This window comes from Podarcis cretensis (genome assembly GCF_951804945.1).
Source record: "Podarcis cretensis genome assembly, chromosome: 8".
Taxonomy (NCBI): domain Eukaryota; kingdom Metazoa; phylum Chordata; class Lepidosauria; order Squamata; family Lacertidae; genus Podarcis; species Podarcis cretensis.
In genome coordinates this window covers 17,514,558-17,585,790 of record NC_137177.1, presented here as the reverse complement: position 1 = coordinate 17,585,790, position 71,233 = coordinate 17,514,558, and the positions used below count along the sequence as shown (strand labels likewise).

At 47.1% G+C, this 71,233-nt stretch overlaps 1 protein-coding gene and 1 long non-coding RNA gene across 8 annotated transcripts; both read left to right on the top strand.

The window, feature by feature from the left end:
• Positions 1–23,717: 23,717 nt before the first annotated feature.
• LOC307221787 lies at positions 23,718–36,205 on the top strand. The gene is made up of 4 exons (XR_013841515.1): positions 23,718–23,851; positions 27,001–27,066; positions 33,913–34,068; positions 35,157–36,205. It is a non-coding gene; the product is annotated as an uncharacterized lncRNA (long non-coding RNA).
• A 12,577-nt stretch (positions 36,206–48,782) lies between these two features.
• Positions 48,783–69,807, top strand: SPACA6 (sperm acrosome associated 6). Of its 7 annotated transcripts, none has more exons than XM_079986150.1 (9): positions 48,783–49,705; positions 55,183–55,260; positions 58,695–58,763; positions 60,366–60,389; positions 60,489–60,566; positions 61,490–61,593; positions 65,298–65,454; positions 67,669–67,915; positions 69,613–69,807. In XM_079986150.1, exons 1-9 carry the CDS (start codon positions 49,681–49,683, stop codon positions 69,647–69,649), a joined length of 819 nt encoding a protein of 272 aa, XP_079842276.1. In that variant the 5' UTR covers positions 48,783–49,680; the 3' UTR covers positions 69,650–69,807. The 7 variants fall into 7 exon arrangements, with proteins under 7 accessions (XP_079842276.1, XP_079842271.1, XP_079842270.1 ...); XM_079986145.1 differs by lacking the exon at positions 48,783–49,705 and adding an exon at positions 53,344–54,333; XM_079986148.1 differs by lacking the exons at positions 48,783–49,705; positions 55,183–55,260 and adding an exon at positions 53,357–54,329 and having other exon boundaries at positions 61,495–61,593.
• Positions 69,808–71,233: the final 1,426 nt, after the last annotated feature.

Sequence of the window (71,233 nt, the reverse complement as noted above, 5' to 3'; positions counted from 1 at the left end):
AATTATCAGAGTTGGGCTAGTGCTACTAAAATAGAAGTAGCTTCTTCATGTTAGGCCGCATGCATAAGGTTTGTGAGGCTATGCAAAGTCTCAGTTGGTTTCATGTTCCCATAACAGATGGTCCTGGCAGGTAAGAACGAGGTGAAAGGTTTGCCATGCCAGGCTGTTTAAAAGGCCAGGCCCTTTTGCAGGGAGGAGAGTGTGATGTAACTTCCATGACAAAGCAAGCAGGTGGCCGCCAGGTCAGCCCCAGTTTCCATCACTGCCACCACCCATTTTTTTCAGAGCTCTGCATGCTTGCTGTAAGGAGGAACACAGGGGCATGAATTTGGGAGTGGGCCCACTTAACTGATCCAGGGCACCAGTCAATGAGACATGACTTGTGACATTTTGGGAGTTTAAGAGTGCTTCTAGTTGGATCCTGGGTTTTCAGATGTTGGGGGCATAAAGAGGATTCAAATCTGTGTTAGCGATTGTGGACATGGGGCCTGATGGTATGGTAGTTATCTCAGAGGATGCCTTCTTATGCAGATAGTGTATCTCTGTTCCCAGAAGGCGAGTGACAGAACGCAGAGTCCCAAGCAACATGAGTTTGGTTGTTAGCAAACAGGTTAGTACTCATGGACAGGGTGGACTTCCTTCTGGAACTGTCCTAAGACCTACGCAGTTGCCTTTCTGACCAGGAGGCCCTGTTCCCATTGCTCAGTCTCCCCCATTGCTCACTCAAAGCAAATAATAGCTAATTCTTCTGGACAAAAGACCTGCACCTACATTTTAACATCATTCCATCCCTCTCTACCACCTACCTAATTCCACTCCCCAAACCCAGGAAACCCAGGAAAAGAAGGACCTTTTCCTGGCAGAGGAAAACCACAGGTCCCTTATTCCATGGCTAGTCCTAGGGGACAGCTAAGATGGCGGTTTCAGTGTGTGCCTGTGTTTTAAGCAAGTCCAGCCCAACAGGGCGCCTCATGTAGCGAATATGGAGAGCATTTTAAGACCATTTGAAGTCCCAAATATCCTACTGACAAACTGTCTCAAGATACTTGGGGGTGGCTGAGAGATGAGAATGTGGATCGTATACAGGTTTCCTAGAATGGTTTCTCCAGGCTGGTTCCATCTTGCCTAGAGGATGACAAAATATTGGAATATGGGGTAGGAAAAAGCTGAGTGGCAGTGCAGCAAATTACTTAGGTGATAAAAAGGCTCATTTTAAGTGAAGCAAAGGCCGGAGAGAGGGGGGTTGGTGGCAGTGAAATATTTTAAGGTGACAGGATTATTGTTTTTGATCAAAAATCAGGTGTGGGGGCATAAACCCTGTTAGAGAGGTTCTGGGATTTCTGTCTTTCGTGGATTTCAAATGCATGGGGTGCCATGTCTCCCAGGGGGTCCCTGCATTGTGTTGGCCTCCTGGGTTGTTGGTCGGCACCGTGCATTGTCTTGCTCTCTAACCCGGTTGGTATGCTTTGCTTTCTTGACTTCCGTGGCCAGACTCCTTAGCCCTCAGACTGTCCCATAGCCTTTGTGTGGTGATTAGCCTCCGAAACCGTGTGGCCTTACGTAGTTGTCTCGGGTGTGTGTGTGTTAAATGCGCGCGCATGTATTTGTGGGCGCACGCCTCTGTGGGTACCGTGACACTGCAGTCTGGTGCATGCACGAGGGTCACTGCTGTGCACTTGCTTTGCTGTTTTCTCTTTGTCGCGTCCCCCTCTGCGCCCCCCCGCGCGTTTGGCGCATGCATTCAGTTTCACCTGTGCGCATTCTTGTGGCATTGTAATTTATCTGCTGCTGTGCATTAGCCGGGTGATGTACATGGCTGCGTCGCTCTTTGTCTGCATCAGTGGTGCTCTGTGCTTCTGTATCGCGGCAAATCACTGCTTGAGGCTCAGCACCTTGGCTCCAACTGTTTGCTCCCCGTGCATGTGGTGCTTCAGCCCGGATGTCGCGGCACATGCATGTGTGTGTGTGTGCACTGTTGTACGTCTGTATCAGGTGCTAGACTGATTCTCCTGGGACTCTGCCCCAACCCCGCCCCGTAGTGTCTGTGTCTCAGCCTCTTTCCCCCTCCCCAAGATCCCCCTTCAGGGGTCAGGGAGTGCCAGCGAGACAGTCTGCCGCCATGGCAACGAGGCCTAACACAGGCTTCAGCCTGACAGTTCTGCTCCCCCCTTAACCCTTCCGGGCCCAGGTTTCGCTACCTCTCCCCAACCCACCCGCTCGCCTCAATTCAGTCTGCTATTGAGTCCTCTCGTCCAGAAACTTTGCTAGTTAGCTTTTCTGCTGTAAACCCCTGCGGCTTAAAAAACACAGTGACCCCTCTCTCTCCGCTGCCAATACCCCTGACTTTGCAACATCAAAGTTGCTTAATTGCTTCAGCCCCAGACCACCCTTCTAATGGCTTTGTACCACCCCTGCGTCCGCATTGCCGGTACGGCTGCTGTTGTGACGCTAAGCCAACCCCCACCCCCCACCCCCCAAAAGCCCTTCCTATTCTTTTGGGTCATACTTAAACCAAACCTGAAAGATCCAATTTCCCACCCACCATGCTTTTCAGCTGTTGCTACAGCAAAAAAAGGGGGGCAGACACCTTGTTCTTCTAACTACAGAGTTTTCTAAAGGATGAAGTATTCATGGGGACTAGATGCATGCCCTTCCAGCCATATCTTATTTTCTCACTGTGTATACTAGCTGTAGGTGTGGGTGGTATTTTAGTCTCTTAATAAGTTATATTTAGCTGGATCCCACAATACTTCATGACGATGATGATAGTTTCCTGGTGGATCTTGCAACTTTGCTGTTATATTGTACAATTTGGGAAGCTAGATTCGCGTCCAACAAACATGGATTTGTGGGGGACTCCAAATGCAATATACAGTATTTGTTTTTCTAACCATAAGGGAAGGGGCACATCTGAAAATAAGATTTTCAGGTTTTATCTGGTGGGTTGGGCCCTCTGTCAGGCTTCATGCAATCACTTTTATCCCCTCCTCCCTGCATATGAAGCTCCTGTAAATTTTTTTAAGTGTACCTATTTTTACTCTTAACAAATGTTGGGAGGTCATGTAGAAGCCACAGATTGACAATAAGCAGCAGCTGCCGTGAGCTCAAAGGGTTGTCAAGAGGCCCTGAGAGGTGAGGAAGGGAAAAGGAGAGAGTCCTCTCTTAAGCAGGGATATTATAACTCATCTTTTTGTGGGCCCCTGTACCTTTTAATAGCTATGCAGAAGGGGGAGCACAATAGCCCTGGTCTGCTTGTAATCCCCAGTAACTGGTATTCCGAGACACCCAGCCTCCAATACTGGACATACTGGACGTAGCATATCATGACCAGTAGCCATTGGGAGCTATTCTCCTCCACAATTTTTTCTCATCCCCTTTAAAAAGCCACCCAAGCTGTTGGCCTCTTGTAGCAGGGAATACCACAGTTTAACCGTGTGCTTTGTGAAAAAGTCCTTCTTGTTTGTCTGAACCTTCCGACGTTCAGCTTCTAGCACAGTGAGAGAAATTTCAGTGCACCACTCCAATATGAGAAGCAGCATCTGCCAAAACATTTTTCCTGCATATGGCTCTTAAAAACACAGACACCTTGATGCAGAAGAAAGGTTGGTTGTCTTCTCCTTGACTCCTCCGCCGTTATGAACGATAAGAGAAAGACTCCCTCTGCCCTTTCCTTCCCAATGTGCCTTTGTCCGGCATGAAGCACATGGCTGTTTGCATTATAAGAATTCTGGGATGCATCTGTATGCCTATTGTCACAGCGGAAGGAATGGGGTTGCATTCTTTGGTTCTTAAAGCTGACTGGGTAGGGGAGCAAGGCACACTCCCCTTTGAATAACCCCTACCAGAAGACTGCATGCTGTTGGCTTATGTTAATGTGAACGCAGCCTGGTATGAGGAAGAGTTTTGTATACCATTGGTCCATTGCAGAGAGAGCTGAATTGTCTTGATCCTTGTAACACATCGCATTTAAATCAGGCGCTAAGCAAGAAAGGGACTGCAAGCTTCTGTGTTTATAAGAGCATCCTTCAGCGTTAGTACAGGAAACGGCCACGCTTACCATTGCTGCCTTTGAGGAAAAGCCAACACACCAATACTGACCCAGCTAGCTTTTTAGCTGGGCCTAAGGCAGGGGTGTGGGACCTTTTAGGCATGGATGGCCAGATCTTTATCTCTCTCCATCCTGTGGGCCAGTTTTTGACCAGTTGGTGAGACTATGCTCCTGTCAATCATCTGACATCATAATGCACAAGCAGCCAATCCAGTCATGTGACATGGGGTGAACAGCAGGTGGACGTGATTTGGGGAGAATGGCCTCATGGGCCAAATAGGGAGCCGGATTTGGCCCAAAGGCTTGAGGTTCCCTACCCCTTGGCCCAAGGGGTGTTGGGAAGGGGAAACTTTGAGGTTGATTAGCAACTACATTTCACCTAGTATCCCCTAGTTCTAGCTTCTGCCCTTAATGGATACCTTTGCCACTGGTGGGTATAATGAGCCACTGCTGCAGAAGGCAAGGTAAAGGGACCCCTGACCATTAGGTCCAGTTGTGACTGACCCTGGGGTTGCGGCGCTCATCTCACTTTATCGGCCGAGGGAGCCGGCGTACAGCTTCTGGGTCATGTGGCCAGCATGACTAAGCTGCTTCTGGCGAACCAGAGCAGCGCACGGAAACGCTGTTTACCTTCCCGCCAGAGCGGTACCTATTTATCTACTTGTACTTTGATGTGCTTTCGAACTGCTAGGTTGGCAGGAGCAGGGACTGAGCAACGGGAGCTCACCCTGTTGCGAGGATTCGAACTGCCAACCTGATCGGCAAGTCCTAGGCTCTGTGGTTTAACCCACAGCGCCACCTGCGTCCCTTTTTGCAGAAGGCAAAGTTGACTGCAAAGGTGGTGTGAATGCTTGCTTATTTATTTATTTATTTAACATTTAAATCCTGCTGTATGACTTTATGAGGCCGTTGTGGTAACTTGCCATTCAACCTTTTTCTAACGATTTTTTACTTACAATTCTAAAACAAACAAACAAAAAACCCTGTTGAAATCCACCGAGCTGAAAATTATTATTATTATTATTATTATTATTATTAACAACAACAACAACAACAACAACAAATCAACTGTAAATAGTAAGCTGGCTCAGCCTCTGAAAGCTGACTGAAATAAAAGTGGAACAAGTCAGTGGAAGGTGAGGACAAAGCTAGCCTGGTGGGTTTCAGTTCAGGTAACCATTTACAGGTTGCCAAAAGAGAGGAAATGCAACCCTAGGCGGGGGGGGGGGGCAAGTGGGCACAGATTTGCATAAAATAATTACCAGAATTTAAATAGAAATGCAATACATCTCATCATCGTGGAGAAGCTTGTGACCTGGGAACCTTTGTGCCTCCTCTTTCTGGGGTCTTGGCATACAAGGAGGCCTGTAATAGAGGAGTCGTTTTCCTTATGTACGGTATTCCTGAGTCTAGGCCTGTGGCAAATTCATTCAGCCCTCAGTATCATCCCGCTCTCCAGAAGCTGTGGGCCACTCTTGCTATCTGGACTGCGTTCCTTTCTGGTGTGGGTGGGTGTATGTGGGTGGGTGGGTGTACGCCCAAACAAGAGATAGTGAGGCAGGGAAGGGATGGGATGGCACAGAGGGAGAAGAGGCTGTGTAATTTGGCAGTACTGCAAACACCTTCTCGTTTTGACACTGCCTCTGCCCACAATGTCCCCACCTACGCAATGATTTTTTCCTGTGGGTCAAGGACCCTCCATAAGGTGAGGAGCATTATTTACTGCCGGGCTAGATAATTCAGGGCTTATCTCTCTGTTTTCATATCCTGGTTCCTGATACATCCCAGCCATTGGCTTCACTCCTCCACCACCTTCAGCCACTCAAAAGATATCCTCCTTGTTCAAATGACTTTATCCTTTTCTCCCTTTCTGCCCCAAGATATGTATTGGCAGTGGCCAGGTGCCCAAAGCTGGTAAAAGATGCTCTTGGCAACAACCCCTTAGTGAGTACCTAAGAGCAAAGCAGGGTTGAGCATTACCCTCCAGGATATTGTCTCTCACCCCAACCCAGATCCAGCTGGGATGGGAGATGTACAGGCTGCCTGAAAGCCAAGCATGCTGTCTGGGAAGGTGGTGAGAGGCTTGCAAGCAGAGGGAGAAATGCTGATGGAGATAAAAAAGGGTGTGCTCACCAATCGATGAGGCCGTCTTGAGAAGATGCCTGGCTCTTTGTCCTTTTTAATTTGAGTGCCCCATTGTCTCTTTGTCAGCATTTGGAGGCTTAAAGCTCTCCGAGCTCCTCTATGGTTTTTGAACAAAATTCAACTGTCTGTGAGTTCCCTTTAAAAAAAAAGGAAAGAAAAGAAAAACTAGTCACTTGCGCAATTGCCTTTGCCTTTCTTTGTTTCTTTATTTTGTCGGTGGTCTTCAACCTTTCAGTCTGGGACCCAACTTTAATCCCAGCCTGCTACAATGGCCCCACTATTCATTTTCCATTATGTATGTATGCACCCGTCTTACCCTTTTCTTTCCCCTGTCCACTTTCTCCTTATCTCTCCCCATGTCCTCCACCTTTATCCTCTCTTTCTGCTTCTCTTACTAATATATATGCATATAGAAAGAATACTGTGATTCCCCCTCTCATGTGTGACCCATCTCGGGTTGACTTGCAACCTGTTCCCACCCCCTGCCTCAACTGGACCAGTGTGCTATAACCAGAGAAACTTTGGGCTTCCAAACTAAAATTGCAATCCTAAACATTAAGCTTCATTGAACTCACATATTCCTCTAGGTAAACGTGCTCAGGACTACACGACAAATTCAGGAGCATGGCTGCTCCTACAGAGTCCTCCTCTCTTCCTCCAACAATAAGGAAGGAAGTCTTGGAGCCAAACTGGCAGAAAAGAGGATAATTTGACTTAGCAGTCTATCAATGCAACACAGAAGTGTAATAACATCCCAGTAAATATAGGACCTAGGCTGCGCAGGAAGGGAAAGGCAGAATGCCTACCCTAGTAAGTTAATTTGCTGCCTTTGACGTGTTGGTGAGGACCTGTGGTTTGTACGCCTTTTCTAAAAGGGATTAGGTGAATGTATGAAAAATAGTTCTATTTGTGTCTATTAGTTGTGATAACTTCATATATCCTCCATTTGTATAGGATATATATATATATCAGTAACTGGTTCGGAACAAGAAAGGAAGGCTATTGGCCCATGCCTCACTGCAGAACTCCCAGAGGCCTTCTGGTAGACCATAGCTGGAAACAAGATTCAATGGGCCTTGGTTTGATCTAGTATAGCAGGGACTGTAGCTCAGCAGTCGAGCACTTTGCATGCAGAAGTTCCCAGGTTCAATCCCTGGGCATTTACAGTTTAAGGAACAGCTAGCAGGTGGCAGGAAAGATTGTCTGCCTTGGGAGCTTCTGTCAGTCAGAGTAGATAATACTGTACTGGACTAGGTGGACAAATAGTCTGACCTGGAATGTGGCAGCTTGCTATGCTTCCAAGTCAGTTCTGTGACTTGTAGGAGTCTTGCTAGTGTGGAAATGAGTCTTTTGCCCTAGCTGAAAGCACGCACGCCTGCCAATCCAAAACTTGAGCAATCCGCAGTTTATTCCCCCACCCCTTCCCATTTCTAGGACCAGAATCTGAAAGGTCCATGTCCATAGTTCCCTATAGCTATTGCCTCCAACCAACTGGGTTTTATCTTCTGTTGAAGCATCAGAGGTTGGTGTGATTACCAATGGCATTTTGGGTGCTGCACGTTAGTTTTTGAGTATGTCTGCATGGTGCTTCTTTTAGGGATCTGATGCATTTGTGCAACGTGCTTGACTCCTGAAGACTGTTAAGTCCAGGGTCTCCAATCCATACTGACCCCTGCTTTTCTAGGCAGTTGATGGGAATGAAGATGGAACTGTGTAAACTACATTCCCAGCTTCCCTTTAGGAGCACAGGGGGAAAGCACCTGTCTCATCAGTGGACCCTTCTGTTGAGCATCAGAGCAGCATCACTTGCCAGCTTGTGGGTGGACATTTTAAAGAGCCTGAAAAACTCCTGTATATTATCTTTTCTGTTTGTATCTGGGTGTGTCATACTTTAGTCTCAGGGTCCAACTGACCACTATATATTGGGTTGGGCAAGAACTTTTCGGCAGGCAAGATTATTTTGGCGGTTTTTACCTTAGCTTGCTTTACCATTTCTATCTGGCATTGGTTTGTTTGCTTGAGTTAGAAGGAATTTTTTTGCTCCCTTTTTCGCTTGTTGCACACTATAATATTCCATAGATGGATTAGGTTAATTTGTATATCCCCTGTTTCTGCAGTGACCCCCTTCAAGCACGGAAATTGTTTCTGGGGGCATAAATGACAGCATACCAAGGACCTTAGTTTTTCATTTAACAGTAAAAGCAAGTTACTAGCCCCTGAGGTTGTGAAGGTGTGCTCCAAGGTATGTGGGCAATGTCCAGTAAAGTTCATGCCCTCCAACACTGCACAGATGAAAATAGGCCTGTGACACCCCTATTCTCCTACCAGAGATCAGCTTTTGAGCATCATTCATTCTGCATTGCTGCATTCATTTACTGTGCAGTAGGTAGCCTGTCCTTTGCCGGTTTAGAATCAATATGTTCTTTGTTCTTTTGGTTGCAGATATATTGGTGGGGGGAGACCTGATTGTCTGATAACATGCCATCACAATCTGAAAACATATGTCACCATCTGCAGTATGTAAAATGCCAGGATTTGTTCTTTGTAGCGTGTGCATGCATTTTTATGCATGTGCACAAGGGTGAATATACATCCATCACAGAAATGCACCTTCTAGAGACTTTGGGGAGGAACTTAAACGTTGAAGAACTGCAATTCTAGCAGCCCATCCTAAGAAAGCTTTAATACCACCCTCCCAGCACAAAATAGGAATAGTGATTTACCAGGAGTGGTAGCAAAGAATGTAGACAGTTTCTGGCAAGCAAGGACAGTTGACATGTATGGAAATTTGAGATGAAATCTCAGAAGGCTTTTGTGCCTTTCATAGCCCTTTGTGACTAGGAGATGCAGGATGAGTTCTGCAAATATATCCTAAACTCATTGTTTCGTACTGATTTGCTTTTTGGTACAGAAGTTGGTCTACCTTGTGCCAGAAACATAGGCTGCTTCCACTAACTGTTTTCTCTGAAATTGTCACAGTTCACTCACTTGGTTATTCTGGAGAATCCAGACAGTGGTGCTCCCAAACCATTACATTCCCATGTTTTCCCAGATATAGTCTTGCTCCTATATTACCTTTTCTGCAATGTGGTCCCCTACTACTGTCACTGCCTCTTAAGCAACTTGTACTTGCCATCTGTGAAATTCATATATATTATAATTCTTCCCAATGTATAGAGTGAATGTGCCTGTGTGTGAGAGAGAGAGTGTGTACACACACAGGGCAGAAGTACAATAAAAACACTTGCTGTGTTGCAGTTTGGTTGTAGATAAACAAGTGCAAAAGTTTCTGTTTTTGAAAGGAAACAAAATGCATGCAGGTTGATGCAGTTTGTGGGCATGTCTTTGCAGATGAGAAGAAAATGGGGATGAATGGGAGCAGAGACCTGCAGTGCACCATACATTTCTCTATACTGTGCCATTATGCATTTCTAGTATGGAGGGACAAGTGTTACAGGATATTACTTTATTTATTTATTGAATGGGATTTGTGCACTCCTTGATTGTGAATAAAACCTCTATGTTTAAAAAATGTGAAATACACGTTAAAATAGTTAGTGTTAGTTGGAAAAGTAGCTTGTATGTGGAACCATAATTTTAATTTCACTTCCATCTGACTGCGGAAGAGCAATGACTGCATAATACTAAGACACTCTGGTGTGGAAGCTTTCTTATAATCTTGTGGATGCCTCTGGGGGAGCATGTGTGCCTACAGTCCTCTATCTCCTTCTGAATCACCTCTTTGGCACAGGTAGGTACAGTCATCAAACTGGTCCACGCAGCTGAACTCAAACAGTGAATGCATCATTGGTTTATATTTAAGCAGACTTCACATTTGGCGGGGTGCAGATTACTGAGAATTTTGCCTTTGGCTGAGGGTTTTCAATTTAAAAAAGACCTTCAGGTTCTCTATCGGTCTGTGACTCAACCAGAGTGAAGATCGCCAAAGAGACAGATAAGCATAACGTGAACGAGGAATTTAAAAAGAAGGCCAAAAACGGTTAGAGATACACTGGCCATATGTTCTGCGTTGCAGAGGAGAGCCCTTTATTTTGAAGGCCTCTCAGAGGACGTTCCTCTATTTGAAGGTGACCTCTGTTTGAGGGCTCTCTAATCCAGGTTGGGATTAAAGATAAGGAACCATAAAAAGGGAGAACAGGAGCCTTGAAGTTGCGCACCAGCAATGAGCAGCACCTGGTCTGAAGATTGAGAAGGCACACAAGTCACCTGGTGTCTTCTCCGCTTTGTTGAGATGTGTTTCTGTTCATTTCATCTATACGTATAAATCGCCATATGCAAATTCTGTGCAAATTATTGCCCTCTCTTTTTTTGGTGATGCAAATCTTCTTTGTTGGCAATGCGTAACTGGCTGTGAGGAACAGGGGCCAGGAGGAAGATGTAAAGCATTTCTTCACTTTTCCTAAAGTAAGAGTAGATTTTGATAAAGTCTGACGCTCTTTATGATGTTAACTTTCATGTTAAACTGCCCCCGCCTCCGGCCAAAGTGCTAAAATCTCTAACCATCAGCCATGGGATTGATGGAAGTTGGAGATTGATGGAAGTTGATGGAAGTTGGAGTCCAACAACGTCTGAAGGCTGTTCCCTATCTCTGATTTAGAGTAGTCTGTGGATATTTAGTGGGAGAGAGGTGGAGATCTCTGCTACTTCAGTGGATAGCTAAATCGGTAGAACACATAACTCTCAATCTCAGGGCCATGGGTTTGAGCCCAACATTAGACTAATGATTCCTGCATTGCCAGGGATTGGACTAGATCAGGGTTTCCCAAACTTGGTTCTCCAGCTCTTTTTTGGACTACAACTCCCATCATCCCTAGCTAGCAGGACCAGTGGTAAAAGGTGATAGAACTTGTAGTCCCAAGTTTGGGAAGCACTGGACTAGATCTTTCAAGGGTGGTGCCTTCCAACTCTATGATTCTATGAAGCTGAGCCAGTGGCAGTGTTAAGGACCAGGATACACAGGCCTTGCCAGGGCTACAGTGGCACCAGGAAAAATAAGCCACCAGAGAAGGATAAGTAGAACTAAGTTGCACAGGGGGTAGGGAACCTGTGGCCAACTCCCACCAGCCCCGGTCAGCATGGCCAAGTGTCAAGAAAGATGAGAGTTGTATCCTACACCCATACAGTCCCTGTACCTGCTGTACTGCTCTGAAAAGTTCTAATAGAGCAAGAAATTTGCCTTGCGCTGTACAATATGCCTTTGTGCATGTCCTTTATGGGCTGGCACTACTCGAGGATATCACAGGTTGCACCAAAACTTGCCTTATACCCTCAAAGGATCAGTTGCATCTATCCTAGAGACCTCCGGTCAACTACCCACAAATTATATGCTGTTTCTAGAATGGACCTGAAGCCATGCAGTGCCTGTGCCCATTCTGGAAACAATTCAGTCTCAATTGGACCTCCTTTTTCCAAGTGCGGAAAAAAGATCAGCGATAGAGATTGCCACAATTTCTGACTACGGTATATTTATGATCCACCATACAGGTGGAGCAGAAGTGTGGAGATGCAATCCCCTTGTAATATATTTCTGACAGCATGTGCTACTGAAGCAAACTTGAAGAAACTGTAGGATGGGACGAAAGCCCTTGCGTCAGCACAAAAAGTGCAGTACCTGCTTGCAATTACAGGGAAAGAGAAATTATGATAGATTATTGGTACCAGAGGAGAAATTTCTGTGTTTGGATATGTGCATTCTCAGAATCCATAGCCTCAGTTTGTCTTACTCTGCAGCTGGAAGGCTGGCTTAAGACATTTAAATTTGAGGTTCCCAGCACTTGCGGGTTTCATAAATTTTGGCTTGAAATAAATGGCTATAATAAGGGGTTTAGTGTATTCTATGACAAAGCAAGGTGGGACGCAGGTGGCGCTGTGGGTTAAAGCCTCAGCGCCTAGGACTTGCCGATCGAAAGGTCGGCGGTTCGAATCCCTGCGGCGGGGTGTGCTCCCGCTGCTCGGTCCCAGCGCCTGCCAACCTAGCAGTTCGAAAGCACCTCCGGGTGCAAGTAGATAAATAGGGACCGCTTACCAGCGGGAAGGTAAACGGCGTTTCCGTGTGCGGCTCTGGCTCGCCAGAGCAGCGATGTCATGCTGGCCACGTGACCCGGAAGTGTCTCCGGACAGCGCTGGCCCCTGGCCTCTTAAGTGAGATGGGCGCACAACCCCAGAGTCTGTCAAGACTGGCCCGTACGGGCAGGGGTACCTTTACCTTTACCTTTATGACAAAGCAAATCATAATTTTCAGTTCAGAACAAATTAAAATGATTATAAATTAATCTACAATATAAGTACCCTAATTCCCCAATATAAGTAGCCTAATGTCCTTATTTGCACCCATCTCAACATTCATTTTCCAACCTTATATCTGACTTGGTCTAAAGAGATTTGGGGGCATACGCCACTTTTAAATAAGTGTGCTACTCTGGAAATAGACCCAGATGTGCTTCCATTAAATTCAGCAGGACTGGCTCAAAATAAGTTACCCCGTGAAACTACTGGCATCTGAGGCACGACTGTTGAAAAATATTTCAGATTCCTAGGCAACAACATCACATATTTCAGTGCCTTAGAAACTAGGCACCTGGGATTTTTTTCTCAGTTGAACTTCTCGGTCATAGTCAATGCTGCCTCCCATTTTGAAAAAGCCAGGCTTTCTCATCTGCTACAAAGAGAGAAATGATTGGTGCATTTTTGAAAAGGCAGGGAGATTTCTGGCAAACAGTGGCCTAGTTCGGAAACTTACCCCGACCAAAGATTGCATTCCTAACTTGGCATGTGATACAGGCTTGTATGCAGCGTAGGACCAAACATTGCTCTGTGCCAGTGAACAACCTCCTGTTAACAGGATCCGACCCATCTCTTATCCCCCCCCCATGCGCCTCACAAATTCGTTCTGGGGGTTTTGCCAACTTAGCGGGGACAGTGAAGTGAGAGGACAGGGTGGCAAAGTCACATGATTGCTCCAGTGGGTATCTTTGCTCTGGCTCCCAGTTAGCACAAGGGTTTAGTTGAATGTTGCGGGACGCGGGTGGCGCTATGGGTTAAACCACAGAGCCTAGGACTTGCCGATCAGAAAGTCGGCGGTTTGAATCCCCGTGACGGGGTGAGCTCCCGTTGCTCGGTCCCTGCTCCTGCCAACCTAGCAGTTCGAAAGCACGTCAAAGTGCAAGTAGATAAATAGGTAGCGCTCCGGCGGGAAGGTAAATGGTGTTTCCGTGTGCTGCTCTGGTTTGCCAGAAGCGGCTTAGTCATGCTGGCCACATGACCCGGAAGCTGTCTGTGGACAAACGCCGGCTCCCTCGGCCTATAGAGATGAGCGTGCAACCCCAGAGTCGGTCACGACTGGACCTAATGGTCAGGGGTCCCTTTACCTTTACCTTTAGCTGAATGTTACCCAAAGATCAGGGGTCTCCAACCCTTTTGGGCCAGTGGGTACATTTTGAATTTTGAGAGAGTCCTGAGGGTGCTTCTAGCAAAATTGCAACCGTGGGGGCTGCGTAAAGCAAAATTAGAGAGACAGCCATACCCGACATTCTTGTGTTTACCGTGGGAAGTCAGCTATGTCCTGCTGGTCCAGATTGTGGAGATCACACAATATTGATTTTACAAACACACACAGATACTGTAGCAGCAGGGAGCATTCTTCAGTACCAGGAAAAATATACAAGATGCTCAATATCTTTCATTCTAGAAGGGCTAGAAACTTTTTTTAATTTTTTTTTTAAAAGGAAGCTTAGAGTCTGGGGCACCTCCACTCCCCCACTTTTGGAATCGGGAATTTCAGTCAGTGTAAGTATGTATCTGAAGAACAAGGCCATAGATGTTCCCTGTTCAGGGAAGTTTTTAATGTGTGATATTTTAGGGTTATTTTTGGTTTCTATGGAAGCCACCCAGAGTGGCTGGGGAAACCCAGCCAGATGGGCGGGGTACAAATAATAATAATAATAATAATAATAATAATTTTTTATTTATACCCCGCCCTCCCCAGCCAAGGCCGGGCTCAGAGCGGCTTACAAGCAATAATAAAAACAAGATGAATGATTACAAACTTAAAAACAAAAATAAAATACAACATTTAAATAATGGAACATTAAAATATTAAAATGTAGCCTCATCGCAGGAGGAGAAGGAAAAGAAAGAAAAAAAAAGAGAGAGGGAGGGAGGGAATCAAATTGGTTCCAAGCCAAAGGCCAGGCGGAATAACTCTGTCTTACAGGCCCTGCGGAAAGAAATCAGATCCTGCAGGGCCCTGGTCTCATGAGGCAGAGCGTTCCACCAGGCCGGAGCCAGAGTTGAAAAGGCCCTGGCTCTTAATATATTATTATTATTATTATTATTATTATTATTATTATTATTATTATTATTCTCCATAATGAGAACATTATTAAAAACAACAACACACACACACACTTTTTTTCTTCCAGAAAATTTAGTTTCCTGGTAGTTCCTGTTTCCCAGTATGCATCAAACAAAACATTTTAAATGAAAGGTCTTCGAGGTCTTGCTCAGATATTGACAGCAAAAGCAGCTGTGCACCCTTCTCCCCTTTTTAAAGATGAGATTTGAACCCTTTAGGTCAGAACTGGTAAGAAGAAGACACTTGCTGGTCGAATTAGCACAATTGTATACTTTGTACATTGTGTAGAACAGGGGTGGCCAACCTGCGTCACGGCAGATGTTGTTGGCCTCCAACTGCCCATCATCCTCTGGCAGGATAGCCAGTGGGCAGGCATGATGAGATATAAAATGTCCTGCGCATGTGTACAAGAGGGTGTCACATCACCATTTGGGAACCCACCATGATGTTCCACCAGCACTTTGTTCCCTTCCTACTGTGCACCGCCTAAACTGTTTCGCCCTTCTAAACTGTAGGAACCCTAGCCCTGTTGTTCTCTCATCCCTGTTCTCTATCGGCCAGTAGAGATACCTATCTTGGATCGAGGAGAAGTGAAAAGCTTTCATCCCCTTGTATAGGGCTTGCGCCACCTTCTGTTCATACATTTCTGTGGGCCAAATAAAGAGCTCCCCTCTCCTCAGTGGTGGTGTTTTGTAGGGACAAAGTATTCTTGTGAATGACAACCAACGCTGTATCCTCTGTGCCAGTCCTTGCAGATATTACTTTGGGGGCCATATCTGCACTCCAGATGTATATTGGTTTTCTCCCAGTTATGGCTTCCACTCCAAGGATTCTGGGGATTGTAGTTTGGTGAAGTAAGGCAAGCTCCCCTTCACGTGACTGCAGTCCCCAGGGTTCTTTAGTGCAGCTTTCCCCAAGCTCATACCCACCAGGTGTTTTGGACTACAACTCCCATGAGCCCTAGGGGCGGTCCATCAAGGGTGATGGGAAATGTGGTCCAAAGCACGAGGAGGGCACCAATTTGGGAAGGGACTCCCAAGGAGCAGACAATGGCTGTTTAACCAATTTGAATCCATGGTGTAGACTCCATGCTATGGCAGTATGCACCTTTTGCATGAAATGTTGTCTCTCGCTTTCTCTACGCTCACACCAACTTTCCTGCAAGGCAAGGAGGCTGTGCGTTTCTGAGCTGGGTATCTGCTTGCAGTGGCTGTTGCAGATCATTCTACTCCCAGGTATATTTCCACAGTGCCCATGTGGGCACTTCCCTTCAGTTTGACTCCACACTCTGTAAATATGGCCACCCACAGTTCTGCTGCCCAAACAACCACCTGGTGCTAACAGTATTTGGATGAACTGCAGGCATGCATCCTGCACACATCTTCTAATGCATGCAAACACGCAACACTGCTTTGTCAGCAGGCTTGTCCAACTTGCCTGGCATTGTCTCTGACTGGCAGTAGCTCTCTGAGGCTTCATATCAAGCTCCTTCTTATATCCCTGGTGCTTGTGTTCCTTGTAAACCAGAGACTAAACTTGGGATACGATGGTCTACCCCTGAGTTGCCGGCAGCATCCATTTCTGAGGAAGTGGTGAAGCACGGACATGTTCAGATTGCAGAGGAGCACCACTCAGAATGGAATACTTATGATTACCGGAAGCCATAATAGAACAACTCCTTAAGATGTGGGGGAATGACTTACCCATTCTTTAAGCAGCTGAACTGTATTCTCATTGACGATGCCAGAACACAACAACCAACGAGGGTGTAGTGAAGCCACAAGTACCTCCTGCCCTCGCACAGAAAGGTTTAAGAAGTTGCACAGCATCAGTCCACATGTGTCTGTTCTTTCTGGTTTATTCCTTTGCCCCAAGATTCACTAGGTTCGTGCCACGTGTTCAAGCTTCTCATGCAAACACAAGAGCTGGAAACTTGCCTTGAATAAAACAATTAAACTTGAAATGCCAAGGATGCTACGTGGGAATCTGCAGGAATATAGCAGAACCCTTTCTACATTGGGGAAATGGGAATTCTGTGTGTGCTTGCTGCTGGCATTGCCGCTCCATTGAAGCAGAAATTTAAAAAGGAATGGTATTGCAGCTCATAAAATCAGGAATATTGTAGGGGTCTTGGGTAATTCTGATGAAAACGGAAACTAGGACGAAAATTGCAAATGTTTGCTTATTCTTCCCATGGCTCCCTGACTGTGGAATGCTCTCCCCAGAGAGGCTCACCTGACACCCTCATTACATGCCTTTAGACACCAGGCAAAAACATTCCTCTTTACCCAGGCCTTCCACTGTATGGACTGTAAAAATGTGGGGGAGAGGACTGTTATTTTTATGATTATTTTACTATTAGGCTGTCTATAAGTATGCTTTTTATCATGTTTTTATTGTTTTTATCATTGATGTTTTGTAACATGTTTCAAAGGTTGTACACCATCCTGAGATATTTTGATAAAGGGTGGTATATAAATTGAAATAATAATAATAATAATAATAATAATAATAATAATAATAATAATATGTCCGGAGCGGAAATTATTCCAGCAAATACAATCAGTATTCACTACTGTTGTTGCTTTCAGTCCCCAAACAACACATACAGTGGTACCTCAGTTTACGAACTTAATCCATTCCAGAAGTACGTTCTTAAACCAAAGCCGTTCTTAAACCGAGGTGTGCTTTCCCTACTGAGGCCTCCCGCTACCTGTGCCCTTCCACCGTTCAGCTTCCATTTGTAGACCAAGGTAAAGTTCGCTAACCGGAACACTACTTCCAGTTTTGCGGAGTTCTTATACCGAATAGTTCGTAAACAGGGCTGTTCTTAAACCGAGGTACTGCTATACTTGATTACATCCCCCGTTGAACCATTTGCATTGTGCTTCCTTTACATTGAAATGAATGGGGTGGAATAGCGTAATGACAACATAATTTACATAATTACATAAATTGCATACGTAATGTAATTTTGCCACAGCGGGCAGCAAAATGAATGATGTCGTTTTTGGCAGAGGGTGAACTGCAGTGGGACGGAAACAGAGCTGTAATGAGTATAGGGCAGAATGAAAAACAATGCCTTTTTACATCCCTAGTCATGGGATGACCTGCTGCTGGCTCTGATTCTGTCCTCATGCCTGGCAATCATGCCACGCTGCGATGTGGATCCCACACCTCAGTTGAGTATTGGAATACAACTGGTAAGCAGCTGACCCACGCTATTTTGCAGTAAGCATAGACTCTGGTGTATAGATTGCATTCAGGTGAGACCACCCAAAAGGATGTGTCTTACCCAAGGATGCTTCATGAGCATGCAGCTAAATTAGGATATCCAACTCATGGGGACCTCGTTGGCTCTTAGGGACCCTCTTTCTGGTCCCTTCTGTCAAAGTTTCCCATTGAAGAAAGATAAGAAGGCTTTAAAATTAGCACCAAACATCCTCAATAGAGGAGGAAATACTTCCCTGCATGCAAATGGGAGGATGATTCTTCCTATTCAAGAAAGAAGTGCCTTGACTTGCCTAAATGGGAGCATCCTGCACTCCGTGCTAGGTGCTTTACTGTAAAACAGGACGTGTGGGAAGCAGCGCTTGGAAGTGCAGGGCCAATGTAGCTTGGTAGGGTTTCATGCAACAGTAGCTCTACATTGTCTCTGCCACCAGTGCATAATCTGCAATTTCCTCTATCTGCCATGTAGACGGATGAGGTATTTGTTTGGGGATGTGCATGGCTTGCTGTGAAGTTAGGGAATGCTAAGTAAGCACATCTGAGACCGCTGTTTACTTGCTATAATTATTTATATCCCATCTTTCAGAATGCAAATCCTTCCAAGGCGCAGCTTACAGGCAGCACTGTAAAATCAGAACAAACGACATCGAAACAAAAGAAGTCATTGGGATCCTTCCCACAGGGCATTTGGTGGTAGATGGTTTTGGGGGGGGGGGAGAGAGGTGGAGAGGGAACAGTCCAGCTGGTCCTCTCTTCCTCCTTCCCTCTCTGTGCCCTGGTATCCTGCCCCAGTCCTCTTGTGAAGATGCCCCTATAAACCACTGGTGACATCCTGGGGGTTGTGACTAGCAATTCGATTGTGATCTTCATGAAGTGAGTTGCAACAGATGGCAATCAGGGCATGGCGAAATCAGGAGAGACTGGAGCCTCAAGACCAGTGGCACCACAGCCCCCAGGATCCTTACCTTCTACACAAAGTGCCCAGGATCCTTACCTTCTACAGAGCATCCAGGAAGACCAGGTGTGAGGTTTTTAAATTATACATAAGGCGGAGGAGAGGTAAATGTTTCTCCCCGTCTTGGGATCACTTTGACCGGTGGTAGATTCCAGACCAGGGTTAGGCAACCTAAGGCCCGGGGGCTGGATGTGGCCCAATTGCCTTCTCAATCCGGCCCGCAGACAGTCCGAAAATCAGCGTGTTTTTACATGAGTAGAATGTGTGCTTTTATTTAAAATGCATCTCTGGGTTATTTGTGGGGCATAGGAATTCGTTCATCCCCCCCAAAAAATACTGTATAGTCCGACCTCCCACAAGGTCTGAGGGACAGTGGACCGCCCCCTGCAGAAAAAGTTTGCTGGCCCCTGTTCCAGACCTTCCAAGTGTCCCTATTTTCCAGGGACACTCCCAGATTTAGAGAAGCCGTGCCGGTTTCTGATTTGATCCCGGAATGTCCCGCTTTTCCTTAGGACGTCCCTATTTTCACCGGAGAGATGTTGCAGGGTATGGAGCTATGTGACTCCTGACCCAAGGAGATAAGTAACTATGCAACCTTTAGAAGACATCTGAAGGCAGCCCTGACTAGGCAAGATTTTTTTTAAAAAAAATTAAATGTTTTATTATGTTTTGATATATGTTGGAAGCCGCCCAGAGGGGCTGCGGAAACCCAGTCAGATGGGTGGAATATAAGTAATAAAACGACTACTGCAGGAAGCTCCTGCAGCCAATCGGAAGCCACAGAAGCCCTGTCTAACATTCAGCTTCCAAAGAATGTTTGCAAACTGGAACACTCACTTCTGGGTTTGTGGCATTCAGGAGCCAAAATGTCTGAGTACCAAGGTGTTCAACAACCCAAGTACGACTGTACTGTTATTGAACAGAAGGTCCCTGGTTTCAGCAGAGAAATGTTGGAGGGTATGAGATTCAGGACCTAATTTTTAAAAGTACTCCTTATAGACACACACACATGCACACAACAATGTGCATAATTAATATATAGCATTTGCTGTTGCAGGACGCGGTGACGGCCACAAGCTTTGATGGCACTCAAAGAGAATTAGACTTATTCATGGAGGGAGGGAGGTGTATTGATGACTATTAGCCTTAGTGGCTGAATGAAGCTGCCGCATTCAAAGGCAGCATGGCTGAGGGAGGGGGCTTTGTGGACAGGAGGCATTAGCAGTTGCTGGGGGGCAGTCAGCAGTCATTCCTGCCCATAGGCTACCCCGATGCAGTTGGTTGGCCACTGCCGGAAGCTGTATCCTGCCATAGCTCCACGATAGAGCATCTGACTAGCATTTAGAAGGTTGTCGGTTCAATTCCCAGCATCTCCAGGTCGGGCTGGGAATCACTGCCTACCTGGAGAGCCTATGGCAATCTGTGTAGATGATACTGAGCTAGATATACTAATGGTCTGGCTCCGAATAAAGCAGCTGCTTATGTTACTTAGTCTAGCAGGGCTAAGCTCATGTATGAGAATGCCCTACTGGCACATCCTACCTCTTCTGAGTTAAGAGGAGCTCAGAAAGCACAGCTTTCTTGTGGGCTCCTAAAGTCTTGGAGCTAGCAGCGCTTACTTGTTTTCTGCTTTGCTCCGATCGCCAGGAAAGAAGCAGGGGCGCGAAATGGCTTGGGGTGAGGGAGGAGAGAGCTGCAGGAGGTGGGAGAAAAATCTAAAATGGCTGCCGCTGCTGGTCACTCGTGCCTCGGCGGCTAGTACAGCAAGTCCTGGCTGGGCTGCATGAGGATGGAAGCAGGAGAAAGTCCAAGAGAGTGGGGAGACAGTGAGATAAGATGGGTTTCATGTTTAAGCCTGGGGTTAAATATGTGCCCCAAGTCTGGGAAGTCTACAAACCGCCGCTGTCTATGCACCCCCTAAACGAGCCGGGGAAATGGACTCCTTTGCCGGTCATAGGGGCAGTTGGATTCAGACAGAAGAAATGCACCAGAAAGAGCCAGCTCTGTTTGGCTGAGGCTGTGTGCAAGGAGAAGAAGCTGTGGAGAGCAGCCCTAAGTCTCGGTTTGGGGCTGGTGGCCCCAGGCCAGCCATGGGTGCCCCTACTCAGAGGCACGAAGGTTCCTGCCGAGCTGGGCTGAGTCAGTCGGGGTGGGAGGAGAGAGTTAACCATGGCTGTTGGATCATGGCCCAGAGCTCTGTTTTTTTTCCCAGCGTCCCTCTCTCCTTTGCTCTCTCCCGCTCTCCCTCCTCCTTTCTCTCTTTCTCTTCCCCCCTCCACTGGCACTGAGCGCTCACTCATTCTCCCAGCAAAGCACCCCCAGCTCCCTCCCAGCTCCCCTCGGCCACTGTGCCCCGGCACCCTCTGCAATCTCTTCTCCCACCCTGCTCCAAGCCTCAGGCATGATCTACCTCAGCTTGGCACACCCTGGCAGAGTTCCCGGCCTCTCGTCCCTCTCGCCCTCGGTGCCAGCCAAACCCCTCCATTTTCTTTCTCCTTCGCTCTGTAACCTGCACCCTTTCTCGCTTTTGTCCCCCACCCCACCCCCAGCTCAGGGCATCCCCCCGCTTGAACCCCGAAGACCGCGTCCCTGGAGGCGAACCCGTCCCGAGCCGGGTGAGGCGTCGTGCTAAAGACTTTGCTTTTTTTATTCCCCCTGTGTATGCCAATTTTGGGAAAGGAAAAAAAAGTTTTGTTTCGGGATAGCTGTGGGGCGGCGGGCTGAGATTGAGGGGCGTCCCCATCGGGTTGGGACACTGAGAGGCTTGGCTTGGCAAACGAGGGTGGAGCATAATGGCGGCACTTTGTTTGAGGACGGGGGTCCCGCAGGCAGGGAAGCGAGTGGGTCATGCCTGCAGTTCCTCGGTTTATCTTTACCGTAGTGAAGCCCAGGTAGATACTGCAGCCCAAAGGGCCACGTTGACCGTTTTTCTGCCGTACCAGACAAAAAGGAGGCGATAGGTGGGCCAAAATGCGTGGACCACATTGTGCCCGGGCACAGTTTGTGCTGTGGCGGTCGCAGCAAACGCCAAGTCCTGCTTCTTCCTCTGATCTAGGAATGCCAAGGCACAAACTGCTTAAGGGTTAGCTGGGCTAATGCCCGGAGAGCACCGCCATTGCATCCTGAGCCCTTTGATGCTCTCCCTTATTCGCCCCATAATTTTGGTGCGTGGCCTCGCGGATCCTTCACCCTCAGAGGGGATCTTAATCCACAACTGCAGATCCCCACAGGCAGGTACTGCAAATGCCAGCAGCCTCCTTTGGTTATTCTGGCTCACCCCTGGGGTTTGGGCCCGCAGCCCCTCTGCGCACACCCTGGACGTTCGCCTCAGCTCCCCCAGGCTCAGGGTTTTTTTTTTTTTTAAAAAAAAATTGGCCGCAGTGCAGTTGTGTAACAGGACTGAAGGCCTTTCAGGAATTTCCCCCATCAGGCTCTGGGCTGGAAGATCGCCGCAGAGTTAGGTAAGGAGCGGGGGTGCCTGGAGTTCTGTGGTTCCCAGGGAATCTGATCTGGCCTGGCTGTAGGGCTCGGGAGCAAAAAGCGGTGTGGCGGCAGCAGCGATAGGGGAAGTGCAAAGCCTCAGGATCTCGTTCAGACACCTCCTTCTGTGTTTGCTGCATTTGCTCAGCTCCCGTTTGTCTGCATCTAAAACCCGTGGTGTGTGTGTGTGTGTGTGTGTGTGTGTTTTGTTTTCAAACCACAGCAGGGGCGAAAAAAGAAGAAGAAAGGGTTATCCAAGACAGTGTAGGATGGGAGCGTTGCCCCTCAGCAGCCCCACTCAATTTTGATGGGGAGGAATAGCAAGAGGTGGTTGGGTGGGGGAGGCTGCAGTGGGTCAGGGTTGAAAAAGAGAGGGAGGGAGGGAGAGACTTGTAGCATTGATGGAAGCTGTATGCGCAGCACTAAGAAGGGGGCTGGCGGGTGCCATTGGCGATGGATCGGCACAGGGAGGGTGGATTGGCACGATGCCAAGGCCTAGGCGGCCGTTGCTAGGAAACCCAGGTTCCCTTGGCAGCCAGACCGCCGTTTCACTTTCATTAAAGGGTGAGGGAGACGGAGACAGAGAAGAAATGGGGAAAGTGGCAAGGGGGGGGAGGAGAGAGAGGCAGGTCAGGCGGAGCCTTTAGAAGGGGTGGTGGCGGGGTCGGGTCAAGCAGCAGCGTGTGGGGGTCACAAGGACGAGGGCACAGTGCGGAGCTGGGTTCAAATGCCCGCTGCAGAGGGCAGGGTGGGGTCGCATCGTGGTGTGCCAGCTCCTCCACCCCTTGGCTCTCATGAATAGATAAGGAATCAACTTCTCCCTCCCCGAGAAGGTTTTTCATGAGGAGAGGGTGTGTGCATGCGCATGTGCACGCTCTGGGCCTTTGGTTCACAAGGAAAGTGCAAAAGTGAGTGGGGGGGCAGTGGGGGGAGAGAGCAAGAGGGCAAAAGACCCACCGCTGGTCAATTTTGGGGGTGTAGTATCAAGACAAAGGAGGCAGTGGCCTTCTGCGCTCGTGCTTTTCAAAAAAAGAATATTCCGCAAAAAATTATAAACTACACAGCAACCCTTGGTCCCCCCACCCCCTCTGCAAGCTCCCTACTCCCCCTCACTTGCTTTGAGGAATTTTAGGCCCAAAGCCTAATCCCTTTCTCTTACACTCCCCACCCCACCCCAAAAACCCAGGCTGCTCTCTGCTGCCATTGTCTCTACTGCCCTCCCCGCAAAATGGCCAGCACGGGTCATTTGGAAGCTGGGACAGAGGCATATGGGGAGGAGGGACATTTGGTGGCTGTGAGTGTCTGGAAGCGGGTGGGTGATGGGTTGGTAGATCAGGAGAGCTTTGGATTCCAACCTGGAATAGCTGTGGTTGGGCCCTGGCAAGTGAGGAGGGCACCACGCAGAGTGAATATTCGCTGCACTTAGGGAGACAAGTCGCTGCGTGGAGTGGCAGCCGGGGGGGGGGGGTCGGGAAGGTTGGGTCAGCAGACTGGTACTCCAGAGCAGCTGGCAATCTGGAGGGTGGGCGTTGAACTGGAAGAAAGGAAAGGAAGATAGATGGCACGGGGAGGGCCTCTCCAGTTGGTGCTTAAGGGTTGGCACAGGAGACGGTGGCAGGTAATGATATAGCTGGGGAGGGTTGGCGGTTGCGAAGCCGGGGGGGGGGGAGGGCAGCAGGTTCCAGGCATTTTGAGGCCAGGTTGGCGAGCAGAGAAGGCCTCGCAGGCATGCGGGTGGGGGCGGAGGAGGGCTGGCTGCCTGGCACTCCGGGGGCCAGCCTGCTGGCGGGCAAGTTGGCATAGTGTACCGCAATACAGCGTGATGTGAATTCATTAGAGGCCAGAGCGAGAGAGCGAGACAGGAAGGGAAGGGAAGTGGCGGAGGGGGGGGGGGAGAATGGGAGACGGGCACTGACCCAAAGGCCAGACAATGGCAGCAGGTAACCATGGTGATGCGCCCGGCTGTGCCAGCCTAGCTGCCAAACTGGGAAGAGAGTTATCCAGACAACCCCTGGGGAACTGCCCGCCCACAGTGGTGTGGGGTGCAAGAGAGGGGTGGGTCACCCTTTTCCATTCTTCCCCTTCTGTCTACTATTTATGAATGTGCGGCTGGTGCCAACATGACCCCCCCTCCTTTCTGCTCCCACACTCCATCTCTACCTCCTCGGCTGTTTTCACCATCCTTCTCTCACACCTCTGTCTGATCTTTTCATCCCTCTGTCCTCTGTTGCTGTCTGGCTTGCCCCTGTTCTCCCCCCACCACGATCATCTCCCCCCCCCGCCCCGCCCCACAGCAGTGCCCTTCTTTCTTTCCAGCCAGACCCCTATCCACATCACATCCCCCTCTCCATCCCAGGACCCTCCTGTGTTGACAGTGCCACCTGAGGGACGGCGGGGGGGGGGGCAGGGAGGTGGCACTGTGCCCAGATCTGAGTATTCCTCCCTGCCTGCACGTCCCTATCTTTCTTCTCCATTGTCTGCCTCGGTCTTTTTGCTTTTCGCCTTCCTCTTGTTCTCCACGCCGCCGCCACAGCTGTCCGCCGGCTTCTCCCACCTCATGCTTGGCCCTCTCTGTCGTTTTATTTCCCACCCCCACCCACCCCCTGTGTATCTTGGCACGAGATGCCCATCTAATAGATATTCCGAGGCTCGCTCTCTGCCACTGCAGCCCCCCTCCCATTCCAGCACAGCACGTCAGGGTGAGTCCCGGTGCATGGTCTGTAGGTCCCTCACTCCACCCTTGTTCCCCATTTAAAAAACAACAACACAGAGAGAGATATTAAATGTTTAGGGGGAGATGTGACTGTTGTTGGGGGAGCATGCCTGGGATTTATTTCCTCCTTTACAGACCCATCTTCTTCTTGCGCTCCCTTCATCCTTTCATTCCTGCTGTCATATCTTGCAGCCAGAGAGTTTCGTGACCAGGCCTAGCCCTGTCGTTAGGCAAAGTGGGGCGGCTGCCTCAGGCGGCACATGTGGGCGGGTGGTATCAGTGATGAGATACTGGAGGGCAGAGCTGCGTGCATCATGCGGTCTGCTCTATGCCTCTTAAGCTAGCCTGTTGCCCTCAGGTACTACTTTTGTACCCGGAAAGGAGAGAGGGCGCCATGTTGTCCTTTGTCTCAAGCAGCGCAGTGCCTTGGGCTGTACGAGGAAGGTGCCTCTACGTATTGGGCTCCATACACTCTATACATTTAAAGCATCCCCGCAAAGAATCCTAGGAACTGTAGTTTACCCCTCCCAGAGTTACAATTCCCAGCGCCCTTAACACACAACAGTTGCCAGGATTTTGGGGGGAGGCTGACCTGAACAGAAGGAGCCTTGTCTTCTATGGGAGAGCAGGGATGGTGAACTTGTGGGGTGAGGGTTTCACTCAGAAGATGGGGCTAGTTTAATGGGTACCTAATTTAATATAGCTAATATATCTGGTTTTCACGACGCTGCAAAGATCCATTTCATTCTGAGCCACGAAAGGAAACCACTTTTCCAGTTTCTAACGCAGGAGAAGCGATGGCAGAATTAAAAAGTCAATTTGGATTTCTCAGGAAGGGCCTGTATTGCCCCTGTCGGTCTTCAATCCTGGTGTAACTTTTTCAGCATACTGTAATTAGAAAAATGCAGGCGATTACCTCAGAGTGCAGCCCATAGATAGGGATTATGAAGGCCTCCCCCCTCCCTCCAAAATTATAATTAACTTGATCAATATTCCGGTGTAGGGCTTGGAGAGATCCCTGCTGCCAGCCATTGTAGGCAGTACTGTGCTGGATGGAACAATGGTCTATCTCATTATAAGGCCATTTCCAATATTTCTAAATTTCCTGTGGCTTCTCTTGAAATTCCTTACGATGTTTTGCCCGAGGAAGAACATCTAAAATACCCCATGAATTTTGATTTAGGTGACGCCTGGCAACAGCCTAAGGATGCGTAGAACCGCCCAGATAATTATTTGTCAGTTGGAGCAAAATTCGTTTGGCTTCCCTCCCCGCCCTCTGAGGACGAATTTTAAAACGAACTCCTCAGGCGAAGTTTCGGCTGAAGCAACTGGAACCTGCGAAATGGAGCCTTTGCAGGGCACCAGGAACTGATGAGCACATTTCTTGGACTTGTACCTCAGAGAGGATTGTAGCATCAAGGCCTACTTTTGGAGCATCTGTCAAGACAGAGATAACCCGAAATAATAGATAGACCTGTTATTCAAATATACCTGCTTGCCTCTTAAGTCTACAGGACTTAGCATTTATATAATTAACTAGACCTCTTTCCTTTTTCCTCCTGGTTGGAGGAGGGTGCCTCTGAACATGGACAGAGTCTCTCTCTCTCTCTCTCTCTCTCTCTCTCTCTCTCTCTCACACACACACACACACACACACACACACACACTGGGGTGTTGCATGTTGGATTTTGGATGTAGGAAATGGGCTTATCACTCACTGATCCTAACCTAGCTTGCAAGGTTACATGTAACAACCCGGTGTAACATACCCTGAGCTCACTGGAAGAAGCGTGTTATGCAAATGAACAAAAGACAAAAAGAATTAAGGGGAACAGAAGGGTTTTTTTCTAGAGAAGTTTGTTTCCCCTGTGCTTCTTATTTTCTATGAAAGAATAAGCCCATTAAAATTGGGGGTTCAAGTATTCCCCACCACCTGGGAACTCAAAGTGATTAAACTACAAATGCACTCAGAATCCGCTAAACTCAGCTTTGCTTTATTCGGTTTGTACAGTCTCCTTAAACAAAGAGAAAAACTTTTCTCTCTTTTTTTCTAGACTAAGAACCAGAGAACCCATTTCTGAGCCCCACTGAAGAGAAATGAGGGAAGACAACCCCTAGAGGTAAGACTGTTAAATGAACATTATTTCCCCTCATTGGTAAACATCATTTCACAAGCAATTTGCACATTTAAAAGGACAACAAAAAGAAGTATTCTGCCGTTCTGATCTTGTTTGCTCTCACCTCAGCTTTGCTGCTGATGTTCCCATTTTGCAGATTGGGAGCTATAACTTGGGACAGCGATGACTTCCCTGAGACAGCCCAGTGAGTTCATTGCTGCCCAGAGATATGAACTTAGTTTGCCCTGGCTTTCTTCTTGGCCACCAAACAGTTGCCTCTACACATCTTCTTTATCTTGACTCCGCTGGAAGGCCCCAACCTTTCGCATCTTTATCAGGGCTACTTCAGTAATTGCAAGGAAGCATGGAGAGTGAAAGAATTCCTCTCCCCACCAGTAGTGTCAAGAGGCGAATGATGTGCATGTCCCCTGTGCCAGGGGATGAGGAACCCTTTTTCAGCCAGAGGGCCAAATTTCCCTCTGGACAGCCTTCCAAGGGCCACATTGGGCAGGGTCAGAAGCAAAAACAAGCAGAGAAACATAGGCAGATTTTACCTTTCTGCTGCAGGCTAGTTCCTACACAAACTCGCACACCCCACCCAGACCAGAAAGAGGCCTTGTCAGTCAGGCAGAAGTGTTTAGGGTGTGAAGCAGGCTCGGGGTTGGGGTATGGCTTGATGAGAGGGTGAGACTTCCAACAGTCAGGCAGATGTTGAGTGCCTGGGCCTCAGGTTCTCCATCTCTGCCCTTACAGGGTCATGAGTGTTCTGCCCTCTGCTTTAGGCAGATGTACTTTGTCCTGTGTGAGAAATAAACGCCACCTCCTTTATTTATAGGGAGAGGAGGCATATGTGGCTCGTGCTTTCTGTCTCTTACCACCCGTTCGAAGAATTTAAAGTAGCTGGTGATCGTACTACCCCCAAGCGTGGCGACCCCTAGTGAGAGGCTGTCATTGCACCCTACCCTTCCTGCCTAACCCTCCCATTCTTTCTCCACTTTTCAAAGGGCGGGAGGGGTGTAAGGTTTAGTGCTGCTTAACACCAAAGGATTGCCCACCCATCCCTCCCCAGGGTTCTTATGTCTTGCCTCTGAGCTGGAGAAACGCCCATTCATTTCAGCAAACCATGCACAGGAGAATTTCCTAAAGGACATTCTAATCAGGAGGAGGGATTTGCCTTTTGAATGTTCAGCCTCAGGCACCCAAATAACTTAGACTGGCTCTTGCTGTTGCGAGCCACCCACTTCAACACCTCTGTGACATGATTGGCACCGTCATTCTGAAGAGTCTTTGTACAGCAAAGTGTGGTGATGAGCATAATCAGCCTTTCCTTCTGCTCTTCCGGGCCCTCCCTGCAAATCTGGGTTGAGTTACTTTCATATTTTGAGTTGATTCACGGTTTCCTCTTACACTCTGCAGTGAGTCAGCGCTTTTATTTTGAAAAATCGTTATTTTGTTCTGAAAAGAACCGGGCGAGGCTTCTATTCACAATTCCGCTGCAGAAACATTTATGTTTGGAGCAGCTGGAAGCAGCTTTGGCTGGGGAGAGGGGACCAGAATCCATAAAGTGGCTAAGAGGCTAGGGTACCCCACCCGTGCGCTAAGCATCTGTCTGTGCAGAGAGAGGTTGATTTGAAGTGTTTGATGCCCTCACCCAAGCTGCATGGGAGCATCCGGTTTGCAGATCTGTGCCATACATTTAAAGCACATGGCTTTTCCCAAAGAATCCTGGGAACTGTAGTTTGTCAAGGGTGCTGGGATTTGTAAGTCTGCGGGGAGGAATACTACGCTTCCCATGATTATTTGGGGGAAGCCATGTGCTTTAAATCTATGGTGGGGGTTGTGACCTCAAAGCACGTTTAAAGCACAGGATTCTTTTGGTGGGCGGGTGCTTTAAACTTATAGTGTATACACTCCCTAGTGACCCTTCCCCCTTCATTCTGCATATTTAGTAGTGCTTCACAGCAGTGCAGAAGGAGCACAATTTCCATTTGGAAGCCCTGTGACAGCTCCCAAGATGGTGACCATAAACAACATTAGCTTTTATTGCTGCTGCATCACAACTATGGAGTCATTGTGATGTCCACCAAGACCCCTAGATTCTATTCACACGTATTGCTGGTAAGCCAGATGGCCCTCCCATGTTATATGTGTGCATCTGGTTCTTCCTGCCTTAGTGCAGAACCTTACATTTGTCCCTGTTGAAATTCATTTTCTTAGCTTGGGCCCAGTTCTCCAATCAGTTAAGGTCGTTTTGAATTCTGATTCTGTCTTCTGCGGCTACCCCTCCCAGTTTGGTGTCACCGGCAGATTTGGTGAGCAGTTCTTTCTTTTTTTATTAATATTTATTAAATTTTTAACAGAAAAGAGTTACAAAATAGTAACACACACACAAAAAAAAACAAAAATACAAAAACCAAATATTTAACATAAAAATAAAAAATAAAGATCCCTCTTTTATAATATCTTATATTCATTTACTTATTTTCGTGACTTCCTCACACCTCCCTTTTTTGTATTCCATTTAAAAATTTATTCAGCAAATTCATAACCTCATATTTTACCCTTAATTATTTATCTTCACATATTCTAACTTCAAATTTTCATCTAATATCCATCCCTTCTTGCATATTCTTATTTTACCTTATTACTAGAACCACTTCATTTTATTCCAACGTCATTAACATTCAATAATTTTACAGTGTTTCTGTAGATAGATTTTAAATTTCTTCCAATCTTCTTCCACCGACTCTTCTCCCTGGTTTGGTGAGCAGTTCTTTCATCCAAGCCATTTACAAAGCTGTTGCATGATGGGCTCAGGGCAGGACCCTGCAGCACCCCACTTTCTCCCAGAATGATAAGGAACCATTAGAGAGTGCTCTTTGGGTTGGGTCAGTCAACCATCTTGCAAATCTACCTGGCAGTTCCAGCCCCTATTTTCCAAGCTTCTCCACCGGAATACCATGGGGGACGTTGTCAAAAGAACTCAAGATACACTATGGTTCAGGGTACGCTCCTGTTTCCATATCCTGCCTTCCTGGTGCAAGTGAGCCAGTGCAAGAAAGGCTCAAGCGGTGCTTTTAAAACTCCAGTGCCATTTCCTCCCTACCAGCCTACAGTCTGAGCCCTCTGGATTGTCCAGGCCAGGTTTCAACAGAATGGATGACTCGTACAGGGATGAACTAAGTTAAAATTCCCTTGCCCAGCCATGGATGTGCTGGGAACTTTGGGCAGGCCACAGTTTATTGAGCTCAGCTTCCTGTCTCTAGAATTGCATCCTACCTTAGCACTCAAATGATCAAGGCCTGCTGTTATATACTCCAGGCTGCGCACGGCTCAAGCTGCCACTCCAGCTCACATTCATGGCTCTTCTTCCAGCAACAGGTAATCTGGTTTGGGGAGGGGCAGGGAAACCCAACCAGCAGAATCCTAGGTCCTTGAAGGATTCAGAATCCCAGGACACATATTTATCTTATTTTCGCCAAAAAAAAAAAAAGATGCTGATTTGGGAAAGAGCGTGCTGGATCAGGCCAAAGGCCCGTCTAATCCAGCATCTATTCCCAACTAGATATCCACATGCAAGCATGCAAGATGGAACTGAGCTCAACAGCACTCTCCCCTCCTATAGTTTCTAGAATCTGCTAATTAGGAATATACCACCTCTGACCAAGGAGGTAGGGAAATCCATTCTGTAAGCAAAATGTGTGTGCGTGCGGGGTTTTTTTAATGTTTAAAAGGGGGCAGTGGGAAGGAACAAAAGCCTCAGGCCCCCTTGGCTACCCCCTAACAACACCCTTGTTGCCCAGCTTGGGCCCACTTAATACTGATGATTAAAATAAGTAAATAAAATTCCAGGAACTGCATTCCTTGTTCCTTCTCCCTCCCACCAACAAAAAAACCCAACAACCCCAAGGTGATTGAAATCAAGTTTGTACAGATCTAATGCCATAAGATTGGCATTTTTTAGCTCAGACTCCTAGACTGTGTTTGTGTGTGTAAAATGACGTTTCATTTGGGTTACACACATAAATATTAAGCCTAAACACTGCTCAACAACTACCTCTAGCATTACATTAGATTATTTTATTATTTTGAAGCACAGTAAGGTGTCTGAGATAAAACATGTTACGTTATCATCTGGTTAAACTTACAACACCATAGCAGAATGCAGGTGGCGAAAGAGCTCCCCCTTGTGCATTTTCTCTGAAATTCCTCTCTTTAACCCACTGCCGCTACCCTCTAGCATTTTGTCCTGTGGCAACTGTCCTTTCTCTTTGTCGCCAGCTTCTGCAGGACGGTCCATAGAACAGGCTCACCAGCCAGAAATAAACTAGCAGAAGGGCGGGGGGGACACCCTCTTTGTTCAAAAGGCAGTGTGGGTCGTTTGAAGAAGAATAAGTGGGAGAGAGAGAGACTGTCGTGCCACTGGGAGAACTAAGAGCATAACCCAAGTCAGTTGCGCATTCTCTTTGGCGGTCACTCATAGCCGAGGGTCTTCCATGAACACAGTCTTAACAGTGTGTCCGTAATTGACTGTGGAGGCCAATTCTGGATCCACACGTCCTTCCACAGTGGGCACATAGGTCTCCAGGCGGGGTATGATCATGGTGAGGATTTGCCAAACGTGCCTTCCTCTTAGCTCATTTCTCCCTTTCATCCTGAATTTTTGCTTCTTCAAAGTCCACAACACCTTCAGTAGAGGCTATTCTCCAGTTCAAGCGCTTGCAGGCCAGTGTTTCTGCATTACGTTTTTTAGATTTGCCTTGAGAGCGTCTTTAAACCTCTCTTGTCGCCACCAGCATTTCGCTTTCCATTCTTAAGTTGGGAATAGAGTACAGTCAAACTTCGGGTCCTGAATGGCTCCGTTTCGGAACGTTTTGGCTCCCAAACGCCGAAAACCCCAAAGTAAATGCTCCAGTTTTCGAACATTTTTCAGAAGCCAAATGTCTGACGCGGCTTCCGATTGAGTGCAGGAAGCTCCTGCAGCCAATCGGAAGCCACACCTTGGTTTTTAAACAGTTCCAGGAGTCAAAGGGACTCCTGGAATGGATTATGTTCAAGAACCAAGGTACCACTGTAGTTGCTTTGGAAGATGATAATCAGGCATCCGAACAGCATATCCATAGTTGTGCATCCACCACTATGAGAGCCACTTCCAAGACTGCATGGTGGTGAATAATAATAATAATAATAATAATAATAATAATAATAATTTATTATTTATACCCCGCCCATCTGGCTGGGTTTCCCCAGCCACTCTGGGCGGCTTCCAACAAAACACTAAAATACAATAACCTATTAAACATTAAAAGTTTCCCTAAACAGGGCTGCCTTCAGATGTCTTCTAAAAGTTTGGTAGTTATTTTTCTCTTTGACATCTGGTGGGAGGGCGTTCCACAGGGTGGGTGCCACTACCGAGAAGGCCCTCTGCCTGGTTCCCTGTAACCTGGCTTCTTGCAGTGAGGGAACTGCCAGAAGGCCCTCGGCGCTGGACCTCAGTGTCCGGGCAGAACGATGGTGGTGGAGACGCTCCTTCAGGTATACTGGACCGAGGCTGTGAATTCACAGCTGGCCTGGGATATGCTCTTAGTTCTCCCATGAGGATGGCAGGTTCTTAGCAAAGTGTTGCCAGGTGGCCTGCCCTTTCAAACACTCTTAATGCTGATGGGCCCTGGTGGCCTTATCTGTCAGTGTGGTGTAGTGGTTAAGAGCGGTAGTCTTGTAATCTGGGGAACCGGGTTCGCGTCTCCGCTCCTCCACATGCAGCTGCTGGGTGACCTTGAGCCAGTCACACATCTCTGAAGTCTCTCAGCCCCACTTACCTCACAGAGTGTTTGTTGTGGGGGAGGAAGGGAAAGGAGAATGTTAGCCACTTTGAGACTCCTGAAGGGGAGTGAAAGGCGGGATATCAAATCCAAACTCTTCTTCTTCTTCTGTCAGTGGCAGACAATAGCTATTGGACAGGTGCTCTGATCAGCACCTTGGCAGTGGGACTTTTCCAGTGGATCATCTTATTACAATAGCCAGCCTTTCTTTCACAGAACTCATGGCAGCAGACATGAGGTTCCCAGTTGTGGCCTTCTGCCAGGTGCAGACCAGACCCACACCTGCTTAGCTACATTACTGTTGCTGTGTTCTATGCCTTCAGATCATAGGCTTACAAGAAACTAAATTAATTATATTTTTTATTTAAAAAAAATCAGTTTTATTAAAGGTTCCAACCTAATATACCATCAAATTCAAACTAAACTAAAGAGAACAATAAAAAACAATACATCAAACTGGAAAAAACTGACAAAAAAAGAAAAATACATTAATAATAATCCTCACATGATCCTCATGAAGCACAAAATTATAAATATACCTATGTAGCGCTCAGTCACTGTTTTATCTTAATCTTCACACATACAGAGAGTAGAATCCTCCCACCTGAGAGAGCTCCCCCTTCCTTAGTCCCCCCCCGAGAAAAGCCGCTCTGACCTGCCTCTCATACAGCCCCCTTCCTCTTCTCTCTGTCAGCCCCCCGTACATGTCTTCATTTATCACAAATATAATTTTTTAGACGTTAAGACGTACATCTAGTGAATACTACTAAGAGAGCCATCAAAGATCACACAAGAAACCCAATCTCAAAAGAAAAAGAGATGAGAGAGAAGAGAAAGTAGAGAAAGGTTAAAAAGAAGAAATACTACAATTTTCCTATTTGCCAATTGTGAATATAACTGTTATTCATAGTATTTAACACATATACTGCAGAGCAATTCCAGCTATAAGTAAGATCTAGTTATTGTGATGAAGAAACTCACTTTATTCTTCCTTCTCTCCTCTTTCCCTCTCTCCCACAAATCCCAGTGTTTTTCTTTTCCTTCCACAGCCTTGCAGGTTTTTCTGCCCTGCGCTGCAGGCCTCTTCAGCTCCTCCCAGCTCCTGCCGTGGTTTTGCCGGTTGCCATAAACCCGTAGATCCGAACTTGCGGTACGACTGCCTCACACAAGCTCGAGTCTGTGGGTATGTGTCGACCTTGGCCAGGACTTCCAGACACGCTGTTGCACCCGGACCTTCTCTCTAGTGTTGGGGCTTAGATACGGACCCCCCAGAAAGTTGGCGAGAGCTGATGTCCCTGCAGCAAAAGCAAGCAGTGTGACAACTTCCAGATCCCCGTTCTCTGGAATCATTCAGCTGAAAGGGCAGGGGAGAGCACAAAACGTGGGAATTTAGCTTCCCAAGAACCTCAGCTTTTGTTTATTTTATTTTTTTTAAAAAAAGAGCAAGATCCTAGTCCATATGCATCTAAAAAAAACATGCTTGGAAGTGTGTGGCGATACCTGCTGAAATTCCAGAGAGGTTGTTGTGTAGGATTTTAGTGAAAGGGGGCGGACAGGCCTTCAAGTGCCCTACATAGCTCCACGGTGCTCCCTATGTTAAGCAAATCCAGATTCAGTGGTGCAAAAATTAATAACAATTATGATGATACTTTATAAATAGAATAAATTATGCAGAGGAGAAACAGCGAACGTTTGCCCTACCGGCTAGTTTAAACAGGTTGCAGCATTTGGACTGCCTGGAAAGATATTTTTCCTTTTGTTTTCAGCAAGCAGTTGGCACAGCCCTGCCAGCTAGCCCCATGACCAGCATCAACAGTTGGCAGGGCTGGCACCTGCCAAGCCCCAGAAGCTGCTGCAGACCCCCTCGCCAATCCTCCCTGCTAGGGAATTTGCGATCTCCCAGGCCTGCAAGTTGCTAGATCTTCGTTCCAATTTATAGGCACAGATTTTGTAAATGCTGCCTAGAAGCAACAGCCTTTGCCCCAGAAGCCTCTTCCCTGTATCTCATATGCTTTGAGGCTGCCTCTGATGATGCAGGGATAAGGGAAAGTCTGATTTTGGACCAGAAGGATCCCTAAGGGCCTCTTATCCAAGAAAACCTGAAGCCAGGTCTTCTCTCTCTTACATATAGCTGGGTGGAAGCCAAGCGCATCTGAGAAGAAAACCCATTCTATTTCCTCAAGGCAGTAGGTTTCTATGATCTTGGAGGGGGCGAAATTGGCCTCTTTCTCTTTGGTGGTAGGGCTGTGTGAAAACCTCTGTCTCCTGCAGCTGGACTTCCTCCTAGCCAACGAATGACTGGTGTCTTCAATCTGCGGCGCAGCTTGTCTCTTCCTGCTGGGGGTCCTGCCACATTTCCAGACGAAACCTGGTTGGGAAGCTTTCTCTCCTCTTCTTCCAACTCCTGCTGCGTGGCCTCGTGTTGAGGTAGTAGGTTGTATGGTTTAGAATAACACCATCAGGAGATAACTGTACAGCCTCCTAGCTTTCCCTGGGGCAACGCCACCATCCGAGTTGGTCCACTTGGCAGCGGGGCGCCAGCCGCCATAAGGGTGAGTAGCAAGCAAGGTGTCTCCCTGTTGCTGGAAGCGATTTGGCTTAACCTCAGAAACTCCCTGTTGCAGTTTCCTCATGGGGTGGTGCACCGGAAGGCAAGCCACATGCCTAAAGCTGTACACCGGCTTCACGAGACCTGGAAATGGTTTGAGAGAGGCTCCTCTTTGTGTGGCACAACACACACACACATTTATTTCATCTACACACCTATTTGGTTGAAGGAGAAAGTTGCACGCCAGCACGACCCCTCTTTGAAATGCCCTTCTTTTAAGGGGGCTGCTGTTTGTTGCATTGCCAAAAAGGAGGGGATGGGTTTGCATAAAATGTGCACCTGCTAATTCATATGGATAGGTGCAAATGTAGAAGCAAGCACTGCAATTTAAATGGAAGTTAAATGCATTTGACCCTACTGTGGCAGAGGGGGACGAAGTGACTCTTGTGTCTTCTCAATCTGCTTTCTGGGTGCTGCTAACTTGCAGGGGAAGTAGAAGGGACCCTTCTGCTTGCCTTTAATTATGGTGTTTCGTCTTTAAACCATACTTGGTCCAGCCATCCTTTCAAGCAGACAACTGTTAGCTGTAAATTATTATCATTATTACTGTAATCAGCAAACAGATATACAGTTTAAAAACAAAAACCAAGCAAAAGACATTCGGAAGCATATTAAAGGTAAAGGGACCCCTGACCATTAGGTCCAGTCGCAGACGACTCTGGGGCTGCGGCGCTCATCTCGCTTTACTGGCCGAGGGAGCCAGCGTACATCTTCCGGGTCATGTGGCCAGCATGAGTAAGCCGCTTCTGGCAAACCAGAGCAGCTCACAGAAACGCCATTTACCTTCCTGTCAGAGTGGTACCTATTTATCTACTTGCACTTTGACGTGCTTTCGAACTGCTAGCTTGGCAGGAGCAGGGACTGAACAATGGGAGCTCACCCCATCGCGGGGATTTGAACCGCCGACCTTCTGATCGGCAAGCCCTAGGCTCTGTGGTTTAACCCACATACTTCCATCCAGTGTTTTCTTGAGGTTTGCAGGTACAACATTCTTCAGCTGCCAAACGGCTGGGTGAATGGGAATGTTTTCAAATTCCTCCTGAAAGTTAATAATGAGGGAGGCAGGCACTCCTCACTAGGATACATGGCAACCCTATATCTTCAGAAATCTTGGGGCCGGAGGCAGGCCTCTTTCTCCAGGTTCATAGGCTGGAGAGGTTGCTGAATACAATTTTCAGTGGTCAGGAATGAAGATTCAGTGCCTTGCAGGACTCCTTGTGGCTAGCGGAAACCGCACAATTAAAAACTCAAGATTGCCGATTCTGCATAATGCGTTATGTAGAACAAATTTGCAGGTTTGCGTGACAGTTGCCTTTCTTTCGGTGCAGGCCATTGTTTATGTAAATTACACTGGTGTGAGAGTGTGTTGCGTTCGTAGGCATATAGTTTGGGTTCCTCCCCCCCAATTGTGTTAAAACATGTGTATTGTACAGGAGGTTTAAAGACAAAGATTCCGCGGGTGCTGACCTACAAGGGATGCCCGGCCTCTGAGGGTAAAAGGGTTTGAGAAATGGAGTTGACCTTGGAGAGGAAGTGAGGAATGGTGGGCAAGGTGGATGTCTGGAGCAGCTGTAATAAATGATACTGAGCCTAGGAGAAAGACAGGGGAAGGCGTGCAGGTGCTGGAGATATACTTGTTGCGTTTTTATCTTGCCCTTCGCCCAAGGGTGGCATGCAAGGCCTTTCCAGATGGGAAAGGATGGCGCCGTCTCTTTATGTGAGGTGCTCAAATGCCATGTGCTGCACAAGCAACATGGGAGCAACAGATGGCTTTGTGAGTCACATTAGGGGAAATCGGAGGGCACTGAAGAAGCCCGGGACCACATACGAGGAGGCAAGTTCATACCTGGCCTTAAGGGCGTGTGAAGATGTCAGCTGTGCATGTTGCCCCTTGCGCTAAGTTGTGGTGAGGCACATCACCGTGTGATATGCAGGGTCTCTCCACGACCTTTCTGCTGCCCCCTGTGTTCACCCCTTGTGTTCACTCAATTGGGCAGAGAAGGATTTGTGTTACGTTCCCTTGGCAGTGGATGAGCAAAGTGGAAGAGATTCTGTGTGCAGGACTTCGGTGTGTGTGTGTGTAAAGGGGGTACTTATTCCAGATAAATTATTCTGCAATCTTGTTTTATTTTAAAGCATGATCCTAGGGGAGTGACCTTTTGGTTCTGCGCACATGGAGGGCAATACGCATTTACAGAACCACAGGAATACGCAGATCTGGTTGTGTTTTGTAACCTTTGGGAAATAGAGTGTGGTCTGAAGCAGCTCTTTGTTTTACTGCGTGAATTGTCCTTGTTTGTGCTGTGAGCGACTGTCTGGCGTGGTGTGGAAGCTATATTGTGAGATGTAGCCTTTGTTAGCAACACAAAGCCCTTGCAAAAGCAATGCATGGAGTTGGGAAGTACCAATTTATTTATTTTTTAAGGGTTGTACCTGTGGGCACTGGGCATGCACTTTTTGGGGTGGGGTCAGCTACCTGCATGGGAGGGGCTGCTTCAGACGGGCCATTTGCCTTGCACCTCACGTGCCATTGTCTAGGTATGTACATGCGTGTGGTGCATCTGTGCTTCATGCGTACACTTAATGTGGAGAGGGTGTGTATTTCAAACGTGAACATGGGGGGGGTGCATGTCTCTCTGGGGCAGACCACAGTTCCCTTGGCTCCAGCGTTCTGTGCTCAGCAACGATCAGGCATGATAGTGCGGGCCATGCCCATTTGCCCCATGTAATTTAAGATACACTGCCCCTGAAAATGGAGGGTCCATTCCTCTTGCACGGATGGTTCCGGCTTGTGCCTTGCGGCACTTTTTTTGTCATTTTCACGCGAGGCAGCCATGCGTGGCTGGCATGCTCTTGACTTGTGGCGGGCCATGCAACATGGCATGTCTGGCTCTCAGTCCATGTGGTGTGGCTTGCGTCTTTTGCCTTGCATTTGCCAGCCGCGTTGTGCACGCTCTTGTCCGATGGGCGCAGAGTGTGGCGTGGGTCTGTTTGGGCTCAGCCCCACCTGCCTAGCTCACCTGCCGCTTATTGTCTCGGTTTGCTGCCATTTGAATTTTTCCCAGCCAGCTCCCTCCCTCCCTCTCCGCCGCTCCCTCTTCTCCCCTCCTTCCCTCTCTCACTCTCTCTCTCTCTCTCTCTCCCCCCGCCCTCCCTGCCGTCTGGATCCAGGCAAGTCTGATAAAGTTCCATTCCAGACAACAGCCGCATTGCGTTGCTACAGCATAGACAGCGGCCCAGGGAGAGAGAGAGAGAGAGAGAGAGAGAGAGACATACAGCCAGAGCTAAGCGATGATGGGGAGAAAGAAAGAGGAGAGCATCCGTCAGTAGGCACAACCACCCATGAACCACAGCCAAAACCAAGGACGGAGGATGGCAAGCGAGGAGGGCAGAAGGAGAAGAGGACCAGAACAGGTTAACCTTCCCTGCATGGGGAGTTCACCAGCCCTGACCTGCGGGGTGGGAGAAGAAGGGAATTGACAAGGGAATAAGGAGGACCAGGATGGAGGCTGGAGGAAAGGGGCTGGGTGGGTGAGTGCAAGAAACAGGCGATGAAGAATAAGGGGAGGGGAAGGGGCTGACACAGAGCAACAAGGAGGAGAGAGGCGATGAGGCAGAGGTGCTGGAGAGGATGGTGGGTGGGGGGACAGATGGCATGTCAGGGGCAAGAGGGAGAAAGGGAGATGGGTCAGCCTTTGCGCACAAAGCTTGGGTGGTGAAGGGGATTGGCAGGTAGGTTGATGACCTTAAGTTTGGTGGTGAGGAAGGGGGAATGTGTGGGGTTTTTGTGTGGGAGGAGGCGACTCACCTTCCTTAGAAAGATGAGAAGCCCCGATAGCTGTGGAATGCTAAATTTCCATCCTGCCTGCCCCCTCCAGGGGCAAGTGGAAGCAAAGATGAGAACAGAGAGAAGCACTTTTTCTCTGGGGTTCAACAGTTGCCACCTGGGGCATCTCTCTCTCTCTCTCTCTCTCTCTCTCTCTCCCTCTCTCTCTCTCTCTCTTTCATATGTCATGTGTGTCTTTCTCCAAGGAAGGCGAAATGCATGCGCAGTGTCCCCATCCCTCCCACCCAGCCAAACCAACCGGGGGTTTCTTAGAGAGGTCCCAGCTGCTACCATCCCTGTGGGCACTTCCTGACATAACACACCCGTGGACCCATGACCTCATTGAGGGATCTAATGCATGACCCCCCAAAAAAAAAAAACATTGCCTCCCCCTACTCCAAAATACAAGATGGACACGCTGTATGCGCATTGGAACGATTCATGTGCGTGCACACACGCCTCGGGGGCCACACCCACCCAAGGGATTCCCATCCTCAGATATACACAAACCTCTTTTGAAAACACTATTGGGTTCTTTTCTCAGGGGGAAAAATGCACACACACACACAGAGGAAGAGTCCTCCAGGACTGGTCAAGGAGGAAAAAATCTGCATGTGAGGGAGCTGGGTGTGGGTGTGTGTGGGAACAGAAAGACGGAGAAAGCGGTTCTTAAGGTTATTCGTCACAGATCGCCTTTCGTTGTGTGCATGGATAACTACTGTTTGTGTGCGGTAGGGTGAGCCAGATTTGTCAAGTTGAAAGCAATGGGAATTACGTGCCACAAGTTCCGTATAACAAGGAGAGGGGGGGGTGTGCCATGCCACATGCATGTGCCATGAATCCATTGTGCACCACGGAGGCAGCGTGCTTGAAAGGGGCAGTTTGGCAGAGGTCTGTGAGTGCGCGGAGAGAGGGTATTGTTTGCGGAGAGGATGGCGTGGTTTGCGGGCAGTGGTATTGATGTCAAGGTGAATGCATGAAAGAGATCTCTGTGCGGGGAAACACGTGTAAGCCTGTGTGTGCCCGGGGTGTGAGCGCGAAGGAGCGGGCAGGCGTGTTTGCTGTGCGTGCCGTGGCTGCAAATGTTCAAATCCTTGGTATTCCTCTGGACAGAACATGCTCACATAACACAGACCCCAAGCAAAAGTATCTGTTGGGGAGTTGGACCCTGTCTCTGCCTGGAGTGTCTGCATCATAGCATGTTTGGAAGATGGCTTGTATCCAGCACAGTCTTGGGCTGAAGGAAGTTTGGTGTATGTGTGCCCATGTGTGTGTGTTGTGCTTACATCATGAATTGGCCGTAGAGAGATTTGTGTACGTGGTTGCTGGCTTTGGGGAAGCTGGTGGAGTTACCTGCAGATGGTTTGGGTTGTCCATTAGATGTACTTTTTGGAAAAGACAAATGTGCTGGTGCAGGTGTCTCTCCTATTATATCACAGAGCCGTTCGTGATGTGGCTTTTGGCTCACCTCGCCCAACGCCTGCGCCCAGCGACAGCAACAAGAAACACACCCTGACCAGGTGAGTTGGTGGGTGGGGAGAAACACCCTTTTGTGTTCAAGGACTGGGCTCCAGCCCCTCCAGATCTCCCTCAGACTTGGCTGGTTATGCTTTTCCATGCAGCCCTGATCAGTGTCCCTCGCCTAACCTAGCGAGTCTCCGTGGCGCTGCTCCCTGTGGACTTCTCAAAGGCCGCCAAGGACTGTTTCACATGATGGCTGCAGTCAGGTGCCCACCACTTCTTTCGGCTTGTGGGTCAGCCGATGTGCTCGCCCCGAGCAGATGCTGCCACTTTCTCATGTCGCCTCAGATCAACACCCGTTGGCAGCAGACGAGGCAGACAGCTTGCCACAAAATCAGGGGCTGAAGCAGTGGCCACGAGAATCACAGTTGTGGAGACTCAGCCCTGAGCAAGCTGCTGGTTTTCCGTGAGGAGGGCAGTCTGTGCCTTGGTGGGCTGGGGGGGGGGGCGGTCCTCTCACACAAGGGCTGAGTTCAACAGGGCCCCAGAGCCTCTCTTGAACTTTCTGGGCCAGCACGTTTCCCTGACTTGAAGCCTACCCAGAGATTGAGCCGGCCAGAGCAGTCAGCCCCCTGACTGCATTGAAATCCACTTCACCATTTGCAGCAGCAGGGGGACAGGCGCAGTTCTGTGTCCTCTGGCATATGCTGGAACATTCCAGAAATGTAGGCCCATCCCTTATCCAGAGTGTAAGGGAGTCTCTCTGGAATCTTAGCAGGAACTAAGGCCCAAAATGCAGAAATGGCAAGAGCACAGCGGGCACAGGCTGAAGCTGTCCCACCTATAATATGCTACCCAATATTGAGGTTGAAACATCCCGGTGGCTTCTCCTTGCCCACCCACTTTCCGCAAACTTCTCAACTGGCGCTTATCGAAATGGAGATCAGGCCCAGGCTTTTCTCCAAATTGAAAGCATCCTTTAGAAAATTTTCTAAGAATGGCGCCCTTCAGAACTTCCAAATTTCCCACAATAGTTCATTTAATTAAATATGTCTTGCCTAGCCTGGTTTTGTTTTCATATTTGTTCAATGCTTAAAAAAAGAAAAGAAACAGCTTATATCCTCCCAAACAGCCTTCCCTCTTTTTAAAAACCCTTTTTTAAGATTCCACTTCTTATTTAGCAACTGGCTTTGATGCTCTCTTTCGCCATGACCTTCCTGAGTTCACATTACCTGTTCTCAGTGTGGTTCCCCCCTCCCCAAGCACCACATTCTCTGCCCTTTTGTGATTGTATTTTCTTCGGGGCATACCCTTTTGGTTGCACGTAGTAAAACTCCCACCTTTTTTGGGGGGGTTGCATTTTCCTGGGTCCATTTTCAGCAACTCTTGGCTGTAACACATTACGAAACCTTTGTCCCCCAGACGTTGCCAGACTCCACCTACCACCAGTCCCCCACCAGCCTGGCCAGAGATCAGGGGTGACAGGAGCTGTAGTCCAGCAGCATTTGGGAGGCCCACACATTCACATTCCCCCCATCCCTAGTACTCCAGCGATGCTCTGCCCTGAAAATGGTTAGCTGCTGTAGAGCATTGGTCTTCAGCTGGTGGTTTGGGTCACGGCCTAATCCAAGGTGGGTTACAACAGGAGCACTTCCCATCGTGCAGTTGCATGGTAAAAGATTAAGAAATGGGTCCTCAAATGCATGTTTGAGTTGCAAGTGCGTCCTGGGTCTGAAAAGGTGGGAAGCTACTGCTGCAGGATATTAGGAGAGGTGGGTGGCAGGAGGGAGGGGGGAGGCAGCGGGACATCTACCTTTGCTGCATTTCAATCCTGATTGCTTGCATACCATTGGGGCAGGTAATAGCATTGCAAAGTGACAGTGGGCTGTAGCCAACGCTCATTCTTCTCAGAGCAGACCCACTGAAATTAATGGGCACAACTGATTTAGGTCCATTAATTTCAGTGTTGTCTAAGCAGAAATCAGATGGACCCAGAAGGATTGGCAGTTAAATAGATCTAGTTTTGGTGGGAACTGGCAGAATAAAAAGGTTGGCTTCCGCTGGACCAAGGGCTAAGTGGGAGGCTTGAGGAGGTGCCGGACTTCAAGCTTCCCAGGATATTGTATTCTTTGGCCTAGAATTTTTTCTTTCAGCTTTCAGATACTTGGCGGCTGGCTACCAATACTGAGTGGTCCCGCATGTGTCTGGGAGGACACTCTGTGCGTGTTCAGGGTAATTTCTTGTTCATCTCACTTTCCATGTCCTAATATTTGGCGTTGCGAATAATGATCCAGCCCTGGCAAAATTGGAATTGGATAATGGTGAAGATGATTTACGCAGCCACCGAGAGCTCCCTGGATGGCTTACAGCAATGATTTTAAAATGCAATATACAGTAATAATTACAAACCAACAATTAATAACAATATAAACCTTACTTTCATAAAGCAGCCTGAATTTAAAACAATTCAGAAGCCTGAGTTGAATAAAAAGGTATTTACTTGGCACTGAAAAGACCACTAAGAAGATGCGAGGTGAGACAAATAGCGTCAGAGAGACCCTGCTCTGAGTGCCAAGTGCGGTGAGCCGAGTGGCTCCAAAGGAGAGAGCCTTTTTGATAGTGGCACCATAGCCTGCCTTCAGTGTCGGTCAAATGCCTTCCTTATGGTATTTCTGGTGCCTTTTTATTCACCCAGGTGTTTTAACTGTGTTTTAAACCCGACCCGCAAACCGCCAGATAATTAGATATGAGTTATGTCAGAAAAGCAACAGGGCGTTCTGTTTTGTATTTTAATTTTCAGGGGAAGCTAAAAAAGAGAACCGCGTTGAAAGAATTGACCCAGTTCCGCTGAACTTAAAAGGTGTCATTAAGGCTTCCTTGCATTTCCAAAGTGGCTGCCATCCTTCTGCTTTGCTGCCTGCCTTGGCGAAGGAGGGGAGGTTTAGGGATAAAAACGAAACTAGAGAACAAGAGACTTTGAGGACCTGCCATGATTTGTGTGTAGCAGCAGTTGAGGAAGGGAAGTTTGCTTGCTCTTTTTATTCCTGTCTTGCTAACCTTATGGTGCCTTGTCTCTCACCTGTTTTTCCCCCTCCCAGGTTAAGGAGTCCCATGGGGGAACCACCTCCTCCCTACCCCTGCCTGCCCCTTCCTGTTATAGTCCCATTATCCTTTCTCTGCCTTCCTGCTTCCTCATTTCCCGGCATCCTCTCTGTCCCTGAGACCCTTAACCTGTGAGGAAGCCCAGAGGTCACAGGTGAGGTTCTTGGGAACTGAGCGGGTAGCCCACCCCCTGCGACCCCCAAACATCAGGGTTATTGCCTCGTTCCCCCAGGACGGAACTAGATGCATTGTGAAATACTGTGGCTGCCTTGTCATTCAGAATGGTGAAGAAAGCAACTGCTTTGAGTGGATTCTATCTTACGCTGCGGGGAACACCCAAACTCACAGAAAAGCTCTTAAGATGAATGGTTTGCACAGCATCGGCCCGATAGGGTGTGTGATCTTTGTGCTATATACTTCTGGTCTCACAGCTAAAACCCATACTGCTCCCATCTAGAATGTCCCATTTCCAGCACGACCTCCTATCCTGGGTACCAGAACCATAGAGGCTTCGCCTGTGTCAGCAGTTTCACTAGTGAAAAACTGAACTTCCTCCAAAAGGAAGTTGCCCTGCTGTAGCTGTTCTTGCCCAGTCTTGGGGTGTTATCAGAGACAACAGAATGCAGAAATGAATTGGCCTGGGCCAAGTTGGGAATGTGCATCTTCATTGGCTTCTAGTTAGGGCTCGCTTTCGCAAAGAACCCCTGGGAACTGGAGCTTTTGTGAAGGGACCAACAAGTCCCTCTCTCAGGATCCCTGGACTTCTTGTTCCCTGCTGCAGCTCCTACAGTTCCCAGGATCCCTTGGGCATCATTTACACTAGTAAACATCAGTAATGTAAGAGACGCTCCCCTTGTGAATTGGCAGTGGCAGTGGCACATATGGTACTTCTTCCCTAGAGTCGAGGAGTTTTCGGTACTTTAACCGAGGTTGGGAGAGCCTTTCCCATTGCTGTGTTTGCACCAGCCACAGAGATAACTCAGCTGCTCCTGTGCAGGCCTCTAAAGGCCTCCACAGAGGCACAGTCGTGAAGCTTGAAAGGTGCAGTTGACCCACAGCCCAAAGTTATCCCTGGCTGCCTGGAATTGCGATCCATCCCCCTCCAACCCAGCATGAACCGCGACTGATTTCTAGTCACTGCATCAAAACCTATTCTAAGCAAGATGGTAATTTCTGGATTTTCCTGATTGGACCATTACGCATTAATCAAGGGAGCCTTAACCCTGCCTGATCTTCTGCAGTAGAATGTTTTTAACACCACTGAGAAGCATCTAAAGATAACTGGACGTGCTCAGCTTTGAGGTGTTTCTTTATTAGGTAAAGGTAAAAGGACCCCTGACCATTAGGTCCAGTCATGGCTAACTCTGGGGTTGTGGCGCTCATCTCGCTTTATTGGCCGAGGGAGCCGGTGTACAGCTTCCGGGTCATGTGGCCAGCATGACTAAGCCGCTTCTGGTGAACCAGAGCAAAACATGGAAACGCCGTTTACCTTCCCACCGGAGCAGTAACTATTTATCTACTTGCACTTTGACGTGCTTTCAAACTGCTAGGTTGGCAGGAGCAGGGACTGAGCCACGGGAGCTCACCCCGTCACGGGGATTAAAACCACCAACCTTCTGATCGGCAAGTCCTAGACTCTGTGGTTTAAACCACAGTGCCACCCACGTCCCTGTTCCTTTACTACATGTGGTATAATACCAAGAATGACAAAGTACTCATGGTTGGGTACACGGACTAATCCTTTCACACATATGTGGGCAACCCACAGGCAGTCATCAGAGGCCCCGACTGTGGCCCACTCAAGTGTTCAAGTTGCCCCCAGCTGCCAAACTTGTGCATGCAAAAGGCCTCCCTGCCTGTCTCAGTACCGCTCCATCCCTGTTTTACTCTGACCTCTGCCGTTGTTTAAAACCACCATTTTCCTCTCAGTGTTGCTCCACTAGTACTTTCCACAAACTTCTGCCATTATTTAAAACAACTACATTTTCTTCTTTCCAGTATAGCTCCCTATCACTGCACTCCCAACTTTCCCCTCTTCCGTTCCGTAGCTGCCTCTTGTGGGATAGATAAAGCATGTGTAGCCTTCAAATATTCCATAGTACTTACTCGAACCTCTACTCCTGTTCGAAAGTACCACTTCCTCTCATTTTTCTCCATCCCAGCTTTAGTCAAACTTAACCCTGTTGTTTCAAAACACCACTTTCCCCTGCTCAGTGTCCTCCCTCCCTTGCCATGGCCACTGCTCTTGTGCAACCTGCCTTCAATCTTGCTCCGCGATCCTGCCCCTGACTTCATCCAAATCCAAGATTGTGATGAAGTACGACATCCTTACATTTTTATTATAGAGGGAGATATGACTCTTTACTTCAAGCTAAACTGCGGGAGGCTGGTTTATTTTTTTACACCTTCCCCACCCAAGGGAGCAGGTTTGACAGGTGTCTCTGTGCCTTTAAGGCTCCTCAGAGGGAGACACCATCAAATGACTGATCCCCTCTATCTCAGCAACATTGGGGGTCCACCATCCCACCTCAAGAAGAAACTGAACGGGAGGACAGTAGGGTCACTTTAGCAAAACCTGATGTTGCGTGTTTTTCTGTGACATTAAAGAACATGCTATCCAGCCCTCTGTTTTTCATATAGCCTGTCGTATCCCAAGGACACTGTGTAAGCAACAGGGGTAAGTTTGAAAAGAAATGGGAATATGCAACCGACAGTGCTAGTGAGCTCTTGTCATGCTCCATTTTGATGTTACATGGCAAAGGTGGATGATTTGCCAGTGGTATGGAGACCTTCACTCAAGTGTGAGGTCTGTTAATCGCATAGATAAGACGTGGTCTGTGCTTTCAGAGAGTACAACACAGCCTACAGCTAGCTGGTTGCACGTTCTGCTGTTGCAATTCAAGTGACATATCAAATCCATGAACGGTCATTTTTCCTAAACAGGAGGATGGATGGTAAAGTTCATACCTGCTGCCTGTCTTCTGCAGGTTGCCCTTCTCAGTTATCCTGGAGAAGTGGTACAGGCGAGGCAGCACAGGTGGGGCAACCCTATTTCCAGTGGGTGATTCTAGGTGGTTATCTAGGGCAGCACTTTTGCTGCTGCAGCAGCAGCAGACTGAAAGACCTTTTCCCACTGGTATAAAGGTAAAGGGACCCCTGACCATTAGGTCCAGTCACGGACAACTCTGGGGTTGTGGCGCTCATCTTGCTTTACTAGCCGAGGGAGCCGGCATACAGCTTCCAGGTCATGTGGCCAGCATAACTAATCCGCTCCTGGCGAACCAGAGCAGTGCACGGAAACGCCATTTACCTTCCCGCCAGAGCAGTACCTATTTATCTACTTGCACTTTGACGTGCTTTTGAACTGCTAGGTGGGCAGGAGCAGGGACCAAGCAATGGGAGCTCACCCCATCGCGGGGATTCGAACCGCTGACCTTCTGATCGGCAAGCCCTAGGCTCTGGTTTAGACCACAGCTCCACCAGCGTCCCTTTCCCACTGGCACCTCTCTACATATGCTTTTACAGTCTGAGACCAGCAGAGGGCAACATCCGAATGGAGTAACATCCAAGGAAGTATCATCCAAGCAAGATCCCAAGAGGGTTCAGCAGCTGTAATGTTAAGTGAGGAATCCTTGGGACCCAAAGTCTGGTCTGATGCTGTTGTTTTTAAGCAGCGTTCAAGCGGTCCTTTGCTATATTTCTATCCCAGCTTTTAATGCAGATGTTCCCAAAGTGAACAGTTTGAAAACAGCAGTAATGAAAGTGGGCTTTCAGGATGAGAAGCAGCATATGGAAAGGAGAGATCTGTCACATGTCCCAGGGGATATAATGGACACTATTCATAAGGTGCTCGCAGGCAGCCGCAGATTGTACAGTGCTCTTTATTGAAACAAGCTGGGATTTTCCTGCTACACAATGTGGGAGCTCATTGGTGGGGGAAGTGCCATTTCCCTGCACAAGAGAGGTGCCAACTTCAGGTGTGGAGCAGGTAGGTGGGGCAGCTGGCTCTGCTGCATCTTTCAGGGTGGCACATTATGCTTGTGGAAAATATTGGCCCATCAGGGCTCCCGTTCATTCCAGCTTTCTTCAGCCTGGTGCCCTCAAGAATGTTTGGACTTTCTGGGTGGGGTTGATGGGGGCTGTATACCAAAACAGCTGGGGGGCACCAGGTTGTCAATGCTTTTTTGCTGACATGAGTGAAGGGGAATGGAAGATAACCACACTTGAAAAGGTGCCTGATTTCTGCTGATGATCAAGTTCAATTTCAGAATCGAATAATTACACACTCCTTAAAAGTGGCTTCTTTAAACCTTGGTTTATTGCCACTAGTGCCTAAAACAACAACAACACACCTTTCAGAAACACTTCTATGCAAATTGCCTCTGGGCATGTTTGAAGCACCTCTGTAAAAAGAAGGCTTCCTTTCCTGTCTTGCGTAATGTGTGGAATCTGGTTTTTATGCTAAAGCCTACCTGCCCTAGCATGGGAGAGCCTTCACACTGTCTTATCTGAAAGGTAGTATTTTGTATACAGTCACTGCATGCTGCTTCGGGGGCGGGGGGGGCATTAATCCTGTGTGATTACTGGTTGCACAGGTGCACACAGTGACAGCAAACACATGCACTGACAACTACCAACCTGTCTCTTCTGCCTTTGCAGCCTCTTCATTCAGACAGCTGACCAAAACTGATAAAATTCTGGCTTGGACCCCCCAATTTTGCCTGGGTTGCAAAAGCAGTCCCTAGAATTACTTTTGTCCAGCCCTAGGCTCAACTTGATGCTCTCCAACTACAATTCCCATCATTTCTGGTCATTGGCTCTGCAGGGAGTTGTAATCCAACAACATCCACCACATTGGGAAAGACTACCTTAGGGTAGCACTGAGCTGGCACTATAAGGGAGAAAACTTTCCCTCCTATAGCAGCAGCGAGGAACCTGTTATTCCCAAGGTACACATATCCCTTCTGAGCAACTTTTCAGAGTTTGAGGACAGATTTTAGCTAGGCAAACACACTCGGTGTGAGGAGTGTTGGCCTAGGGAGAGGGGGACTGGCACTGGGCCTCTAGTGGAGGAATCACTGCCCTCCTGAGGGTCCAAGCAGCCTTTGCTGAAGCAGACCTGAAAGACCCAGGTGCAGAAATCTACCACCACCAAGTTTAAGAAATGAGCCGTTTAAAGCATCTTGCAAAAAGCAAATTGCCACTGGATTCTTACAGCTGGGTTTTTAACACACACAGGAAGGAAGTTAAAAATGTCTGGTGGGAGTGCATTGAAGGAGCTGGCATTTGGACCAAGTGCGAAACCAGCCGCAGAAATGGAGGCAGGGCAGAAGGACATGCAGCTTGGGGACTGAGGCTTGAGGGTCCAAGGCTGAGCTTGCCTTGCAGATCAGTGTTCTCATTCGTTCTCTTATCGATTTAGCTGTCATGGGCAAGAGCACCTTCTGCCTTCTCTGCTTCTCCCTCCCTCCTTCTCCTCCCTGCTTAAAGGACATATTCTCAGCTTCAAGCTGAGCTGTCTGGTTTCCATGGAGACAGAGGTCTGAGGCCTACAGATCCCTCCTCTCTCCCATTACGGCTTTCCACTCTTCCACATTCTCTCTCTCTGCCTCCCCCCTTTTCCGCCTGTCACGATGCCAAGAAAAGCAATAACTGTATAGACAGAAGGTGCCAACAATGCGGCACCTTCCGTCTTGCCAGGGAGAGTCAGCGTCATTCTCTCTCTGTGTCTTTGTTTCAGCAAATGGTGGCTGGTGCTTTTACCAGCACGCTTAAGACAGGGGGTCCTGTTGGCCACAATGAACAGGTACCTGTGGGGAACAGGTACGTGAACAATAAAACCATTGTCCAGCCCATCCCATCCAATTCTGGGTCCCTGTGATGTCTTAACGGCAATTTTTAAAAAATACGTGCAAAATCACCTAAAAGTATGAAAAGTTAGGGATGGTTTCCAACTAACAAGTCCTGTCAGAACAAGGATTTATGCTTGTGCAGCAGAACTTCCCCTGTGCACCCCTAAATCTGTTCTATGGGTCCCCCTAACCCTCTGCATGAGATTGGGGTGGATAGGGAAAGAGGGGGTGTTCCATTGGATAAGAGTAAATCCTTGACCTTTTTCCTCAAAAGACTAAAATAGACGCTGGGCGCAACTTGCTAGGATTCCACAGACCCAAAGCACCCAAACAAGGGCTACTCTGTAGGGTAGCACCTGCTTCCCCAAAACAAATGCCAGGCCCTCGGGGTTTCCTTAAGCTTAAGGCGTCCATCACCTTCGCTGGCTGAAGTCCAACCGCTCAGTTTCTCTTCCGCCCTCTTTCAAGCATATCAGATGTGAACGGTAGCTAGGAGCCACCAGCCACTGATAGTCATGAAAGAAATGTCTGGCTATAGGAAAGCCAAGAGAAAGCAAGATTTTGCTTATCCAAAAAGAACAAATGCAACAGGTTATAGAAATTTGAAACCAAGCTGCAAGGCTACATATACATTATGTTTTTATATATGTTGGAAGCCTCCCAGAGTGACTGGGGCAACCTAGTCAAATGGGTGGAATGATATTATTACTTATTATTATTATTATTATTATTATTATTATGCAGATCAGCACTTCCCAAGGATTGGGCAGAGTCTAGATCAGGGGTCGGCAAACATTTTCAGCAGGGAACCAGTCTACTGTCCCTCAGACCTTGTGGGGGGCCGGACTATATGGGGGTGGGGGAATGAACGGATTCTTATGCCCCACAAATAACCCAGAGTTGCATTTTAAATAAAAGCACACATTCTACACATGTAAAAACACCAGGCAGGCCCCTCAAATAACCAAGAGATGCATTTTGAATAAAAGCACACACTCTACACATGTAGAAACATGCTGATTCCTGGACCGTCCGCGGTCCAGATTTAGAAGGCGATTGGGCCGGATCTGGCCCCTAGGCCTTAGTTTGCCTACTCATGGTCTAGATGCTTAGTTATGCCCATGGAATACCTCGTGAGTATCTGGCAGGTGAAACAGTCCATGCTCGGAGCACTGAGAGGTCACAAATACAGCCAAATTTCATGCAAATAAATGGTCACATTTGCATATTATCACTTAATTAGCATATAGAAAGAAGTAGTCTTCTGTGTTTTTTGTTTTGTTTTGTTTTGTTTTGTTTTTTTACAACGGCGCTGCCAGGGATAATGTATGATCAAATGGGTGGTATCCAAATTCTCAGGCTTTTGTTTTTGCTTGGCAGAGAGTGTATGAGGGGAGACTGTTAAGCCCAAGGAACCTTGAGAAGGGATTTGAGAGAGATAACTTGAAGAGATAACCTGGGAGGAAGGAGTTTCACGCACAGAGAAGGAGAACGAAGATGCACATTGTTTTAAGAGCATGAGATATGTATTGGGAAGGTTTCTTAATGTTTTATCATGTTTTTATATATATTGGAAGCTTCCCAAAGTGACTGGGGGCACCCCAGTAAGATGTGTGGGGTATAAACAGTAAAATTATCATGGAAGGGGACGGCCCTATTTTCATCGGAGAAATATTGGAGGGTATGGATGGAACATAACCATGGTGGTTATCATGTCTCGTAGGAATATAGGAAGCCATCACATACCAAGTCAGACCAGTGGCCTGGCTGGCTTGATATTATCTGCACTGACTGGTAGAAGCTCTCTGGGGTTTCTGTTGGGCTGCCTCCAGCCCTGCCTGACGAGAGCAGAGGTTAAACCTGGGACGTTCTGCAGGCCAAGCAGGTGTTCTGCCCTTGAGCTATGTCCTCTCCTGTTCTCTTTCCTCTAAAACATCCCAAAACATACCTTTCTTTATCCCCTTGATAATTTTGGCTGCCCTTTGCTGAACTGGCTTCAGCTCTGTGATGCCATTTTAGTAGTGAGGGATCTTCGTTACTGACAACCTGATCCTTACCTCTCCCCCCCCCCCACCCAACCTCTCTCTTCTTAATGTGTGGATGTGCTGAACCAAAGGTGACACATGGGCATAGCCAGAATTTTTGATTTTTTTAGTAAATCAAAGAAGTTGTTGAGCATTTCTTCGGAAATCACAGGTAAATCACAGACATCTGAAGGCAGCCCTGTTTAGGGAAGCTTTTAATGTTTGAGGTATTACTGTATTTTAATATTTGGTTGGAAGCTGCCGAGAGTGGCTGGGGAAGCCCAGCCAGATGGGCAGGATATAAATAAATTGGTGGTGGTGGTGGTGGTGTTATTAAAATACCCCGTAAATAGGACATTGGGGGGGAGGCTTCTGCTGGGGGGTGGGGCAGAACCTCAGATAAATAAGTACTTTCAATACTTTTCAATAATATTTGTGGATCTAAGGAAGGCAGCTGCACCCCCAGGGCTATGGCCATGAAAGTTAAACTGTTCCAGTAGCTCTTCAAACGCCATCTTGGCAGTCAAAATAACCCCACAATGAATTGGTAGTTGTTTGTAACCATGAGCTCATATATGTTTATATTCACTCGCTTTGATGTGGGCTAATTGGCTTTGCTTTGATGCTATGCTTATCCGTGGGCTTGGAGTGCTGAGCTTTGAGCCCAGAAAGTGGAACTATCTGTAAGACTTGGGTATTTGCCATCTAAGGCCTCCTCTGGTCAGGTGGAGTGATGGGAAGTCCTGGCCAAAGTGCTGTTTGCCGCTTTGTGTTTATAGAATTATAGACTTGGAAGGGGACACGAGGGTCATCTAGCCTGACCACCTGCGATGCAAGAATCTTTCACTCGACGTGGGGCTTGAACCCACCACCCTGGGATTCATGCCCTACTTCTTTCGTATATCTGCACCCAGCCACACCCACGAACCTCCCTTTGGGCCTGTGGTTCAGAACAGTTGATGGGACGTTGAACAACCAACCTGAGTTTGCCCTTCTCCAAAGTTTGCAATTCAGTTTTTGAAAATTTAAACACATCAAAATGTGCATTTTGAGAGGAAAAAAATAGTAATAGTAATAGTAATAGTAATAGTAATAGTAATAGTAATAGTAATAATTTATTATTTATACACCAGCCACTCTGGGCAGCTCACAACAGAATATTAAAAACACGATAAATTTACAAATACATACTTAATCACACATATAAATGCAGAGTTGCCTTTAAATTCAGGCTGATTTTTTAAACAACAACAAGCATACAGAGAAGCCATTGGTTCGGGTCCACCTCCACAGCAGAAGAAAACAAGCTTGCACTATCTGCCATGTGACAGCTCTTTAAATATTTCTTCTTTAAAAATCTTTTCCAGGCTAAACATACCCAACTCCAGGCGAAACATACTCAACTCCCCCAACCTCATAACCCTTGATTCCTTCCAAACCCTTGATCAGCTCTGTTGCCCTCCTCTGCACACATCTCAGCTTGTCAATATCCATCTTAAATTGTGGTTGGGTGGCCATCTGCCTTGTATGATTTAGTTGAGATTCCTGCATTTGCAGGGATTTGGGACCCCTTCAATCTCTACAATGCTACGATTCTGTGAAGAGAAAGTCTAGTCAGACAGTGAAAAGAAGCAAAAAGCCAGTGCAGCAATTTTAAAGAGGAATGTATTCTATGGCCTGAATGCAGAGAAAGGCAACTATTTCAAACACGAGTCATTGTGAGTAAAATTGCGTAAGATGGACTAATGGTCTGATTCAGCATAAGGAACCTTCTGAGGTGCCTGCATTTGTTTTTGTTTCTACTTCAAAGTAGTTTATTTATTTTATATTACTCTCTTCTCATTTATGAATCACTTCCCATGAAACACCCAGAAGCAATTTAACAGCGATAGCGATAGCGTCAACAAGAAAAAACATATGTATAAAACAATTTTAGATCCAATACATGAATGGACAGGGATTTTTTTAAAAAGTCTTTAGCAGGTGATGGATGCTTTAGCTGAGATCCCTGCATGGCAGGGGGTTGGACTAGATGACCCTCGGGGTCCCTTCCAACTCTACAATTCTATGATTCCAAAGGGTAGATGCCACCACACTAAAAGCCTACTGCCTACATTATACGTGCTGGGTGAGATGGCATTGGCAGGAAGCCTTCTGCAGAGCACAGTGGTTGGTTGGGTACATATGAATGGGCGATGCAATATTTTAGGTGCAGAGACCTTTGACCCTCTGTGGTCCCCTCTTGGAGCTACCCTTCTGCATGTGAGCCATGAAATCACAACCAACTCTGTGGACCTCCCTTATGACATCACTGGAGAGTTCTTTTCTTGGGTGTGGTTCTTCTCCAGCGGCTTCCTCTCCCCACTCAGAAGGCTGGGCATAATGCTTACCATACATTTCCTGCTCCTCTGGCTAGCCTTTTCTGCACAGGCCACAGCTTGCCTTCTCTGCTTCACCACCCAACGAAAACGTGCCCGCGTCTGCCAACACTTCTTTGGCCACCGGGTTTCCCAGCATGGGAACTGCCAACCGATTATGGAAAGGGCCTTTGCACGTTTCGCCAAAACCCAGGTGGGTGAGTGCCGTCCAATTGAGCACTGGACCAAAATGGAGGCGGTTGCACATACCACCTGCCCCCAATGTGCAATGATCAGTGTGCATGCTTATGAGGTGCTTATAGGATTCCCCGATCTTGGTTGTTTGACTTGAATTTTCAGGGGTTCAGCTATTTTTGCTGAAGATCCGCAACCAGAAATACGTTAAGCGGATCTTAATGGACAGGGTGATAGCTTGTCAGTTATCCCAGTGCTGCCAGTCAGTGTCAGTGATACTGACCTAAATGGAATGATGGTCTGGCACGATATAAGGTAGCTCAATATAAGTTCCTTGGATAGCTATCTGAAAGCATAGGCAAATGTGACCAACTTGGCCAGGCAACTGGGCTATTGTAGATGATGCCAGGGAAAGGAACCTAGGGAGGAAATGTCACAACTGAGGTGCCACCACAGAGAAGGCCCTTTCTCTGGTGGCCACCAGCTTCACCTCCAAAGGTGGGCTGACCTGGAGAAAAGCTTTCAGGTGAAGATCTGAATAGATTGGCAGGTTCATAAGGGAACAGGTAGCCCTGAAGGTATTTTTCTGCTTGGTTTTCTAGCTTGTGTTTGGCTCCCTGACATAGGAGATGCCATTCGCCACACTCACACTACGCTCCCGAGCTCCGCCCCTATCCAGAATCATAGAATTTGTAGAGTAGGAAGGAACCACAAGGGTCATCTAGTCCAACCCCTTGCAATGCAGAAATATTTTGCCCAACTTAAGTCTAGAACCCATGACCCTGAGATTAAGAGTCTCATGCTCTACCAACGGAGCTACAATGGGAAAGGGACCAGGCCCTTCAACAGCTTCCTGTCGTCTTCTTTCCAAGATGCGTCCGAAATAGAGAAGCTGAAGGACATATTTGGCAGAATGATCTTTTTCCTGGAGGAGAAAAGTATGGCAAAAGGTGGGTATAGACTCTTCCATCTTCTGCACAGAACTGCATATTTAATTGGATTTATCACCCACACTATTCCAAGGTCTCACGGCTGCTAGTGGGAATGTTCTCTTTTTTAAAAAAACCAAAAAATATTTAATTTTTTTTTAAAAAATAAACATACAACAAAAAAACAATTCAAGAAAAAACAAAAAAACATACAATTCAAAAAAACAATGCAGTATCTAGAAGAGGAGCCATGCCACAGCACCCACAGCACATAGAACATAGAATTCAACCATGCCCTAAAGGTCACATCCGCACCATAGCTCCCCCCAAACAAGAATCCTAGGAACTGTAGTTCATCATCTCACAACACTACCATTCTCAGCATCCTTAGCAAACTATTGTTCCCAGGATTGGGGTAGAGGCTATCGGGCTCATGATGGCAGAAGCCTCCTTGAATTAGAGCCTATTTTCTCTTTGTGTGACGAGTGAATTAGCTTTAGTGCAGGACTGGATAACCTGTGGGCCTTTGTTTGGACCACAGGTCCCATCACTCCTGACTGTTGGCCACACCGTCTAGGCCTGATGGGATTTATAGTCCCACAGTATCCCCATCTCTGCACAGAATCCAGCATTCTCCCATCTGATGGGTCTTGGACTGCAAGTCCCATCAGTCCCAGCCCAGCTGGGCAGTGCTGGTTGGGTTTGATGGTACGAAACAAGGGTGGAGAACCTTTTTTCAGTGTGAGGACTGCATTCTGTTCTGCACAACCATCTGAGACCTAGTGATATGCAGGGCCAGAAGCAAAAGCAGGCAGAACAACTAATACAATGTTTACCTTTCTTCAGCACGAACACATCCTCTCTATCTTCCATCCAGGCATGGGATGACACATTACAACCAGGCAAAGTCAGATAGGGGAGACTTCTGAGGGTCAAATGCACCTACAGGTCTGCATTTTGCCCCGATCCAGAGGTTTGCCACCACTGGTCTAAAACATCTAAGCAGCACTAGGTTGGGGGAAGGCTGATCAAGTACATAAACTTTTCTGCCACAATAAATTTCCCGTAGTGTTAAGTCTGAACTTTACATGTCAATATAGAACTCTCTCTTTTAAAAAAAATTGTGTGTGCCCTCTGCTCCCATGGACTTGGGAGCATTTCCTACTCATTTCAATGGGGGCTTACCCTCAGGTAAGGCAGCACAATATCGGGCCCATAATTGCTTTCAAGGGTTCATGTCTCTTAAAGGTTTTGCAATATAAAAAGCAAATTGGGGTTATAAATGGTTCCACGAGGGCGCTGTGAGGGAGACAGTAAGGCAGAAAATAAGCCGGGGCTGTCACTTTGTAGAATCTGTGCTTTTCTTCTGGGGGCACACAGGGGTGTGCATACCCCTAAACATTTTGTGAATCTAATTTTGGCTTCATTGAGGGGCAGTATTTCAACATTAGCAGGAAAATGAGAGTACCCCTAAACATTTTTTTAGAGGGAAAAAAAGCACGGTGTAGAATAATTCTCAGCTGCTTAATCTTTAAGTTGATTTCAGGCTACATAAATATGCATATCAGAAAAGAAAAGTGGTTCTAAAGAGGGGGGGGGGGAATCTGGTTTGTGCTTCATTGGGTGTCCATTTCCATAGCTCCAAAAACGAGAACATAAATCTTCCTTAAAATATGGACATAATTCATGTGTACAGAGCAACTTTTGGGAAGAATTGCGGTTGTTTAAATGCACCCACATCTCACCATAGCAGGGGAAACTGAAAAGGTTAGCCATGTGCCAGCTCAGTCCTTGAGCTGGGAAGCTGGCTGTTGTTAGGCAACTTCAAGGTCCCTACTCTCCTTTCCCAGAGTTCTTTATCTGTAAAAACCCATAGCTAAACTGTGGAATTCACTATCCCATGGGAGTCAGCGATAGCCACAAACGCACAATACATTTAAAACATAAATATAAATACATTGCATGATTATACAAAAAAAAAAAAACAACCAAAGCAGACCCCATAACAGCCACAGGAAGGTTTGTTGTGGTGCACTAGTAACAAAACAGCAGCATCTTAGTCTATCAAAAGCCAGCTGGGAGTGGGGAGGGGAGATAAGCCCTTCCTTAGCACCCAAAATATGTCAGCAGTGGCAATGCTGCAACCCTAACAAAAGAAAATAAAAGCCATTTTTAAAAACCCCACCTGTCCCATGTATGGAGAACAAGAAATTATTCTGATTATTTAAGGTAGGAAAGGTGATTAGACATTGAAATCATAAAATGATATAATTGTAAAGTTGGAAGAGACCCTAAAGGTTGTATAGTCCATAGCTGTCAACATTTTCCTTTTTTAAAGGGAAATTCCCTTATTCCGAATAGGATTTCTCGCAAGAAAAGGGAAAAGTTGACAGCTATGGTGTATCAATGACAGGTGACCATCCAACCTCTGCTTAAAAGCCTCCAGAGTCCACAACCTCTTGAGGGAGACCGTTCCACCACTGAACAGCTCCTACCATCAGAAAGATTTCCCTGATGTTTAGTCAGAATCTCCTTTCTGGTAACTTGAAGCCATTGGTTGGAGTCCTACCTTCCAGAGCAGGAGGAAACAGGCTTGTTCCCTCTTCTATGGGACAGCCCTTGAGATGTTTGATGGTGGCTATCATATCTCCTCTCAGTCTCCTCTTCCAGGCTCAACACTCATGGAAGGAAATATGTGATGGGGCTTAGGAAATATGCTTCCATGTACAGTAAGATTGGCCAGTTTCTTGGCTCCAAGGGACAGGGAGAGTAGAACGGACCCTGCATTGGCCAAAGAGTGCTGCCCAACCTTCTCCAGTCCAGAGTTCTCCATAGGTTTTGGATTACTGCTCCCATTACCCATGCTGCCTGGGGCTAGAGGGAGTTGTAGTTGTTCTGAACCAAAGTGCAAACTCAGGTTGTCTGCTAAACTTCTGATACACTGTTGTGAATCGCAGACCCAAAGTTGGGTTTGTGGGGGTGGTTGGGTACAGGGATGTCAGAAACATCAGAGCAATCAATTCCAGTGCTTTATTAAAGAAGGTGCAGACTTACAACAAATCCGCCTGCCAGGTATCCCAGCCTTTATAGACTGCAAGACGGACACTGCAGCAAGGCGATGGCTTGTCCCATGCAAACAATCATACATTCTTTATACACAAGGCATCATAGGTCACTTGGGCCGGCTGTTCCCATAAGGGCATTGGTGGCAAACAACCTGAATCTTGCAGACAGTTCCCTTTCTGGGCTCATTGCCCAGCATCCCAAACCCACAGATAAGGATAGCATCAAAGCAAGCCAATTAGCCTATATCGAAGCAAGTGAGTAGAAACATGTACAGAATGAGCTCACGATTATGACAACTACCCATTAATTGTGGGGTTATTTTGACTGCCAAGATGGCCTTTTGCATCCAAAGGGAACAACTTGACACGCTTCTCCATCTGCCCTCATAGTGCCTTATCCCCTGGGAGTTAAAGAAGCTGAGAAGCAGGTTGAAAAAGAGATGGCGCAGCTCAAAGCAGGTAATGTAGAGATATAACTGGACGTGGGGCAAAGGTGCTGTCTTAAAGCTGCCTGTTCCCTCTTTTGAGTCCGCAAACGTTGTTCCCTCCACCACACAGCCTCCTTTTCTATCTCCAACTTGAAGATAGCTTTGCATCCATGGCTTTGTCTAGCTGAGTGCATTATCATGTTCCTGGAAAATGCAAGTAGATCTCCTCTTGTAAGTCCCACAATATTTTGCTGGTGTCTCAGCCTTTATTGTGACTATTAGATGTGATAGCTAAATCAGACTTGTAAACAAGCCCATAGAAGTTAGTAGCCTGTGGAAATATTTACCAGAGGATGGCCAGACAGCTCCACCAGCCTGTTGCGTTTCCATGCTAGGCATGGAGAAAGGTGCTGGAGTTGCTTTGATATTACTTGGACAATCTTAAAAGGGGATTCGATGAATTCATGGAGATTAAAGGCTAGCAGTGGCTCCAGCTACGTTCTCCCTCCAGTGTTGGAGACAATATATGAATACCAGTTGGTGGAAATCACAAGTGCAGAGAGCACTGTTGACTCAGATCCTGCTTGTGAGCGCCCCATAGGCATCTGGTTGGCCAGAACAGGATGCTGGACTAGGTGGGCCATTGGCCTGATCCAACAGTTTCCTTCTGGCAACCCACTTGCTTTTACACTGGACAAGAGGAAAAACAGAATGCTCCATTGCTTTTCCTCCTCCATCACCTTCTCGCACACTTGCATGGAATTCATTCTTGCTTACCACTACCAGGCTAGTGCTTAATTACAAGGCTGAATAGAACCAGAGGTTTCTGAGACTGTGTACAATGGAATAACAATTGCTCTGGGGCAAACAACAGGAGAGGTTTTCATGTCCAGCGCATGGGCTTCACAGAAGTATCTGGTTGATTGCTGGGGTAGAAGTGGGGATGTGATTTGGGCTGGTCCTGCCCTGTAGCAGAGTTGAAGCAGTTAGAAGGCAGGTAGTGGTGTCTGAGTGATATAATAAGACTTTTTAATGGGTTAACCCTTGAGAGGAGGACATTTGGACTCCTTTTCGTGTGGTAAATGTTTGAATAGAATCAAAGGCTAGATGGACCTTTGTTCTGACCCAGCAGGGTTGATAGGTTTTTCTACAAGAAGGCTGGCTTACCCACGGCCCTCCAGAAGTTGTTGGTCTCCAACTCCAACCAGCCCCAGCCAGCATGGAGGATGGGAATTTGTAGACCAGCTATGTTTGGATGGCTGCAGATTCTCCACCCATACGTTCATCCAATACAAAAGCTCAAGGCGGCTTACAAAATTGCAATTAAAAATAAATTTTAAAATGGGTAATAGATCAGAGCTGGTGTGGTGTGCTGAACCAGGACCTGGGAGATCAGGGAGATCAAATCCCCTACTCAGTCATGAAGTCCACGGGACAACCACAGATCAGTCACTGTCTCAGGTTCAACGTACCTCACAGGGTTGTTGTGAGAATAAAATGGGGGTGGGGAGAAAAGCATGCACGACACCTCAGTTGAACTCCTTGGATGACAGGTGGGATAATAATAACAACAATAATTTTAAATGTAATAAACAAGCAAACAAATAATGCAATTTCCTCTCCTCCTGCACAGCTCCAGCCTGCATCCCACCGTGTGGTGAGTGCCAAAACCTACTGCTTTCCTAGCCCCTCTGTTCCAGCTTCCCTCCCTGGCTTCTGCTTCTATTCCCATCGCACTCTTTCATCTTCCTCCCAGGGTTCCAGAAAGAGGCTCGCCAGTACCGATGTTTGTCTTGCACCATGGTGGACTGCTCGCTGCCCATCGATTGCCCGAGTACATCCCTCTTGGTTCTTCCTTGATTTTCGGGGTCAGGGATATTTGCTGGCCCAGGTGGTGGAAAGATTCTGTGCCAACCGTACCAAGAAGGAACTTGCAGTGAGAGCTATGGAAACCACAGAGATGTGGGAGGGGAGAATCATAGAATTGTAGAGTTGGAAGGATAAGGAAAGGCCATAGCTTAGTGGTAAGACACATGCTTTGCATACCAAAAAATCGTGGGTTCAGTCCCTGACATTTAACCCCTGGTATCTGAAGAAGTGTGCATGCACATGGAAGCTCATGCCAATAATAAACTTATTTGGTCTCTACGGTGCTACTGGAAGGAATTTTTTAAATTTTGTTTTGGCATTTACAGATCGGGATAGGGAGGGGCTCCTGTCTGAAACCCCTAAAGAGCCACTGACTAAAGCTTTGATGATGTTTCAGGGGGGCTTCCTATGTTCCACATTGCCCTGGTGAATGATGCGCATCAAATTGGGCTCACAGCTTAATAGGAGACTTAGGTTGTGTGCATTTCAGGGGCGTTGGACTAGAGGACCCTTGGTGATCCCTTCCAACTTGGTGGTTCTATGATGATTCCATACCTGTGTAAAGTACGTTTGAAATATGTTCTTTCGCTCAGAAGAATTCTGGGCACTATAGTTTGTGACCGCTGGTAACTGTAACTCCATGAGGAGCAAACTATCTATTATTGATGTCTTAAACTGGTATACTGACCTTCGTCTGTAGATCTCAGGGCAGTTCCCAACATGTTTTGAATGTGCTTTCAAGGGATAGCGTGTACAAGGCCACAATGTCTCTGAGCACCATCTAGGATGAGAAATGATTTCCCCAATCTGACTAGCTCTGCTGAAAAATATATTAATTTGATTCTTTCTCCTCCCCGCTCCGCAATTCCTCATCTCCCAACCTCCCAGTTCAGGATGTGCATAAATCTGAAGGGGACGTGACACTTCTCAGCTGCGGAGTTAAGTTTGAGATTCCTGAAGACGCAACCTTCCGGTGGAAATTTGCCAAGGAAGTAAGTGGCTCTTGGGTGGTTGAAACAGAGCTGTCCTCGCTAAACCCCCCGCTTGTGAGGTAGCTCTATACCAGAAGATTAAATGCTCCTCACAGTGTCCCTTGTTCAAAGGTGCTTTGAGCAAGGTTTTTGCTGCAAAAAACCGCAAACCTTTGACTCAGGTTTGGAGGGGACTCCAAATTTTGGGGTTCATAGTTGATGAAGCCATTCTTAGGGCTTTCCTTAATTCCAAGTGTGTCTCCACCGATTTGTGGTGTAGTACTGCAAATCTTCATTCAAAAGAAATAACCATAGCTGTCAACTTACAGATTTGAAAATAAGGAACCAGCAGCCTTGAAAATAAGGGACCAGCAGCCTCACCTGTTCCAGGCACTCCAGTCTTCCTGTCCTCCTGCAGTCTGGTCAAACTCATGCTGGTAGCTTCGAGAACACTGTCCAACCAACTTTGTAACCAGAGGTTCAACTGAATAGAATCTGAATCACATGCACCACAAGGCCTATGCAGCCTCAACTTAAGATGGCTTCCAGGCCTGGCTTTGCACTGCAAAGTTTGCAGCAGCACATGCAACAAAATGGCGTCCAGCATTCAAAAAACCCCTCAGCTTGCATTAACTAGCCACACACAAGGCATGCAAGCTCCACCCCCAGTCGTTCTTAGACTTCTTATTGGGTGAGCAACACAGCCAAGCAACACAGTTGGAGCCTCCCTCCTCCCTGGCCGGCAGGGAGGGAGGGAGAGGAGCTGCTTCCTTTGAAATTTAAGGGACATCATTTAAGGGACATTTAAGGGACATCCACGAATAAGGGACAGCAGTGGGACATGGCGCTGGAATAAGGGACTGTCCCTTCAAATAAGGGACACTTGACAGCTATGGAAATAACACAAAATCCAATGCATGTCTAACGGTTTGGAGCCCTCACTGCAAGGAGGACTGTGTTCCTGAGGAGGGGTGAGAATGTTTTTGTGTATGTGTAAGTAGCCCAATGGGACGCAGGTGGCACTGTGGGTTAAAGCCTCAGCGCCTAGGGCTTGCCGATCGAAAGGTCGGCGGTTCGAATCCCTGCGGCGGGGTGCGCTCCCGCTGCTCGGTCCCAGCGCCTGCCAACCTAGCAGTTCGAAAGCACCTCCGGGTGCAAGTAGATAAATAGGGACCGCTTACCAGCAGGAAGGTAAACGGCGCTTCCGTGTGCGGCTCTGGCTCGCCAGAGCAGCGATGTCACGCTGGCCACGTGACCCGGAAGTGTCTCCGGACAGCGCTGGCCCCTGGCCTCTTAAGTGAGATGGGCGCACAACCCCAGAGTCTGTCAAGACTGGCCAGTACGGGCAGGGGTACCTTTACCTTTACCTTTAAGTAGCCCAATAATAGATATACTCACACAGCAGAATAGTGCTCAGTCTGCAAAGAGGATCATCCCCTGGCAGCTGAAACTGACTGGTCTCAAGACAGTCTTGAAAGTGACGCTGAAACCGACCAAGAAGTCTGGTATTGTTTCATACAACCAGTGCCGGATTTAAGCTAAACAAGCTATAGCTTAGGGCCCCCAAAAAAATTTAAAGGAAAAAACCTGGATGTACATTTCCAAAATATAAGACAAAAAACAAATAAAATAAAACCTACATACAGCAACAGTGTTTTTGTTGTGTAGGCTCCTATTTGTTATGTGCAAATTATAGGCTTTAGATACCTATTAGGTCCATAAATTACCATATAGCATATATTCAACAACAAAAACAGTGACAATTTGTTGTTGATAAAGGACAGCTGGACATATAAAGGGCCCCATTACCTTCAGTAGCTTAGGGCATGGGTAGGCAAACTAAGGCCCGCGGATCCAGCCCAATCGCCTTCTAAATCCAGCCCGCGGACGGTCCAGGAATCAGCATGTTTTTACATGAGTAGAATGTGTCCTTTTATTTAAAATGCATCTCTGGGTTATTTGTGGGGCATAGGAATTCATTCGTCCTCCCCCCCCCCGCAAAAATATAGTTCTGCCCCCTGCTGAAAATGTTTGCAGACCCCTGGCTTAGGGCCTCATCACACCTAAACCCGGCCCTGCATAGAACCACCATTTATTTAATGCATCTGTGATCCCTAGATGCAAGCAGCAACAATAAGCCATCACTATCAAGGTCAAGGGGCCCCTGTTTACTTGCAAAGACACCTGGCTTCCTGCTTGTTGGGAACAGGAACATTGGTGTACTTTTTCTGTGGCCTTGTAAGCATGCACAGATAGTCCTTGGACATTCTGTAATCTGCACAAGCGATCACAAGCTCTCAAAATACAGTTTAAAGGCTACAGCAATGATGAGAAACCTTTTTTTCCCCAGCTGGAGGTCCACACTGACTTCTGAGCAGGCTTCTGGAGCTACTGGTCGGTGGGGACAAAGACAGATGTGGACAGAGCGAGAAAGGCAAATTTTGTGTTTGTGCAGGAGGCTGGTTCCTACAAACACCCTTCCCTTTCTTTAATCCAGGAAAGCAAAAGGCATTATCAGAGTTGAAGGACACATTCCAGCTGAGCAAAAAATGCTCAGGGAGGATGCGATGTAGGAACAGCAGATGTGGCCTGGGGAGAGGGAGGGTGGAGAGAGGCGAGTTTTGGAAGCCAAACAGAGAATCTCAGAGGGAAGTATTTGACCCCCACCCCCCCAACCCCCGGGCTTGAGGTTCCCTGATCCTGATCTAAGGGAAGGAGCAATGTTTGTGTGCCTGAAGGTGGAACTTGAAAAGACACACACACCAGGTTTTTCTCCTTGAGAAAATAACCTATACACATCCCCCTATATATTCCATTACCCAGGGAGAAAGACAGATTTGCTTAAAATGGGGGGAGGTAATGTGTTTGATTTTGAACAGAGAAATGGCTGGAAAGGAAAAGGTTCAGCAGCCCCCACACTAGACAATCTGCAGCCACCTACAGCTAGTTTGCCTGGCAAAACAAATTCCCCGGGAGAGCTGGGTGTGGGTGCCAAATTGTGCAACTACACACTATGGGTTGCATTCGACTAACTTTTACTCAAAGTTGGACCCATTTGAATGAACGGGTCTCATTGGGTCATGGCCATTACTTACAATGGGTCCTCTTGGAATAAAAGTTAGCTGAATGCAGTTCCTCCTGTGTGCAGTTCCTCCTTGACAAGAAGGTTCTCCACACCTGGGTGCAAAAAATGTTCAGAGGATCCACCAGGATTCGCCTTCATCCAGGTAAGAATCTGAGGAAACACCTGAGGGAGAAGAGTCACAGCATGGCTGCTTTACGTCATTAGAAACAGTCATAATCATCACAGCATGAGAGGCACACCATATTCAGAGTCATTTTTGTCCTATCCCTTTATTGTTGTTACCATCGATTTATCATGAATCCTCTAAACCACTGTCTGAAAGCAATTTACATAAGCAAGAAACATAAAAAGCAGCTACAAATGTGAAAACAACAAATATATTTAAAATGAGTCCGAAATCCTAACAAGGAGAGACCCATTCAACCATCTGGGAAAGGCTGTCAGAAGAAAAATGTCCTCGATTGTTTTAGAAGGTGTACTGATAGTGACACCTGTCATATCTCAGCAGAAATGTTATTCCACAGCACAAGGGCAGCCACAGTAAAGGCCCTGCTCCGAGTTACTGCTTAGGACTTGTAACACTACATTTCCCTTCCTTCCTTCTCTCACCCCTCTTCTCTTTCCACTTCTCCACCTGCAGATCAGAACCAACAAAGTTTTCCTCTTCCAAGACCTGAACTTTGGGTTCAATCCTTCCCTCCTTATCCGCCCCACCCTGGAATCCCACCATGGCACTTTTGCCTGCCAGATCGCCGGGGAGGACGGGGTGCTGGTGAGGAAGTTCTTCTACCTCAACGGTGAGGAGTTGGGGCTTGTGGCACAAATGGGCTCCTCAGAAAAGTCCAGTTGTTTTTGGCTGGTGAGGCCTAGACTAGCTTGGGTCACATCAAAACCACACCATACATTTTAAGCCCGCTTATACCACTTTAACCAGCCATGGATTCCACCAAAGAATCTTGGGAACTGTAGCTTGCCCTTCGCCAAGCTACAATTCCCAGTACCACACCTCCCAAGTTCCCCCCAAATACGAGACATCCCATTTTCTCATGTGAGATCTCAGCAGTTGTTTTGGGTGCCGTGCTCTCACCCAACCAAAAAAACCCCCACCCCACTTTTGGGGGGTGAGAGCAAGGTACAGGTCACATGACTCACCCAGGAGTCCCAGTTTAGGTTTTTTTAAAAAAATGGACATTTTGGAGTAGTCTTCATAATCTACAGTTTCTTTTTTGGAAGCAATGGCTGTGAAAGTAGCATAAGAATAGTTCAAGGCTCACCTTTTTGCCCTGGCAGTGGACACCTGAGAGCTATATATCCTTGAGCAAGCTGCTTAAAATTATTTTAAATATTGTGCTTTAACCTGCCCTGGGACCTCAAGGTAAAGGGCGAATTAACAAACAAACAAGCAATGCATGGAGTGGCTGTGACCTTTGCTTATACAGTGGTACCTCTGGTTACGAATTTAATTCGTTCTGGAGGTCCGTTCTCAACCTGAAACAGTTCTTAACCTGAGACACCACTTTAGCTAGTGGGGCCTCCTGCTGCCACAGCACAATTTCTGTTCTCATTCCTGAGGTAAAGTTCTTAACCCGAAGTACTACTTCAGAGTTAGCGGAGTCTGTAACCTGAAGTGTTTGTAACCCGAGGTACCACTGTACCTGGATTGGGCCAGGAGGCAAATGTGGAGCCCGGTCACATGATGTTGCAGCAATAATATACAAAGGTAGAGCTTTCCCCATCACTGTGTGCTTGGGATTTTTGATTATTTCCTGCGCATTTGTAACCCGCCCTTCCTCCAATGGTTTCAGGATGTGGTTCATCCTGCCCTTTATCTGAAATGGATAAGGCTGAAAGGCAATGAGTGCTCCAAGGTCATCTGGCAAGAGTTTCATGCCTGAGTGGGAGTTTTTTTGAGCCTAACTCTCCCCTTTCCTTTTTGTGTCAGTGGGTGATTTCAACCAGAATTGCTCCATCAAAAAGCGTTTGCTCATCAAAAAAGCCTTTTATCTGGCTCTCCCCATTCTTGATCCTGTGCCCTGAGCACTGCACCATGGTGCTGCTAGGGGCAGAAAACCAGACTTTCTTTAAAATAAAAAAATAATAATGACTTTTTTAAAAAATGGTTGCATTTTTGCCTGTTGCTCAGCTATTAAATAGACAGGAGTTTCTCTCCCTAAAAACCTGGCAACCATGGACTAAATAGTGACACGTTGAATTTGCCACATCAAATTGGTACAAAAAGCCCTTAACAGAACTGGCCTTTTGACAATTGCCATGTAAAGTTCATCCCACACTTGCAAGAAACTGATCCTTCAGTATGGCAGTGTCCTTTGGTACTCCCTGCTCATTGATATTAGGCCGGTGCTATTGCAGTCTTCTTTTCAGTGATTGCTAAAAATCTTTTGTGTTTAAGCAAGCCTACCCAGACATATAAATCTGGCATGTGTGTGTTTTTATACTGTTTATTTATTTATTTTTAATTCCTGGTTTTCTTTTCATAGAATCATAGAATTCTAGGAAAGGGACCCGAGGGTTATCTAGTTCAACCCCCTGCAATACAGGAATCCCAATTCAGAAATCTTCAATGACAGAACCATTTAGCCATTTAAGGCCAACCTTTTCCTTAATGCATTATCTTATTGGTAACTTAATGTGTGTTTTGTGCTTTGCGTAAACCGCTTAGAGGTTTTGATGACTAAGCAGTAAATCCAGTGCATTGTTAACCTGTGGAACTCCCTGCCACAGGAGTCGGGGATGGCCGCTACTTGGATGGCTTCTGAATGCTAACTGTTGTGAATCACAAGTAGGGTGAGAACTGTTGCGCTCAGGTCCTGCTTTGGGGTTTTCCTTTAGGCATCTGGTTGTCCGCTGTAAGGGCAGGATGCTGGACCAGATGAGCTACTCGCCTGACCCAGCAAAGTTCCTCATATGTTCTCAAATTCAATAAGATATAGCAAGGTTGGTCTTTCAATGATGGTTTGGCTAAGTGGCTTGGACTTTTCCCTCTCCTGCAGTGACGGAGAAGAGACTTCATCTAGAGAAAGAGTTGCAGGAGATGTTCAAAGCCATCTTGAACCCCCCGCCGATGGTAGAGGTTGCGGGCGAAACATGGGGAGAGGAGGTGCAGACCAACCTAACCGACTCAGAGATGCCATCCTTGGAAGAGATTCTCTCTGGGCCAGACTTCCTCCACAAGAAGGTCGTTGTCTTCCTCATCGTGGGGATAGCCATGCTCTCAACGCTGGCCACTATGATAGCAATGTGAGTTTCCTTGCAGTTCTTCCTGCACAGAGGGCTGGGATTCCAAAATAAAGCGACTTGCTTTATTTTATCTCGCGTTCCGTTTGCCTCATTTTACAAATAAAAACGAAAAGTACCAAGGCACCGGTTTCCTTGCCTGGAACAACCTCAGCTCAGGGGTAGAAGATGTGTTTTGCACATAAAGTTGTCCAAACTTCAGTCTTTTGGGGAACTTCTATAAAAGTAGACAATACTGAAAATAAGATGGACAATGAGTGTAAGAAGATCGCTGGCAGGATCAGTTCAATGGCCAATCTCACAGTGGCTTGTCAACTGATTAAAACTAGTAACCTGCCTTTTAAACCAACTAACTGATTAAATCTAAGGCTGTCACCTGACTAAATAAATCCAGGGTTGCAAAACTACACCCATTTACCAGGGAGTTAGCCCCACATAGTAAACCTGCACAGGAAGGCCATTGATCCACGAACTGATTAAATCTGCTCAAATCTGCATATGAGAAACACCCATTTTAAAGGGGGAGAAAAGATCATTCCTGATTTTTTCCAGATAAGGTTGGCATACCCAAAGAAGATGCGTTTGCCTCCCTCCTCACACACAAGTGGAAGAATGGTGTTCACCATCTCAATTGTGTTGTAAATAAGTTATATTAAACAATGCTTTTTTATCCCTGGGGGTAAACCCCTAACGTTTTGCTTAAATTTGGCCTCATTGAGGGCAGTATTTCAGTATGAGTAGAAAAATGAGAGTACCCCTAAACAATTTTTAAGGGAAAAAAGCACTGATATTAAAAAATATGATTGAAAAATAAACAAATAAATTCTTAAGACCACATATTTAGTGCCAGGTGTGTGTGTGTATATATATATATATATATATATATATATATATATATATATATAATGATAGTTCCAACTGGCTAATAAACAAAACAGTTGCAACTCTAGTTAAATATATTTTATTTTATTTCATATTACTGCAATAAACAACTCAATAGTAGCCAATTTGTTCAGCATCAGCTACACTTCCTTTGTCATTCAATAAAAAGAAATTTGCTCCCCTGATTTTCAGGCCAGTGGAGTCAAAGTTCTGAAGCAAATAAATAAATAAATAAATAAATAAATGTTTTTCAGATGGATCCATCCATTCATAGTTTTCACCTATTTGAAACCTTACATGCTTAAAACAATTTAAGAACGGGCTTAGGGATGAATTTGAAACCTTGCATTTTAGAGCAGCTTTTTTTCCACCCAACAGATTTTTATTTTTAGAGGCCTTTTGTATTCCTACATTTTTGCATTTGGAAGCCTCAGGTTACTTTTCTCATCTCTCAAAAAGAGATGGGTTTTTAAAAATAGTTTGATCTGTTAAGCCCTGGAAGTTTAACTACCCCAATTCCCATTGTTAGAGGGAAAAGTCCTTTCGAAATATTTTCCCCATCTTCGGGAGCTCCCAAAAACACATTAAAAAGTGCTCTGTTATGCATGTAGCTCTGCTGGTTAAATTTGGCCGGCTAAACATCCTACACATTTTTTTGTTTTGAGATTTAAAGGTCTTTTTGAGATCAAGAGCACTTTCTCCCACGTAAGAATGCACCCTTGATTAATCTTATCTCTTAAGCAGCTGCTAAGAGATGTTAGTTTTAAGTATTTGGAACAGCCATTGAACTAAGCATCAACTCTCTGTTTGCTCCTTAGGACAATTTATCGCTGGGCTACAGACATCAAACTGTGAATTGGGAGGAACTTCACAGAACATTCCTCCCTTCCCCTCTACCAACCCCTTCTTTTTGCTGTGCCTTGGTAAGGACTGTACAACGATGACATCACCATTACAACACAATTAAAAGAATAATAATAATCCAGGTCACACACTGGAACTTCTAAGGACAAGTTATGAGTTTTGCAATTTGTACTCAGGATAATCTCTCTTCCATTTAATGACGGGGTGGGTGGACTGGTGACTAGCAAAAACTCCAAAGCGTGCATCTGTCTGTCTGTCTGTCTGTCTGTTGTTGTTTGTTTGAGCCTGTCTGAGCCTGTCACAACAAAAGAAAAAAGCACATTGGGTCCTCTCTGGGCTGTTTTAGACGTTTCTCCCGCACTCATCCCCATTAAGAGGTCCCCCCCTCCAAATTTCTGCAGAGCATAGGGTTGTGCCAAGCCTGATATCTCCTTCCTGCTAAGCGAGCAAGGCACTCAAATCTGAAAATGGAGAGATTAGAAGACACAAAATCTACAAGGACAGAGCTGTATTACATGTGGAAGGTCCCAAGTTCAAGTCCTGACAAGGCTTGAAACCTTGTAAAGCTACTGCCACGCAGTGTGGACTAGATGGACCCACTTTCTGACTGGACCTGCCTGCTGCAGCGAAACCAAAAGAAGTTTTCTAAATGGAAATTAAGCCAAGGATTATGAGCTGGTCCTGCAACAAAATGTTGCCATGTGGCCTGTTCCCTGTTCAGGATTCCGTTCCCTCAACACCCAGGTTCCACCCCATCCCTGCAAAAGTCCGTCTGTATTCCACGTCACGGGAGACAGTCAAGTAAGAAACTAATAGTGCAAAGTAGGAATTTATTAACATGGGAATTAACACATTCCTCTAGGACAGGGTTCGCCAAACTTGGCCCTCCAGCTGTTTTTGGACTACAGCTTCCATCATCCCTAGCAAGCAGGACCAGTGGTCAGGGATGATGGGAACTGTAGTCCCTAAACAGTTGGAGAGACCCAGGTTTGGGAAAGTCTGCTCTAGGAATTACTAGAAGGGTGGGAAACCTGTGCATCTCCAGATGTTGTTGGAACTCCCATCAATTTCAGCCCGCATGGTAGGGATAATGGGAGTTGTAGTCTGGCAATGAATGGACACAGGTTAACCTCCCCTGAACTGGTCACCTCGCCTCAAGAAGGATATTTGGGGAAGTTCAGAAAAGGGCAGACAAAATGATTGAGGGGATGGAATGGCTTCCCCAAGGTTGCAGCATTTGGGACTTTTTAGTTTATAGAAAAAGCAAGTAGGAGATGACATGATATATAAGTTTATACTAGGCATGAAGAAAACAGAGAGAGAGAAGTTTTTCTTCCTCTCTCATACATGACACTGGAACTCGGGAACATCCAAGGAAGATAAAAGAAAGAGTTCTTCAGGCAGTTAAACTTTGGAACTCACTGCCACAGGAGTCAGTGATGGCCACCAACTTGGGGGCTTTAAAAGAGGACTGGGCAAATTCATGGTGGGCAAGGCTAGCCATGGTTACTAGCTGCAACGGCTATGCTGTGCTTCCACAGCTGGAGACAGCAAAATGTTGAATATCATTTTATG

Excerpts from the sequence above, each read along its gene's own strand:
- SPACA6 (XM_079986144.1), top strand. The coding sequence starts at position 53,745 with ATGGATGCTTTAGCTGAGATCCCTGCATGGCAGGGGGTTGGACTAGAT. Across the intron at positions 60,567-61,494 it reads GCTGCCCATCGATTGCCCGA|GATGTGCATAAATCTGAAGG; the intron begins GTACATCCCTCT and ends CTCCCAGTTCAG. Across the intron at positions 67,916-69,612 it reads CTGGCCACTATGATAGCAAT|GACAATTTATCGCTGGGCTA; the intron begins GTGAGTTTCCTT and ends TTTGCTCCTTAG.